Here is a 71,320-nt window from a genome sequence, read left to right on the forward strand (position 1 = left end):
CCCAAAGCTGGGAGCTGAACCAACATTTCCCGAGTCCCAGTGCAATGCCTTACCCCCAAGCCGACCCATCCTCTGTTCCAATTGGTTTCTCTCAATTAACAGTTCGCCATTTCTTTCACCCAAGAGAATGGCAGGGGACACAGAAAACAGCGGAAGAAAATGCATTCCATGGTTACGAGTGAGCACACAAAGGAGCAAACAATACCGCTTTTTAATTTCTTCTAGAGCCAGATGGTCAACACCCACAGACAGCGTGCTGATTGTTTTAAGGTTGGACCCTGCAAAACATGAAGACAGAACCCTCAAAACCTACAGAGCTTAAAAAGAACGAAACACAACAACAGAACAAGGGAAAAATTAAAGGCTAAAAATGTCTTACAATTACTGGTTTGTAATTGTCTGAATCTTTGGAATCTACTCTAATGACCAGAAACACCTAACAGGGCTGAAGCTGAAGGAGGTCAATACTACTTTCTCAGGCAGCTGACTCTGGACATTTGACAGTGCTTTGTGTCTAGTCAGTTTCATTGTTTCCCCCTCGCAGCTGGTCAGTTTCCTCCTTCACTGAGATTCACAGAGTTAGGCCAGAGTGACCATTATGGCCATCTGATCTGATCTCCTGTTAACACAGGCCAGGGAACGTCACCCAGTTATTTCTGCATCAAGCTCATAACTTCTGTTGGATGAGAACAGATTTTTTACAAGACACCTTGTAAACATCAACTGGGAAGGGAAGCAGAAAATCCCTTTAAAGGAATTAAAACCAAAATCAGGAGGATTTGCCAGAAATAGGATTTTTTTAAAAATGCCAAAAACATCAAAGAAAGTTGACAGTGTTCCGTTAGCTAAGGAAAAGTCTCTTTAAAGATGCTGTATCTATATTCCTAGCTTCTTCTCCTTGGCTGGGATGGGAACAAGTCATTCTTTAGTGGTCATTTTCTGGGGAACTCTACGCTAGGCAGAGAAGTTTCTTTTTGTAGGGAAAAAACACCCCCCCAAAAGGGACTGACAGTGAATTCTGGCTAGTGAGGTTCACTGGATCCTGAATTTCTGGCCAGTGGACATCAGGGAGCTAGACACATCTCTTCATGTCTTACAACTCTGTGCCGCCGTGATGGAGGGACACAGTGTGAGGTGGAATTGAAGTGGAAGATTCGTATTAATGCATGGCAGCAAAGGAAGGCTCAGCCAATCCGCTTCTCAGGGCTGTGAGGGCGAGACACCGGGACTGAGATCCGGGCAGCACGGACACAATTCTGTATGTCCTCTCTTTCTTCGATGACAAAGGATCAGCTAGAGCCATTCACAAGAGAGCCGCCGCCCATACCCACCTGCTGCATCGAGGACCTCTTTGTCTATCTGGTCAGACAAGACACAGAGCAGTCCATGCTTCCCAGCCACCCCCGCCAGCAATTCTGACCGCGGGATAGGTTCGTCCGAATCCCATTGCTGGATGCTGCAGCTACAAGGATACAGGAAAGTCACAATCACATTAAAGCAAGAGAAAGAGGCCCCCTTCAAGCCAGCACTCCGTACTGCCCCAGGTATTTGTACTGTTTTGCCAAGGGAAATCAACAAAATGGAGTGAGAAACACACTCTTATTTTAGGCAGGGAGATTAGGATTCCCTTTTTTCCTCCCTTGTGGATTGCCCTTTCACATCCAGGATGGTGGCACACAGTTGCTAAAATACAGCCACATGGTGTCCTGTGTAGCACATGCAAGCCACCTGTGAATTGGCACATGAAAGGCCCAGCACCTTCTTTCAATAACTGCAGCAGCGGAAGGAGGAAGAATAGTGGCAGGATCTCTTCAGACGTAGAGCAAAAAACATTAGTCTTGCAATGACCTGACAACACATGCACGCTGCTCGCTTGGAACACCTTCTGAGCTCTGGCATCACTTTCAGCTTGGTCAAACCTTGCCTCAAGCCCGCATCAGCTGGGATCACTGCATACTGGTCTGGTGTTCTTTACACGGGCTGTCTAACGTGGAAACCTTGGTTTTTAAAGCTCCAAATGGTACAGACATTAGGGCAGGTCAAGAACTTCCCCTTGAGCCTCAGCCTGGACGGTATCTGTGCTCAGAAGTGACCCATTTTTCAGGGATCCCCCCAGCTGGTCTGCATCAGCAGCCCTTACTGTGGAGAGTCCTGGGATGCAGAACTGGCTTTCCCTTAACCTTTGCCCCAGTTCATCCTTCCAGTTTTAAATAGCAAATGAAACTTTCCCTGGGTGGCACTTGCCTCTTTAGGTTCTTATATGGCTCTCCCATCACTGGAATATCTGAGCACTTCCTAATCAACAATGAATTTATCTCCACAGCACCCCCATGAGGCAGGGAAGTATTGTCATTGCCATTTTACAGATGGGAAAACTGAGGCAGGGACAGACTAAGTGATTTTTCCAAGGTCACACACGGCAGTCTGCATCCCTAGCCAGCCCCTTAATCACACAAACCTAATTGCCCACTCCTTTCTGAAGGCCTTGTTTTGGATGTTGGTTGATTTGCTCTTTTCATTTTACTGCCCTCGGTGCCCCAACAGTGCTCTGTGAACACATTTCTGCAAATCAACGTGGGGGCCTACAACTTTACAGAAGGCCTAGAATGTTGCAGGCAATTTAAACGAAGACACCACACAACCACTTACTGCCCATGCACTAGCGTGGGGGGGGGAGGGGGCCAGGGGTCACTGCATTTCCGTAACCCCAGTAACTGATATTCTGTCATATGTGAAAGTTGCTTGTTTTCTTAAAGAACAAAAACAGGCACAAAACACAACTTAACTCATTTTAGCATATTCAATGCATGAAACGACGCTGAGCTGTCGGAACCTATGCGCCAGGAGAAGCGTAATCCAATGGCAGCCACAGCAGAGCTGGGGGGAGGGGAGGCGGGGGTTAATTCTTTTAAGGCACTGTTTGCCCTTTGGCTTTGCATAGACAAAATAATGAAGTGGGGGGGAGGGTCAGCTGTAGTTAGGAAAACAACTTTCAGTACAAGACACAGGTTTTGTTTCTGAATGTTTTGCCTGGGAAAGACTGGAAGGCTGGAGATAATTAAAAAACTGGTGATCTGAAGTTAACGTACAATGTCAAACTAAGGTTAAAACATTCAGGTAACCCATAGCCAGAGAGAGGGAGGGAGGACACATAACAGGCCTCCTTCTGCTCCCATTGAAGTCAGTGGCAAAACTCCCACTGATTTCCCTGCTGCAAAACATAGACCCTGATCCTACCAACACCTAGGCATGGCCTTAATTTTATACACGAGTAATTCCACTGATGTCAACTGGATTAACCAGGTGCATAAAATTAAGGATATATACAAGTGTTTACACAATTGGAATTGGGACCTTAGCTAGCTATATTCTATGCACAGCATAGTTATTGTTATTGTAACTTTTTGCTTCCTGGAATCAAAGGCACCGACCAGCATCGGAGATCAATTGCTTACAAAATAGTTTGGCATTTTTAAATTATTTTTTTTTAAAGCAAATTCTTTTCAAGTCACAGAAAGGGGGAAAAAAGGGTTCTGGGCACATTTTTCAAAAGTGCCACAAATCCCAAAATCAAGGGGAGTTAGACCCCCCAGATCCACAGGGATAGTTACACACCTAAGTGATTTAGGAGCCCAAATCTTATCAAAAGTCAGTGGGACTCAGAGGCTTCAAAGGACAACATTTTCAGAAGTGCCTAACACAAGAAGGGCACAGCAGTTTGTTTCTTTCCTCGTAAATAAACACTAGCTCTCTGTCCCCCAGGCCTCAGCCTCTGACAGGTCATTTACAAGAAAAAAGGAAATTACCACCCTTCTATAAACGCCTCTGATCATCCAAGTTTGTCATCGGATGGGTCAGAAACGGACGGAACTGCCGTAAAATAGATGGCACCACAACAATCCGCATTGTAAACACCTGCCCTTGCCCTCTGGGACACAGAGCACACCGGCGCGCACCCTAGATGATCACTCTGTGTGTCTCACTGTCCGAAATAGGCTGTGAACTCTTCAGGGCTGGGTCTCTTGTCTTTTTACTAGGGCTCCAGGTCCACTTACAGAGTGACAAGTGATGAACTCAGCGACTACACCTGGACCCAAAACCCTTAATTTCCCTGCTGGATCCTTCTCTCTAGAGCAGCATCTGAAGGTTCTTATTCTCAGGCTGGCAGCTCCTGGGGGCAGGGGCGTCTCTGTTCGGTGTTTGTACAGCACCCAGCGCAAGGGGCCATGGCAGGCGCTGCGGGGCACCATGGCCACACGCAGAGCAGATAACACCGCAACAAGGACCATTTGACAAGGCGTCTTCCGCCTGCCCCTGGCTGTCGGTGGCAGCAATCGGAAGAGGACCCCAGCGCATTTCAGGGGGGCTGTGCGCCCGTCACAGGCGCTGGTGACGGACTCCTCAGCCCCCGGGACGCAGACATGGGGCCTGCCTTTCCAGAAGCAGCGGCTAATCCTGGGTGCCCAGGCTGCCACCCCTCCGAGGCGCCGCCCGGGCCTCCCAGCAGGGCCGGGGCTGCTCAGCACCGCTCGGGATCGAGCCCCGAGTCGGGCAGCCCCCGTCCCCCGCAGAGCCCCACTGGCCACGGCACCCGCCCGCCGCGACGGGCCCAGCGGCCCCCGGGGCGGCCGCACGTGGCGGGAGCCCAGCGCCCGCCCGGCTCTGCAGCGCCCAGCCCCGCCGCCGCCTGCAGACCCCGCCCGGGGGGCCCGGGGCCCAGCTCCGCCGCCGCCTGCAGACCCCGCCCGGGGGGCCCCGGCCCCGCCGCCGCCGCCGGCAGACCCCGCGCCCCGTCTTACACGCCGGCCTGGCTCAGGGCCGCCAGCCCCTCGCGGGGGATCCGCCGGGTGACAAATGCCTGCATCAGCCCGCAGCCGGCCGAGCGGAAAGCGGGGGCCGCCCCGGCTTCCCTGAACCCTCGCCTGGCTGCCCCAGCGCCCCCCGCGTCCTCTCTCCGCCTGGCTGCCGGCCTCCTTCCCCGCCTGCGCGCGGCTCGCTCCGGCCTGTCTGCCCGGCGAACCCCGGGAGCAGCCGGCGGGTGCTTTGCGGGGCCGGGAGCGGCGGGGCCTTTGCCTCTGTCTGGATCGTTCGCTGCACGCTCCGATCACGGGCTCCTCCCCCGGGGCGGGCGTAGGCGAGGCTAGACGGGAGCAGCCTCCCCCGGGAGGTAGTTAATGGAAGAGCCATTTTGGGGCGCTTCACGGAGTGGCAAAGCAGACGTGGGACCTTCCATCCAACTTCTCTTTTCTCTTGTCAAAGGTTCCCTCCCGAGCAGCAGCGAGAGGGAAAGCTCCTGAAGGTGCATCCCTGGTTCATACTAAATGAAAGCGATTCGCCCGCCAAAGGGGTGGCTGGAAGGGTGTGACACCCGGCTCCAGAAGGATCAATGGAAGTGCTGTTGGACACTGCAGTTTCATCAACCTGAGAATTGCACCCTGGCCAGCAATCCATGGAGCGACTGGTCTAGCCTGTTTTAGGAAAGGATCAGCTGTTTACTTCCAAGAATAACATTGTCAGATGCAGAAACTAAGTCGTAAAGTTACAAGGGATCCCAGATCGATCGCTTCAGACTCCGGAGCATGCACTGATCAGCCGGGGGGTTCAAAAGGAATTTCCCACCACTACAAAGGATTGTACAGTCCAGTAGGTACATTATGGGTTAGTTGTTTGTTCCTTCCTCTGAAACATCAGGGATAGGCCTGTTGGGGACACTGGGGTATGGCCACTAGGTAACTCGAGGGGATGGAAGACCACGAGTGTCAATGAAGCCCCCTCGCACTAGGCCCAAGTGTCCTTGGCCCCCCCCTCCCGCCCGGAGGCACTCGCAGCAGCTCTGCGTACTAGGCCCAAGTGTCCTTGGCCCCCCCGCCTGGAGGCACTCACAGCAGTTATGCTGGGGATCTGCAACAATATGTTGCAGAGTCAGACTGCCTGAAACTAAGCAAGGCCGAACAGGGCGGATGTGGAAGAAAAATGCTGAATAAAGCAGCTTTATGTATGGTTTAACAAATGATACAAAAAACAAGGGAACTAGCTGGTAACTAGATTGGCTGGCTGTATGGATACTTAGGGCAGCTTGCTATTGGATAAGTATGCTGAAGAAAGGATGTATAAAAGCCTGTGTAACTTCCTGCTTTGTGTGCAGGATTTGAGATTCTATTCTCCCTGTACCTTTTTGAAGCTTCAAATAAACTTTTCTGCTTCTCCACCCCATTGTGATTATTGGGTGAAGCACACCGGGTAGCGAACCAACCCCTGCTGTTGTTTTGCCTCTCGGCACTGGGTGCCGGCAACAGGCCTGAGACAGGTTATCAGACCACTTCAGTGTTTCACACATTAAAGCTGACTTCCCTCGGGCGCTGCAAATAAGTCAAGAGGGAACGGGGAAAAAATGTATTTCTTTATGGCATCCTCATTTTCAGTAGCACGCTGTGAAAGCAGGCCCAGCTTTCCTACACGCAACAACGATGGGTCAGCAGTTGGTACCTTGGCAGAACGCAGCAGGGATTTCTGAACCCTGTTTCCGGGGCAGTCCCGGGCAATGGCTCTGTGTGTGCGTTAACTTGCATTTATGGTGTCTCTGCTGATATGTGAGCAGAGTGTGCTTCTTCAGCCGGAGTTTGACCCAGAACAGTCCCCTGGAACTCCAAATGATAGGAACTAACTGACTAACTTCTGCCCTGAGCAACCCCACTGCTTACAGAGCGGGGGCCAGGGGTACAAGGCAGGGTAGAATTTGCTTCTCCACAACTAGCTAATGGATTAATTCTGCTCTTAGCAGCAGCAACATAAGTCCAGAGGTGTCTTCAATGGCTTCCATGGAGTTACTCTGGATTCACACGGTTGTCAGCGAGGTCAGACTCGGTCCCTATCTAACTAACCAGCAAACAAACAAGCAACAATATGTTTTGCAGGCAGCCATTCCCCCAGGATGTAGGCCCTTAGTGAGAGAGGTCTGACTGGATTGCTGAGCTGCCGACTTACATCCTGCACAACATGGCCCAGTGCAGAGCTGGCTATTTCACGGAGCACGTTGGCGCTGTCCTATTGATCTGCTGGCACCTCCAGAATCGCAGTCGGGAGCAGCATTTCAGTTGCCCTTAGTGAAAGCAGAACTCTGCACGCCATCAATAAAGGGCAAAACAGCTGAAAGAAAATACATCTGGTTTGGGGAAGGGAGGGGGTGAAACCACTCCAGCCTGCTTTCAGCCCAGAGCGGTATGAAGACACCAAAATAGCGTGCCTTGAAAGTCAGTGAGAAGAGGATGCTGCTGAGAGAAGAAAGGAGCTCCCTGGGGATTTCTCAGCTAACAGGGCCAGCCCTAGGTAGATACCCTAATTGCGCAGCCATACTGTTGCAGGCCTTTGTTTTGTCAGCATTCGTCCCAGCATGCAGTGTAGATCACCCCCCTCTTGATGGCCTGACTCCCCCTCCTTTGAACTGTGCAGTCCCAACCCCCTCCCAGGAGTTGAAATCTTCCCTCTCCGTCTGCTCCTTGCTTGTGACACTACCACAGACATGACAAGGGCCGAGCCCTGCCCCCAGGGTGACCAGATGGCAAGTGTGAAAAATCGGGATCAGGGTGGGGGGGTAATAGGAGCCTGTATAAGAAAAAGACCCAAAAATCGGGACTGTCCCTATAAAATCGGGACATCTGGTCACCCTACCTGCCCCCCACCCCTTCCTTCCCATCTCCCTAATGAGCATCCTCCTCTTGCCAAGCAGTCCCAATCTGCCCGAGGCTCATTCACACTTTCCTTTGCACAGGGCTCTGCAAAGCCCAGGCCTGGCATGTGAATGTCATTGCTCCTCAGTGCCTGGGAGTTGCAATGTGCTCAGCTCTGATAGCAGGGTGAGCCTGGGCTGGCAGGGCATGGACACGTGGTATTCAGGGATGGAGACCTTCACAAATTCCAAAGGTTTGGTTTGACACATAAGAATGGCCATACTGGGTCAGACCAAAGGTGCCAGCTGCCCCAGAGGGAATGAACAGAACAGGTAATCATCAAGTGATCCATCCCCTGTCGCTCATTCCCAGCTTCTGGCAAACAGAGGCTAGGGACACCATTCCTGCCCATCCTGGCTAATAGCCATCGATGGACCTATCTTCCATGAACTTATCGAGTTCTTTTTTTGAACCCTGTTATAATCTTGGCCTTCACAACATCCTCTGGCAAGGAGTTCCACACATTGACTGTGTGTTGTGTGAAAAAATACTTCCTTTTGTTTGTTTTAAACCTGCTGCCTATTAATTTCATTTGGTGACCCCCTAGTTCTTGTGTTATGAGAAGGAGTAAATGACACTTCCTTATTTACTTTCTCCACAGCAGTCATGATTTTATAGATCTCTGTCATATCCCTCCCTTAACCATCTCTTTTCCAAGCTGAAAAGTCCCAGTCTTATTAATCTCTCCTGAGGTGGAAGCTGTTCCATACCCCTAATCATTTTTGTTGCCCTTTTCTGAACATTTTCCAAATCCAATATATCTTTTTTGAGATGGGGCGACCACATCTGTATGCAGTATTCAAGATGTAGGAGTACTATGGATTTATATAGAAGCAATATGTTATTTTCTGTCTTATTATCTATCCCTTTCTTAATGATACCCAACATTCTGTTCGTTTTTTTGACTGCCGCTGCACATTGAGTGGATGTTTTCAGAGAACTGTCCACAATGACTCCAGGGTCTCTTTCTTGAGTGGTAACAGCTAATTTAGAGCCCATCATTTCATATGTATAGCTGGGATTATGTTTTCCAATGTTCGTTACTTTGCATTTATCAACATTGAATTTCCTCTGCCATTTTCCTGCCTAGTCACCCAGTTTGAGAGATCCTTTTGTAGCTCTTCACAGTCTCCTTGCGACTTAACTAGCTTAAATAGTTTTGTATCATCTGCAGATTTTGCCACCTCACCTTTTACCCGTTTTTCCAGATTGTTTATGAATATGTTGAATAGAACTGGTACCAGTACAGACCCCTGGGGAACACCACTGTTTATCTCTCTCCATTTTGAAAACTGACCATTTATTCCTACCCTTTGTTTCCTATCTTTTAACCAGTTACCAGTCCATGAGAGGACTTTCCCTCTTATCCCATGACTGCTTACTTTGCTTAAGAGCCTTTGATGAGGGACCTTGTCAAAGGCTTTCTGAAAATCTAAGTACACTATATCCACTGGATCCCCCTTGTCCACATGCTTGTTGACCCCCTCAAAGAATTCTAATAGATTGGCGAGGCATGATTTACCGTTCCAAAAAAACATGTTAACTGTTCCCCAACAAATTATGTTCATCTATGTGTCTGACAATATTGTTCTTTACTATAGTTTCAACCAGTTTGCCCGTTACTGAAGTCAGGCTTACCGGCCTGTAATTGTCAGGATCACCTCTGGAGCCCTTTTAAAAATTGGTGTCACATTAGCTATCCTCCAGTCACTTGGTACAGAAACTGATTTAAATGATAGGTTACAAACTATAGTTAGTAGTTCTGCAATTTCACATTTGAGTTCCTTCAGAACTCTTGGGTGAATGCCATCTGGCCCTGGTGACTTATTACTGTTTAGTTTATCAGTTTGTTCCAAAACCTCCCCATCTGACACGTCAATCTGGGACAGTTCCTCAGATTTGTCACCTAAAAAGAATGGCTCAGGTTTGGGAATCTCCCTCACATCCTCAGCCGTGAAAACCGATGCAAAGAATTCATTTAGTTTCTCTGCAATGGCCTTATCATCCTTGAGTGCTCCTTTAGCCTCTCAATCGTCCAGTGGCCCAACTGATTGTTTAGCAGACTTCCTGCTTCTGAGGTACTTAAACATTTTTTTGCTATTAATTTGCGAGTCTTTGGCTAGCTGTTCTTCAAATTTTTTTCTGGCCTTCCTAATTATATTTTTATACTTCATCTGCCAGCGTTTATGCTCCTTTCTGTTTTCCTCACTAGGATTTAACTTCTACTTTTTAAAGGATGCCTTTTTGCCTTTCACTGCTTCTTTTACTTTGTTGTTTAGCCACGGTGGCACTTCTTTGGTTCTCTTACTGTGTTTTTAAATTTGCTCATATATAAGTATCCCCAGAACGATATGTGTCTCTGAAGCTTAGCCAGCCTTATCCCGCCCCTGAGCCATGTCCCCGGCAAACTTTCTGGCTCCCTTTGCTCCATCCCCCAGCACAGTTCAGACTCCCTCCTGCGTTGACCTGTCTTTCTGCTGCTAGTTCCTCCCTCTCTCTAGCCTCAACAAGCTCCTGACAGACACCTGGCCTTCCCACCATGACACGTCCTCATCGGGGCCCAGACAGTGGAAGAACTCGGTGAAGGTGCACCAAGACTAAGCTGTTGAGCATTTAATAAATCCACTGGACTTCTAGCTTGAGGCCAAGTGCGGTAGAAAGATGCATGTTGCTCTTCATCTGATAACGTTCTGGCTACCACAAACGAACAATAGGCTACCAAAAATGCTGGGAGATTGGGTGAAACCTCACTGAAGCTGGTGGAAGTAACCGAGGCCCTTCGTTCAGGGTAAATGTAAGAAACAATAAAGCTACTTTATGGAACCAGGTTTCTGAAACAATAGGAGCCACCACCTAAACTAAAGCACAGGCACGTGGCAAGGCTTGAGTAGAAGCTGAGCCATGTGGCCCGAGAGGTTTCCCCTAGAGACTGACATAGTGAATGCAGGGGTTGGGGCATTGGTTGGTGCAGGGGTGGGTGTGTGTGTGTGAGAGAGAGAGAGAGAGAGAGAGAAACAACCAACAGAAACATACAGAAGGACCAAAGAAGCTCCAGACACAACCAGAGAAGCCCTGGTAGCAAGACCAAGAGAAAAAGCTAAGGGAGAGCTTTTGGGCTGAGTGCTGACTGAAAGAGGCTCGTAACTGTGTCCTGCTGTTTGATTCTTGCTGTGTTCAGGGAAACGGGACGTTGTACATAAACAGGATTGCATCAAAAAAGCACCTGACTCCATCAGCAGTTTCTCCTCCTAATGGAAATAACCAACTAGACCCTGAAAACTAGCTAACCACTTGAGTTGAAAAGAGGTAACACCATACATGCACCAATTTACTACTAGATGTCTCCATTGCACCCATCCCAGCCACTCTTTGTGATGTGTCTACTAGAACTTGATGGAACATTTTTGACAAAATGTAGCTGTTTCCATAAAGCTTTTGTCAGAGGCAGCGGGTGAGACTCATGCTTTACAGCTGTGGTTTTCAAACTTTTTTCTTTTGTGGACTCCTACAAAATTTCATATGGAGGTTTCAACCAGAAAATGGACACTTTGACACCATTCCAATGTGGAGACCAACTTTCAAACCTCGAAAGTTGCTGCAAAAGAGAATTGTCATCCTCCTGCTATCTCTCGTGTCTAAACTTTTGGAATTAACATTTGATGTACTGATGGCGCGCACACTGTGATGGATGCAAACCAGGCAGGTGAATAATACATTACGTTGTCAGCAGGCATGAAAACACAGGCGAATCAAAATCAGCCTGCCTTTGCCCAGAAAGCACCTACGAAGAGGGAATGCACCAATGAGTAATGAGTCAAATTCTGTGCTGATTTATACGCAGCTGAAGTTAACAGGAAGTCAGCAACTGTAAATCTGCACAGAATTAGCATTAGGTCACTCAGACATGGCTGGACGTTTTAAATAATGAGCCACGAACTGGGACGCGAAGATAAAAAAATCCATCTTCTTTAGAAACTTCTCACTGTTTCAGGCTGATCTGGGGTTAGGTTGCTGGCCTAGAAGCTGGGAGACCTAGGAGCAAGTCTCTGCTGTGGGGAGGCTTTGGATCAGGCACTTAGGATCTCCGGGTCTCAATTCTCTATTTGTTCAATGGGGATAACGGCACTGCCCTGCCCCCCAGGGGTGCTGTGAGGTTAAATCATTACAGATTGTGAGGTGCTCAGAGACTACAATGATGGGAGCTGGATAAGTCCCTTAAACAGATAGTATTTCTCACTCCAAATATTCCAGGAGCTCCTTTTGGGTCAGGCTTTTCAATGACCGCTTTCCTTGAATGAGCAGTTCTGTTGACGTCCAGGGAGATTCCTCTGGGTTAGTAAAACAGGCAAGAGCTTGGGATTTCCAATGGAACCTAAGGAAGCGAGGCAGCCAATTGGGTTTGGGCACTTAACTCCTTTGAACGTTCCAAGCTATACCTCTTAAGGTAGGTCTCCATTTATGGTGGTGTGTAGAGGACACACACTGCATGCCCAGCTAGCACGGGTATAAACAGCAGTGTAGATGGTGAAGCACTGTGTAGGTGAGTACAGATACGCCAGAAGAACCCTAGGGTTTTGGCCAAAAGAGTTAGGGGACTTGTAAGGAACCTGAATCTCCCCACATGAGTGGTAGATTATTGAGATAACAGCCCATCGAAGGGTTTATCCTACTTGTGGACTGGTCAACAGTGGAACACATCCTGTTCCCTTACTCAGGTGAGTAGCCCCAGTGAAGACAGAGTGATCACTTGCACAAGGAAGGGGAAGCGGGAGTTGGCCACCGTGCTATGCTTGCAAGCACATGTCTTAGGAATCAAGTGCGTTGAAAAATTGATTTGCCTTGATTTAGTTGGTTGAGATGGGCTCTAGGTTTTCCTGTAGGGTTCAGTAAAACTACAACTTGTCCAGTCCACCCTCAGATTTCACAGTGCGTTTGTGATCTCGTTGGAGAACCTCACCTTAAAACTCCAGTGGAGGCATAGGCTGGGTGTGCACGAGACATTCATTTTGCACACACACTGAATGCCATACTGGCCCATGGCTGCACTTTACACTCATTTCCACCACTTTACTCCTTACACTTATTTTCCAGTACACTTAAATCATGCATGGTAAGTTACACCACTGTTTAAAGTCCTTGATTAATTTGCTCCTCCCTCTCCTCCGCCCATATGTGTTCCTCTTCCTCAGACAACAGCTTCATTTTAGTCCTTTTTACATGCTGTGACTGGAAAAAAAAAAAGACAATAATAATTTCCAGTCAGAATACGATGAATCACATCTACTGTCAGTAAAATAAATATGCAGCAACTGAGAAAATACACATGGTGACTGGGGACAAATGAAGCACCCAGTATGAAAAATAAAAGCCTTGAGAATCTTACTCTTAATGCAGCAGATGTAACGTACTGCACTGAAATAAGACACTAAGATATGAGGAACAGAATACAAGAGGTGGATATAAAGATTTCATTTTGGTTAATTAGGAACATCAAAACTTTTGCCGTTTGGCAACTATCTTTTTTACCGCAGTGGAAGCGGAAAGGTCTTTTCACGTCGTTAATGGACAGTAGCTTTCAGAGGTTCCAGCATAACGAGGAGAACATAATCTGAATTCACAAAGAAAATTAAACTAAAAAAAAAAAAGTGCCAAGGTTGATAACAATGTTATACATTTTATTTCTGGGAATGCGCCCATTCTAAAAATGCAAATTTACTGGAGATCTTCCCTGCTGATTGCCTAATGCACAATAAGACTACAGACAGTTTTAATGAACCCTCTCCCCCTTAGAAAATGTCAAGTTAGCTTTGAGAAAAAAGGTCACATTTGAAAGCGATTGCTTATCTCTTGGTGACATTCATGTCCAGCAACGAGCAGAACACACTCGCTATAACGAGCTGCTAATGTCGGGGGGGGGGTCCGTGGACGAGCGCTGTGGGGAGACACGGTGCAATATGTAATACATACACTGAGCTGCAGCACGTTGGTAATGGGAGGAGAGGGAGGTGGACACAGTACATCTGAGACAGCAGTAGAACTGGCCTATTCTTTCTCTTGGTGAAGAAAACAGTGGTGCTCTCGCCCTCCGACAGCTTGTCATGGGACCTCCGCCGCTCAGACAGCGCCCAGCGATGGCAGGCTGCATTCATCCAGGCCAGAGTGGTTTGCAGGAGGGCTTGAGCACAAGGAGAGTGTGTGCTTTGCGTCCCCCTCAGAGTGGCACCTCCTTGCCCATGGCTTTTCCCTGCAGGCCTGCCAGTAAATTGCTGGCAGCTAAGGCGGCCATGGCGTTCCGGGTAGCGACCGTAGCGCTGGCGATGTGGGGGAGAATAACTGCAAAGAGAAAGGGAACAAAGTCCCGAGAGATCATTTCTTGGTGCTGGAACCTGCAATAGCAATCAAAGGGCCTGGCCCACTGTGAATTTCACCCTTTCATCAGCGTTCATCACCCACTGTGCAGATGTCCCCTGACAACGTTTGCCCTGGCCGGGGGAGACAATCGGTTCCTGGGACAGACCGCACTCAGCTCCTGAGCCATAGCCCAATGAAGACACTAGGATTGTGTTGACTCTGGATCTTGTTAGGGCTCTCACCTGCACCTCTGCACTTTGGGTGGGAATACAACAGGCAGGGATGCTGCCTAGCTAAAATGATCCCAGGAGGACATTTAAGGACAGGAGGGGGGGGAAGTACAGATTGTTTGACAGAGATGGGGAATGGGACTCTTCACAGAGGCCTTTTCGCCCCTTGTAATTTAGCCGGATTTGCTAGGGGGGGCTGCAAGCCCGGAGGATTGAAAGGGCACTGCCAGGAATGGCCGGCTTAAGACTAAACCTACGAGCTGCATTTTGTCTGCATGCGAGTCACATCGACCCTCCGCTCTGCCTGCCTGCTCCATCCGTGTGAGCTGGCAGGGGATTGAAATTTACATGAATTCTGCAGGGGTTTAAAGGGATTTTTAAAGTTAAGATGATGTTTTAGTCAAATCCTGCCGGATTCTTATAAATGTCACTCTCCTGGTGGCTCATAAGACCAGAACAGGCAAAGCGACCAGATGGATAAGAACATAAGAACGGCCCTACTGGATCAGACCAAAGGTCCATCTAGCCCAGTATCCTGTCTTCCAATGGTGGCCAGTGCCAGGTGCCCCAGAGGGAATGAACAGAACAGGTAATCATCAAGTGATCCATCCCCTGTCGCCCATTCCAAGCTTCTGGCAAACAGAGGCTAGGGACACCATCCCTGCCCATCCTGGCTAATAGCCATCAATGGATGTATCCTCCATGAACTTATCGAGTTCTTTTTTTGAACACTGTTATGGTCTTGGCCTTCACAACATCCTCTGGCAAGGAGTTCCACAGGTTGACCTTGTGTTGTATGAAGAAATACTTCCTTTTATTTGTTTTAAACCTGCTGCCTATTAATTTCATTTGGTGACCCCTAGTTCTTGTTTTATGAGAAGTAGTAAACAACACTTCCTTATCTACTTTCTCTACACCAGTCATGATTTTATAGACCTCAATCATAACTCCCCTTAGCCGTCTCTCTTCCAAGCTGAAAAGTCCCAGTCTTATTAATCTCTCCTCATACAGAAGCCGTTCCATACTGCTAATAATTTTTGTTGCCCTTTTCTGAATCTTTTCCAATTCCAATATATCTTTTTTGAGATGGGGTGACCACATCTGCACACAGTATTCAATATGTGGGTGTACCATGGATTTATACAGAGGCAACATGATATTTTCTGTCTTATTATCTCTCCCTTTCTCAATTATTCCCAGCATTCTGTTCACTTTTTTGACTGCCGCTGCACATTGAGTGGATGTTTTCAGAAAACTGTCCACAATGACTCCAAGGTCTCTTTCTTGAGTGGTAACAGCTAATTTAGACCCCATCGTTTTATATGTATAGTTGGGATTATGCTTTCCAATGTGCATTACTTTGCATTTATCAACATTAAATTTCCTCCACCATTTTGTTGCCCAGTCACCCAGTTTTGAGAGATCCTTTTGTAGCTCTTCACAGTCTGCCTGGGTCTTAACTATCTTTAGTAATTTTGTATCATCTGCAAATTTTGCCATCTCACGGTATACCCCTTTTTCCAGATCATTTATGAATACGTTGAATAGGACTGGTCCCAGAACAGGCCCCTGGGGGACACTACTATTTACTTCTCTGCATTCTGAAAACTGATCATTTATACCTACCCTTTGTTTCCTATCTTTTAACCAGTTACCAATCCATGAGAGCACCTTCCCTCTTATCCCATGGCAGCTTACTTTGCATAAGAGCCTTTGGTGAGGGACCTTGTCAAAAGCTTTCTGAAAATCTAAGTACACTATATCCACTGGATCCCCTTGGTCCACCTGCTTGTTGACCCCCTCAAAGAATTCTAGTAGATTGGTGGGGCATGATTTCCCTTTACTTAAACCATGTTGATTCTTCCTCAACAAATTATGTTCATCTATATGTCTGACAATATTGTTCTTTATTATAGTTTCAGCCAGTTTGCCCGATTCTGAAGTCAGGCTTACCGGCCTGTAATTGCCAGGATCACCTCTGGGGCCCCTTTTTAAAAACTGGCATCACATTAGCTATCCTCCAGTCATCTGGTACAGAAGCTGATTTAAATGATAGGTTACAGACTACAGTTAGTAGTTCTGCAATTTCACATTTGAGTTCCTTCAGAACTCTTGGGTGAATACCATCTGGCCCTGGTGACTTATACTGTTTAGTTTATCAATTTGTTCCAAAACCTCCGCTAATGATACCTCAATCTGAGACAGTTCCTCAGATCTGTCACCTAAAAAGAATGGCTCAGGTTCGGGAATCTCCCTCACATCCTCAGCCGTGAAGACTGATGCAAAGAAGTCATTTAGTTTCTCCGCAATGGCCTTGTCGTCCTTGAGTGCTCCTTCGGCACCTTGATCATCCAGTGGCCCCTCTGGTTGTTTAGCAGGCTTCCTGCTTCTGAGGTACTTAAAATTTTTTTTGCTATGGGTGGCATAACATGCACAGGGATGTCCCTGGGCCGCAGGCAGGTACATGCGCCGGTCGGTCTGCACATGAGCCTGGCTCCTGGGGGTGCGCAGGGGAAGTTGACGGCATGTGTGTTTATTTGTAATGCTCTTGGAAAGTTGCAGCCTAGGAGAATGCATGCCTCTCTTTAGCTACTGTCATGCCAGGAAAGGGCCCCTTTTCAGCTGGGGGGAGCTTTAAGTGAGTTCCATGGCCCAGCCACTCCTTGGGCTCACTTCTGGAATGATCAGTGAAGGTGCAAACTACTGCTAATTGTTGTTATTAGTTGTATTACTGTAGAGCCTAGGCGCCTAGCCGCAGACCAGGGCCCCATGGTGCTAGGCGCTGTACAAAGACAGGACAAAAAGACAGCCTCTGCCCCAAGGAGCTGACACCTGGCGGTTTGGTATGATGTGAAGCTCCATCCCCTATTGCACTTCTTCTGCACAGGCCATCTAACTGTCACCATGTGGTAGTGACTACACAGCTGGGCCGGTTTAAAATTGGCAACCAAGGCCCTGCCTAGCCTAAGGAAATAGGTCATGCTTGACACCATGTGGGCCAATGCTTTTAGACATGACTTTACGCCTCCTGTAGACACAGTTCAACACCTTTAAAGATGGGTTGACGACGGCCAGTTAATGCTATTTGTCAAACGTGATCTACAGACCTGCCTGGCAAAGGTCCCAGGGCTCTGTATCCCACTGCCAGTCCAGACCCCAGACCCCAGACCCCTGAATGTTAGCAGACGGGGCGGTAGCTGCTATTGCTCTAGGTAAGTTCATATAGCCATTTCCCTTCTAACACAGCATTTCCAGTCTCGCGTGTCTCACTCAGAACTTACTGAAGCTTCTGGCTTTGGGGCTACAATGTTTTAGGTTTAGTCTCTTCTTGCATGGGATTTTTTGTTTTGGTAGTTTGAGCAAACACAGTTCAGCCATTTAAGGAGGGGAGTAAAGCGCACTCAGGGGAGGAGGCAGGGCCGGGGCGAGGATTTAGGGAAGGGGTCCAATGGGGCAGGGAGGGGGCGGAGTTGGGGCAGGGACTTTGGGGAAGGTGTTGGAATGGGGGCGGGGAAGGGGTGGAGTTGGGGTGGGGTTGGGGGGGCACGAGCAAATACCACCCGCCCCCCCCGTGGAGTGTCCTCTTTTTTGAATGTTCAAATATGGTAACCCTAAATAAATTCACTGATGCTACTGTGGGGATGGCATGGGGGAGCTGTATCACAGATAGTTAAGTCAGCCTCTTTGTGTGGATGCATTAACAATGTGCTATGCGAGTTGTCAAATAAAGGTAACAGCCTAGAGCTTTAGATACACATTTTGTAGTGTTATGTATTACTCTGAGTATGCCAGACAAGTGAGGCCCATGGAAATACACAGCAAGCCATACTTACACATCCAATATCTGTCTTAGAGTAAGGGTGAAAATGTACTGGCACATCTAAGCCACCAAATTTGTAGTTAACTGCTTCCTTCTCTGATTTGCCCCTAAAGGACTTTCACTTCTGCTGATTGAAAAGAAAATACACAGTACACTAGTACTGACCAAATTACTAAATTAGAGGGAAGGTACCACATCAAGTCAAAGGATCAAATCCTCATGTGATGTAATTACCTGAGGATCTGACCCTAAGTCAGTACTGATTTACTGGCCCTTTATGACAATGAAATTAGTGGTCATAGAAAAATAATGGGGGAAATGATAAGATTTTCAAGGGTGTATATAGTACAGAAATTTTGTATGATGTTGTACTACTTAAGAAATAAGGTGATCATGTAAGTCAAGGCTGGTTTAATGCATACACTCCGGGGTGGAGTTAAGGTTGTGTCTTTATCCAGGCACCTTAGTGTAAACTGGTGTAACCTTTACCCAGGCACCTTGCTGTAAACTGCACCAGTGATGACAGTGGAGTTATACTGATTTACACCAGCTGAGGGTCTGACCAATTATTTTTTATTCCAGAACACACGTCTTTCAAAGGAGGTTCATTGATATGCAGAATCCCCAGGATTGTAAAGACCATTGGAAAAACAAACACACAGAAATGAACCCCTGAGCTGGCTGGAAACTGGAATTTCTATTTTGTGGGAACTTTTGACATTTGATTTCATTCTGAATTGGTCAAAATTTAGAAATTCTGCCACAGAACAGAAATTTAAAAAAAAAACATGTTAATTTGGAAACATCCAAACATTTTGTTTTGATAGGTTTCAGAGTAGCAGCCGTGTTAGTTTGTATCCACAAAAAGAAAAGGAGGACTTGTGGTGCCTTAGAGACAAATTTATTTGAGCATAAGCTTTCGTGAGCTACAGCTCACTTCGTCAGATGCTGTAGCTCCCGAAAGCTTATGCTCAAATAAATTTGTTAGTCTCTAAGGTGCCACAAGTTCTCCTTTTCTTTTTGTTTTGATAGTGTCAAACCATTATACTGTAACACAAAATATTAATTAGTGTGTATAGTAGTAATTATGAGCTACAAATCCAATATAATATTACAATTGTTATTTTAATATAATATAAAAGTTTCACTGAAATGGATCAAAATGATAAGGTCAAAATGAAACATTTTGACCGTGTTGGAATGAAACATTTCGACCATACTGAAATGAAATGAAAAAAGTCTGAGTGATTACTGGCAACTTCCTCCTGTCAAACATGTTGTCAAAATTCACACACTCCCCCGAAACATTTTCATATCCATGCAGCTGCCTTTTCCGAAGGAATACTGCTCCATCGGGACGGCTACACACCAGCGCAAGTAGAGGCTGCCTGGTCTAGAAATCAGGCCACAGGTTTAAATTCCCAAATCACCATTTTCTGCCCTGCTCTTCAGGTGACGGGGGCAGCTTCCAACACAGACTCACCACACGTTTTAAGTTTAAAAAGAGGATGATCCGTGGGCAGAGGCTCAGGCTCCGTGACATCCAGACCAGCAGCTGCAATCTGACCATTGACCAATGCCTGGTACAGGTCTTCCTGGTTCACTACACCGCCCCTTTTGGGAAAAGAAAAACAAAGTATCCATCAACTTCTGGACATCTCTGTGTAGCTGTTCTCGCAGCTAAGAGCCTTAGTTATCTGGTGAAAGCTTTAACACCGGGGTTGGATAAAGTTGGAGTGCACAGCAGTCTGATCTTAAAGGCTGCTTTATAATAAACTCTGAGGCCAGGGGCTTACAGTTCTGTCCTCTGGCACGATTCATACGGTATTGTGTGTGGGATCAGCTTATCTAATGAGACCGAATCCTCTGGATGGGATTTGCCTGTGTCATGATACATCTCCCACAATCAGCGTGTTGTCGGATTACACCAACGGAAGCCTTTTATTTTTAATAATTGCTTGAAAGTTGATTTTATTTTATTGAGCTGGGATGCCGTTAGAGTTGGGAATATAAATCTTGTCTCCCTCTGTGCCCACAGGTGGATTTGTGTCAGAAGTTTATGTTCTCCAGTGTGACATCTGTGTGTTTATCTTGCTGAGCCTTGGCTCTAAGATGTTTCTTTCCCTCCTGTCCTAGCTCACCTGCTGGTGTTGATAAAGATGGCAGTATCCTTCATTCGGGAGAAAAGACTGTTGCCACAGATGCCCTTTGTTTCAGGAGTTAAGGCACAGCACACAACGATGAAGTCCGAATGCCGAGCCAATTCATCCAGTGGCACTATTCAGAACAAAGCAGAAAGGCTGCAGAGATTTTTTAAAAAGGCACATACTCTTGGAAATAGCTTGGATTTATCTTTGCACTGAGTTGACCAGAGTCCACAGAAAGCAGACTGACCTAGGAAGAGGTTTCTGACCAGAGGAGCGAGGCTCTGGAACAGCCTTCCAATGGGAGCGGTGGGGGCAGACAACCAAACTAGTTTTAAGCTGGAGCTTGATACGTTTGTAAACGGGATGATATACGGGGTTGCCAGTGATAGCAGGGACTGGACTTGATGTCCCAGTAGGTCCCTTCTAGTCCTATGACCCTAGTCTGAATATTCTTGGGGGCCCAAAATATGTTATGTTTACTGTAAATTCATGTAAACAATTTCTGCCAAGTGGAACTGGTTAGTCCAGTTTAAGATAGCTATTGACATCCTCCGAGTTCCATAGGCCTGCAGCTGTCTGACGAGCCCTCCCCAGCTGCATTCAGCGCACATAGAGGCAGATTAGGGGTTTGTTGGGCCCTGGGCCAGAGCACGTGGGGGCTCCTCCCCACCCCTTCGGCCTGCAGTCTCCCCCGCCCCTCCCCCGGTGGAGGCAGCTGATCAGCAGGTCACAGTTCAAAATGCCCAGCCGAGAATGGGCATGATGGCTACTCTGGGAGACGTACCTCGAGGCACAGAGCAAGGTACACCAATGAAACGCATTAAAAGTACATTTGCAGAAAGAGCCATTTTAGATTCTGCAGTCACGGCTGTTGGGGGCAAACTCTTTCTGTGTGTATTGTCTGGATAATATGGCATGGGGGTGATTGATCACATTCAATTACATCTGTGCTCAGTGACGTCCCTGGGCTTTGTCATTTGCAATATGCTGATGTGACGGGCTACCCCTTGGAAATGATACAAAAAGGCTTGTGGCTAAACAAATAGGAAGGAAAAGCTTTTTAACAAAACTGCTTAACCAATCTGCTTCTCTGGACTTAAGGGATGTCACCAGCTCTCCTGGTTTGATTTCGAGTCTCACAAAATTGAGTGTTTTCTTAAAGCCCCAGCTCCTGGAGTCATGTGTTTCCATGAGAATCTCAGCTTTCACTTAAAAATTTTACAAAAAGCATATTTCTGGGTCTCACGATTGCAGAAAAACATGAAAAGGTGCGACCCTTACAGGCTCAGAAACCACAACGCAAATAAAAAGAATCCATTACTTATGATTTTTAAAATCTCACCATTTCTATGCCAATCTCATATTTTCTGGGGGGGAGGCCTGTCTCCTGGCCTTTAAATGGGGATGTTCTGCAAGGATGGCTGGGGGAACCTCAGTCTGCCTCTATTTTTAATCTAAACTAAAGCCTCCACTTCACAGCCCATACACATGCAAGGCAGGAAGCTCCATAGCTGGGTAGTTAGGAAAACAGGCTTTCCAGCAGTTCAGCCTTTGCATTGCTGAGGTGGGATTCCAGCTGGATTTCTCCACAGTCTGAAAAATGCTCTGTTCCATCTTACCAAACTCGGCCGGGATCTTGGTGGCCATGTCAGGTCTCGGGCCAGTGTCGGCATATAGGAATCTCTTGACTCCAAATGGCTTTAACCGGGCCATGACAGCTGCTCCTATAAAGTGGGAATTACACCCATGAGTTCCACCTTATTGCTGCTCATCTGCTGTGCAAATCCTCCCCCTCTGCAGGAGAAACAGTGTGTAGGGGGCTAAGGTGAGTTTCCTTTACATCTTCACATTGTGGAGAGGGACTTTCCAGCCACGTGGGATAAGGTATCCACCTCCCTACACCTGTGAGGAGTCCCCAAAATCTGCATGGATCTCAGGACATCCATGACAGGTTTCAGAGTAGCAGCCATGTTAGTCTGTATTTGCAAAAAGAAAAGGAGTACTTGTGGCACCTTAGAGACTAACACATTTATTTGAGCATAAGCTTTCATGAGCTACAGCTCACTTCATCGGATGCATTCAGTGGAAAATACAGTGGGGAGATTTATATACACAGAGAACATGAAACAATGGGTGTTACCATACACACTGTAAGGAGAATGATCACTTAAGATGAGCTAATACCAGCAGGAGAGCGGGGGGACGGGAGGAAGAAAACCTTTTGTAGTGATAATCAGGGTAGGCCATTCCATGGAGGCCCATGGCAGCAGTCCCCATGAGACACCACCCCTCAGCCCACTCTCTAGGGAAGAGGGACTTGCTGAGTGGAGAGGCCACTGTAGAATGACCGGGCCAGACTTACTGAGTACAGGGGAATAATCTGTTCAGTGTTGAGATGGGATGATGCCCTTAAGAACAGGCATCCACATCCCAGTCTGGGACCTCTTCTTGCCCGAGTGTTTCAGCCATGGGGTTTCTATGGGACTGGTGGGAGATGAGAGCCTGCTGCTGAGCCCCTACTATAACTTCCAGCCCAAGCGCACCTGGTCTAGGTCGCTTCTGTTTGCAAAGAACACCTCCTGTGTCTTGTTTAGTAACCAAATGGATTTGGTTAGTGCAGTTATTAAATAGTCTGGCAAGAAACCATGCCCCAGAAAGTGCATCCATTGTCCTTCTTTATTGTGGTGACGGTAAAGAAACCTAATATCAATAGGCTTTCTTCCTCCAAGCACTTTACAAACACCAACTCATTCTCATGCTAACCTGATGGGGTGCATAAACAAACAGGATTAGGTCTGCTCTCCACAGTCCAGATGGGGAAACTGAGGGAAAAGGCTACATTTTTAAACCTAGGGACAGAACTCCATATTTAGGTACCGAAAAAGTGGCCCAATTTCAGAGGTGCTGATCCCCTGCTAATCCAGTTGATGCCAATGTGCAAATACAGCAAATACTTTTATTGTAATCCTAACCTGCTCTACACTGTGCCGTGAGGGCAAAATTCTCCCCTGTGGATTTAATAGGGCTTAAGTGGAATGTAGTGGTTTTTGAAAGGATTCTAGCAGACCAAGAGATGAAATAGCCACAGAAGGCTAAAAGGCTTTCCACGGCCCAACACTTTATGCTGTCACTTAGATGCAGAGCTGAGTGAATAATTGACGTTTTGCTTGGGGGACAGGAGAGCTGAAAAAAAAATTGGTTTGTTTCAAACCACAACTGAATTTTTTCAGTTTTTCTCATTGTGGGAGAAAAAAAAAACCCTGAAAAAATTAGTTTTGGGGGTCACCAAAACATTTTATTTGACCTGAAACAATTTTTTACCAGTTTTTCATTTCATTTTGGGTCATTTTCAGGTGCTTTGAATCTTCCTTTTTGGTTTTTTTTAATTAGCTAAGTTTCCTAATGAAACATTGCTTCAAACGGAAAGTCTAAATGTTTAGTTTCAAAATGGCCAAAATGAACCATTTCAATTTTTTCAGGGGAAAAAAATAATCAATTTTTGGTTAAAACTATTTGCCAAATTTGACCAGAATTCTCAAGTAGTTTCAGGGCCTCGCAAAAATGCATTTTCTGTGGCAAATTTATTATTTGCTGAGCAAATTTTGCCCAGCTCTAATGAGAAATGTGCAAAGTGTAGAATGCCACATAAGAATTCTTCGTTTGTTTACACCAGCGGTAGTGACATTGAACAGGTATAAACGAGGTCTTATGGTGCAAGGTAGTAGACTATCAGACCTATACAAAATCAGTTCTTGAAATCTAGATCTGTCCACCATTGTAGCATTAGAACAAGCAACAAAATGGAAGCACTTAATGGTGTTTTTATTAGAACTGAGCCAAAAAGGAAAATTATTCATGAAACGTTTTTTCAACGTGTTTCCTCCTTTCTCAAACTTCGAAAAATTTTGCCCAGCTCTGCAGACAGCCAAAACATTGGAGGAGAGGAATTTTGCAAAATTGGTCAACTTTTTAAAAACTGGCAAATTCTAAAATGGTGGCCAGATCTACTCTTTTAAATCTAAATTGATATAAAAACAGAAATGGAAAAAAAAGCAACCTCATGATTTTTTAAATTGCTGACACTTTTCAAAATTACTCAGGGTTTGAGTCTAACTCTGGTTGATTTTTGTGTGTGTCTTTTCATCAATTTGATTTTTTAGCAAAAGAAATCAAAATACAGACCATTTTGGCCAGCTCTGTATGAAAACGGATTTTGCAACTTACCTATTCTTCCAAGTCCTAGAATCCCCACAGTGCTGTCTGTCAGACCATAGCCACACATCCACAGAGGCTTCCAGGTTCCCCAGCCACCGCTGTAAAATAACATTGGAAGCTATTTCAGGCATACACAGGACAGCATCAACCCTTCCCCTGCACTTTGGAATGTGGAGACTGTTTCTGTTTAGCTCGGGTTGATCATTTAACAGGAATTGCCAGCCTGGATCAGACCAAGGCTTGAACTAGGCCAGTAGTCTTGTCTCCAACACTGGCCAGGAGGAAGTTGCAAGAATCCTCATTAATTAGTGGTTGATTTTTGCTTTGAAGCGATAATGGTTTATATCCCCCACAAATCTTAGACTAGCCATTGTTGAGAGTCAAGGTGGAGGAGCTGACGTCTTTCATTGGACCAACTTCTATTGGCGAGAGAGCCAAGCGTTCTAGCTTACACAGAGCTCTTCAGAATCCCGTGCAGCTGCAGCTTGCACTGCTGGTGTTATTCAAAGGAGCTGGATCAAAGCTAGCTTGAGTATGTGTACACACATATATGACTGCAGTGCAGTCATACTCATAGGCTATATTTTCTCGTCTCAGGACATGTGAAGTATCATCTATAAAAATCCTAACCACGGAGAGGAGAATATGCTCCTAAAATACTTGTCCAACACCCCATCTTTTGGTTGTTTACTCACCAACACATTGGTCTTTCACTTCCTGCCGACAAACTCGACATAAACAGTTTTCACTAGGTAGTTTGAATAAAGACAAAAAAAATTTACTTCTTAGCTTCATCCACAGCTTCTAACAGTCGACGGGAAGTTGCCAGAAGAAGAGCAACTGTGAGTTCAGCAACTGCTTCAGTCAATACGTCTGGTGTGTATCCTAACCTGATTCCTCTGCATCCAAAGACACAAATAACAAATACTCCGTTACATTACTGGAATCTTCTCAATGTAGGAATGGTCACACCTCAACTGTTTCTAGACCATTAGGATATGAAGGTTATGCCACATGTCCTCAGAAATAAATTTTTCTCTAGACTTACAGGAAGGTCTTGGATTGAAGCTATGATTAGAGCTGTGCGAAAGTTCAGTATGAAAACCCAGCACATCTGGTTGGGGGTTCATGATGGACAGGAAACTCGCTGAAAGTAGCTGAGCCTCTACAAAAATATTTTGGTGAACTTTGAGACCACCACTGAGCCAAATTTTGCTATTCCCCCACCCCCAGGACATACCTGAGACATCTCCAGGGGTCCGATTATCAGAGAGCGAGCATGCGACACCTTCTGAAAACTGGTCCCTCCCCCCACAACGTGTCAAGACAGATACCCAAAATCATTAGCCGCTTCTGAAAATGGAGATCTTTCTAGTCATTCCACCTGAGAAGGAGATTTCGGGGTTTAAATATAACAACACTGGGGTGAGGCATCTATTGACTCCTATTGACTCTGTTTCAGGAATTGGGTTTTTCCAGGGAACGTTGCAACTGCATTAAAAAAAAACCCTCAGAAGGGCCACTTGAGGAGATTGGGGATTGGCATCATGGCAGGGAAAGAGGTGAGGCTAGGGTTTGGAAGCAGGGAAGGGGTGGGTGAGGTGGCTGACTGTGAAAGAGGAAGGATGAGTGTGGTGCACAACAGATACCATGTGGTTCCGTTTAAGATAATATGACTGTGGCTCGTTATTCATTTTTGTGCATTAGATAATCACACACTGAATGGTACTTTCTCTTGTAAAATGTGTTTATTGCTCCTGCAAGGTGCTAGTCTATTTAACCTTCAAGAAGGGGGTGGAGCTCCTGGGGAACTAGCAATGACTTCCCCTTCAGGAGATGGGAGGGGCCACAAAGACACGGAGGTCATCTAAGTATGGGAGACAAGCAAATGTGAGGGGGCCAGATGTGGGACTGAGGTCCTTCATTCTACAAAGACCAGGGATTGCACGGCTGCTCTCCTTGCTACCTTCCTGTTGCTGACCTTGCTGAGCCATCAGCCTCCAAGCTCAGGACCTCCTTGGCTGTCTTGCTGACATGGCCAGGAAGGGTGGGGATGGTGACAGGAGTTAGTGCTAAATGAGGTGGTTTCCATGATGTCTGCTTTGGCATCGTTTATAATCTTGGCACCATGCTCCTAACAAAGTAGGGAGTGACTGGGATTCCGATATAACAAGGGGCTACTGAGCCAGCCCAAGGGCAGTCAGACCTTTAAACTACCCCCATTTCCCTCCTTGTGGAGACGGGACTGCAGTGACTCTTGCATTTGTACAGCTTGTGACTAAACCACACCAGCACATTTTACCTCTTCTTCAGCTCCTCCAGAGACATGTGATCATAGCCCACTGACATCGTGCTGACCACCTGCAGGCTGGGCCCTATGGTGGGAGGAGAGAACAAACGGACTGAGGTTCACATCCAGCCAGAGCTCAGCTCCACGCTCGGTGAGAGCCAGGCCAGATCTACTACTGCACACATTCAGTAGCTTGAGTCTTGAGAAGCCTGAGGGGGGAATCTGATAACAGCAGAGGTGAAAGTAAGCCGGTACGCCCGGTACGGTGTACCGGCAATAGCCGGTGTGCCGTACCGGGGTGGATTGGCTTCTCCAGGTGCAATTTAAAGGGCCTGCAGCACCCAGCAGCGGCTGGAGCCCCCGGCCCTTTAAATTGCTGCCAGAGCCCTGGGGTAGCGGCAGTGGGGCTGGGGCGGTAGCGGCGGCTGAGTCCTGGGCCCTTTAAATCGTCCCCGGAGCCCCGCTGCTGCTTCCCCAGGACTCCGGCAGGCTGCGGGGATGATTTAAAGGGCCCGGGGTGGTAGTGGTGGCCGGAGCCCCGTCCCCGGAGCCCTGCTGCCGGAGCCCTGGGGAAGCAGCGGCGGGGCTCCGGGGACGATTTAAAGGGCCCAGGGGTCTGGCCACTGCTACTGCCCCTGGCCCTTTCAACCGCTGCCAGAGCCCCCGGCTGCCTTTACCCCGGGGCGGGGGAAGGAGGCAGTTGCCGGTACAGGGTGGGCCGGGGCTGGCTCTGACCTCCCCAGCCCCGCCCCTTCCGCCCGAGGCCCCACCCCTTCCGGGGGCCAGAGTTGGCCCCAGCCCAGCCCCATACCGGTAAGTCCCTAGACTTACTTTCACCCCTGGATAACAGTCTTCAGCTAGGATAAGGGCGGTTGCAAAGAGGATGGGGATCCATTGTTCTCCATGTCCACTGAAGGTAGGACAAGAAGCAATGGGCTTAATCTGCAACAAGGGAGATTTAGGTTAGATACCAGGAAAAACTTTCTAACTCTAAGGGTAGTTCAGCTCAAGAATAGTCCTTCAAGGGAGGCTGTAGCATCCCCATCACTGGAGGTTTTTAGGAACAGGTGGGACAAACACCCGTCAGGACTGGTCTAGGTTTACTTGGTCCAGACTCAGCGCAGGGGGCTGGACTTGATGACCTCTTGAGGTCCTTTCCAGCCCTATAGTTCTATTCTATAATTCTAGTAACCTTCTATTACTCCTCCTGGAAACCACTACAGCGACCACTGGGCATGCGTGGCTTATCTTAGCTCCGTCACACCCTCCCTGTCCCCTCGCCACACCATGTTCTGCAGACTGCTGTCTCACATTCCCACTGTGTTACACCTGAACAGCGCTCCTCAGAGAGTGAGTTACATCAGATTCTTGCAACTGAGGATAAAAGCCTACTATTGCTACTTGCTGATGAATTTACTCCTTTAGCTCACAGCATTGGATTACAACAGGATCCTCATTCTTTAAGTGATTTTAAAAATCATTCCTCAGCTACCCAAACAGATCCCCGGCTACCCCCCAGCCAAATAGCAGGATGCATGCAGAACCCTAATTCAAATCAGGGAAATGGCCACTCAGAAAGAAATCTGCCTCATGGACTGATTCCAGTGTAGATGCCTCTTTATATGTACACATTGGGAAGCAGAAGGGCCCCTTCAATGCGCATTTCAGCTGCTGAGCCTCCACATCAGACCATCAATAATGTAAAATGGGGACATGTTAGCATGAGTGGACATGAATGCATGATAGTTTGGGGACATCTTGTTTGTCACTGCTCCTGCCATACAGACAATTTCAAAGTACTTCTGCAGTATTCAATGTCCTACCTGCCGCGTCCAGCACTTCGGCATCTATCTTCTCTGTCAGGAGGCAATACAAGCCTCGAATCCCAGCAACCTTCTCCAGGAGTTCTGAGCGTGGCACTGGCTCATCTGAATCCCACTGCTCAATGTTGCAGCTGCAAGAGGAGAGACGGGGAAATGTATCAGGGTCGTGGCTGTGGCTTGTAAAGCACACAGGGCTAGTTTGCTACAGCCTTTACCCTCCTGCTCAGATTGCAATGCCAGACAATGTCTGGCTAGTCTCCCAACTACCCCTGTGAGCAAGAGACCAGAGGGAGACTGAGCGGAGACCTGGGTACTCACCTTGTTTGACAATCAGAGCAGCTTGCTGGGCCCGTGGGCTGGGCGAGGGTAACCTGCAGTGACATTTTACTCTAGAACATCCCAGATCCAGGGGATAGCAGGGCAGGAAGCAATGGCTCTTGGAGGCACAGTGTGTTCTCTGGCCTGCTCTTGGAACAGCGAGCTCTGTGCCAAGTTACGATGGAGCCCTTTAGAAAGAAGAACGTGTCCCAGAAGTGCTAAGTATCTGCTCAGCGTGTGCTATTTGTGAATTATTTTTTCAGGGCAAGCAATATCTAGTTCTCCAGACAGGATCAGAAAATGAAGAGAACCACTAAAATTAAAAGTCTGAGTTTATCGTATACCTAACCTGTACATGAGGAAATTTCAGAAGAGCTACCATTACCACTGCAGTGTTTGGTGTCAAATCTTGAATGGTCTCTAGAGAAAGGCTTCCTGTCATTGTACTGCAACCAGTTGTATGGTCCTCCTGGGACAATTGTCATCTCAGTTACCTGGGTGTAAATACAGCGTAACTCCACTCACGTCCTTGGGGTCAGTCCAGCATTCCAGCATAATTGGAAGCAGAATGTGTCCCTACGTGTTGAAATAGGGACTTCATTCAGTAACACAAGTGGGAAAGGTGTAAAAAGACAAGGCTGTGGAGGGTGATATCAGTTACACTGGTGTGAAATGGAAACACTGGGACACTTCATATGGACAAACAGGATGGGCTCAGTAAAACTGAGATGTGTGGTCACTTTATGCATGTAAATCCATTAGCTTTGCTGGAGTTACTCCAGGATTACACTGGGGATAAGTGAGCACGGTAGATACAGTATGGTTCAACTACCGTGGCAGTCAACTACTGTGTATCAGCACCCTACAAGTACGCTGCATGGCACGCGATGTGAGCAATGCAACCATGTCGGGAATGTCGTGGGGTAAAGGAGGTTGATAGACACGTGGGGCTTGCTCCTGCTCCTCTTGACTTCAGTGATGGCAGGATTGTGCCCACAAATTCCACCTCCATTCTTATGTTTAGTGAAGATCAGATATTGCCAAGACTTATCTACCTACCACCCCTTCCATCCCACCGTCCTCTGGGTGCTGTAGAACACCCTGATGGTGTGCGCATGCCTACACCTGATCTGACACTGCTTGGTGCTCGGTAGCGTCTTTGAATGGAGGCTCTCAGAACACTCGGCAAAGGTGCAAAGGTGCATTCATCATTTTACAGACGATGAAACTAAGGCACAGAGCAAGTAGAGGCCAAATTCTGCAGTCTTAATCAAGCAAAGGTCCCGGTGCACCTGAGCAGGAGCGAGTGAAAGGTGCTTTTTGCTCGATTGCTCCACACCCCCTGCAATGGGCCAGCTGCTCTGAAGTCAGTGAAAGTTTTTCTCCGTAAGACGCAAAGAATTTGGTCTGGTGGGCCCTTCCAAAAGTTACACAGCAAGCCACGGCTGAGCCTGGACTGGCACTCACATCGCTGGACACCCTGTCTGCTGTTCTACTTACCAGCCCATGCTGCCTTGCACCCTCAGCAAGTCTGCGGATGACACTAAGCTGGGGAGAGAGGTAGATATGCTGGAGGGTTGGGATAGGGTCCAGAGTGACCTAGACAAATTGGAGGATTGGGCCAAAAGAAATCTGATGAAGTTCAACAAGGACAAGTGCAGGGTCCTGCACTTAGGACGGAAGAATTCCATGCACCTCTACAGACTAGGGACCGACTGGCTAAGCATCAGTTCTGCAGAAAAGGACCTGGGGATTACAGTGGATGAGAAGCTGGATATGAGTCAGCAGTGTGCCCTTGTTGCCAAGAAGGCTAACGGCATATTGGGCTGCATTAGTATGAGCATTGCCAGCAGATCGAGGGAAGTGATTATTCCCCTCTATTTGGCACTGGTGAGGCCACATCTGGAGTACTGCATCCAGTTTTTGGCCCCCCACTACAGAAGGGATGTGGACAAATTGGAGAGAGTCCAGCGGAGGGCAACAAAAATGATTAGGGGGCTGGGGCACACGACTTACGAGAAGAGGCAGAGGGAACTGGGGTTATTTAGTCTGCAGAAGAGAAGAGTGAGGGGGGATTTGATAGCAGCCTTCAACTACCTGAAGGGGGGTTCCAAAGGGGATGGAGCTCGGCTGTTCTCAGTGGCGGCAGATGACAGAACAAGGTGCAGTGGTCTCAAGTTGCAGTGCGGGCGGTCTTGGTTGGATATTAGGAAACACTATTTCACTAGGAGGGTGGTGAAGCACTGGAATGGGTTATCTAGGGAGGTGGTAGAATCTCCATCCTTAGAGGTTTTTAAGGCCTGGCTTGACAAAGCCCTGGTGGGGATGATTTAGCTGAGGTTGGTCCTGCTTTGAGCTGGGGATTATACTAGGTGACCTCCTGAGGTCTCTTCCAACCCTAATCTTCTATGATTCTGTGAATCACCTGTCGTCATTGTATTGTGTTTAACTGCTATAGGAATTGAGACCTAACCCCACTCTCCACCTGAGAGGCCACATTCCTTCTTAGTGTGACTCCACAGGAGCCAGTGCACTTACTCCAGGGATGAATTTGGTCCTTAATCCCTGCAATGCTCTAAGACCCCATCAGCAGTAAGAGCAAGAATGCATAACCCAGTTATCCTAGACAGAAGCATATTCCCCTCCTGGCTAGGTCACCGGCCCAGCCAGAGGCCAGGCTTTGAATTTAATTTTGTGTTGAGGGTTTGGTGCTTGTCATCACTCTCAGTTTTGCATTGCTCAGGCATCTACAGCATCATACCCCACTCACAGCCGTGATTCGTTTCCTTTTGCAGGTTGCACTGCCAGAGATTTTACACGTGGATCAAAAACTGGCACCATTGTTTCAGGTTTTGTGACATTTGGAGTCTGTTAACCAGATGCAAGTCTGTGCTCACTGGAGTGCAAACACATGTGTTTTGGCTGTTATAAAAATAATCTTGCAGGAACAGTCTAAGAATTCGAAGATTTCCTGTAGGGGAGAAAACAACATATTTTCTCCATTAGGGATTTTAACCAGCCCAGTTTATTTAATCCTTCTTAAGGCAGGGAATTTTGTAATTAGTTAGCTGCAACCAAAATCTTTGGGCAATTGTGTTCTAAGGAGCAGCATTTTAATTTTCCTTTATTAAAAGAGCTAATATCACTTAGCATGCGTCTATTGCAGGGGTGCTAAGGAGCTCTAGCCGAGGCCCATGACTCCATTGTGCAGGTGCTGTACAGACACAGAAGCACAAGATGGTCCCTACCCCAAATACCACGTGCTTTAGATTCTAGTGGCGTGATCTCAGGGTGGATACTCACGGTTTGAGTCTTTCCTTACTCTTGCTTCCGGACTGCATATTAAACAGCAGCAATGAACCAATTAACTCCCTATTTGTCAAAGTGAGTGACTGGACTAAAAGTGGGAGGAAACACCTCTTTCTTTACACAGGAGGGGGATGTGGTAACGTATGTTTGTGTGAGGCAGTGCAAATTCAAAACACCATTGAAGACACACAGCCCAATTCTTCACTTCGCTCCATCATTCTTAGACCAGGGTAATTCCACCGAAACCAGTAGCTGCGCCAGCTTAAAACCAGGGTCACACCATAGGTGTGGGAACTAGGGGTGCGGGGCGTGCTGCAGTGCCCCCAGGTTTTGCATGGGGTTCCGGCCGCCAGTCCCGCACCTTGAGCTCCACTCCTGGCCCCGCGCCCGGGGTCCCGGCTGCGGGACCCGCACCCGGGCTTTGCTCCCGCCCCCAGCTGTGGTCCCAGCCTCAGCCCCCTTACCCCTGTCCGCGTCCCCCACCTCCCAGAGCCACAGCCCGGTCCTGGCCCCAGCTCTGGGGAGAGGCGGCACCCCACTGTAAAAAGTGTTCCAGCACCACTGGGTCACACAGTGGTGACTTGGGCAAAAACTTTAGTTTGATCTTGATGGCCACCTGCTGCCTCTCTAGTTAGATCACTATGGGCTCCTTAGCAACCAACGCAGCGTATGGGAGGGACAAGCTGTACAACGCCACGCGGCCTCGTGGCCCTGCCCCATTCCGTATTAGCCTGGCACTCTAGGAGGCCAGTGCTTCTGCCGAGCCCTGTGCCTCTAGCAAACTGCTGTGACGCTGTGGGGAGGGCCAAGCTGCTCTCTGCTCTGTTAGGAGAAGCCCTGGGGTGAAGCCTGCCACCTCCAAGGGAAGGATTAGGAGGAATCTGTGCCAGGGAATTGTGCCAATCTTTCCTTTCCCCCTGGTCCCCTGTTATGGCAAATCATACGTCATAGCAGGGCGTGCCTGCCTTGGAGCAGTCCCTGCTGGCCACCCATGGCTCTCCCTGCCTCAGTTCTCCTCAGCCAGATTTCAGGCTCTCCCAGGGTTCATGTGGTTCTCAGATTTCAGTCCCCTGCCAGAGTCACAAATATCCAAACAACTGAAGAGTTCTTTCCCCACTGGGGCTCCTCCTAGCGCTCCCTGAGGGCTCCATTTAAATGTCTCTTACTCGAGGGGCAGAACACTGAATTTCAGGCACGTTCCCTGGAGTCCTTCCAGGCCCCCCACAGCCCATCCCCTGCAATTCCTCTACCCATCTGTCTTTTCTCAGCCCTTTCCTGAGGCCCTGATGTCTCAGGCTGTCACCTGATCCCAATTAGTCCAACCCTCTTAGGCTGGGAGGTAGCTGATCTGGCATGGGCTGGGCTGATTGAACAGGACTGCCTGGCCTGCCTCAGGCCTCCTGGTCCTTGGAAGGGTAGGCCACTCCGTTACAGGGCAATTCCCCCTTATCACCGTTTCCATATACAGGCTAGCACTCATTGGAGTCACTGGGAGCCTCTCTAGTGGCTTCAATGTGATTTGGATAGGCGATTTGCAGGAGGAAAACCCCCGTATTCATTTGATTTAATTAAAAAATTCTAATTTCTTATGGGAAACTTTAAAACCAAATGAAAACGTATTTGACCTCAAAATGGTTTGGTTTATTAAACCCTCAAATTCTGTTTTAAAAAAACTGTTTGGGTGTTTTCCCCAGCAGTTTTTCCCCTTCCCCCCATTTCCAAGGGGAAAAAGGGGGGAAGTGGGGAGAAAACCCCCTTTTCACTCTTATTGTTTTTTAATTATAACAATAAAATGGCATGAAGAAGCAGGGTTTCTTTCCGACTTTTGGCAGTTGGAAAACAGTATTGGAAAGTGTGTGTGGGGGAGCTCCTTAATTTTGAAATGAACAATTGGGTTTCGTTCCCCAAAATATTTCATTATGAAACACTTTCTGCAGAAAAATACATTTTGACAAAACCCTATTTTCCTATGAGAAAACGGTTTCACTGGAAAATCTTTGACTGGCTCTCCCAGCAGTGGACAGGGTCTTTCCCAGCAGTCCCTTCCTCAGCTTGACATGGGTTAGAAATGGCTGGCATCTCTCTCCTCCATAGGCCAAACCATCAGGCAAGCTGGCACCTGCTTGGGAGTGGGGTGCAGCCAGGTCAGGACTGCAGGGCATTAGCAGAGCCTGTGTATTTGAGATGGCACCGTGCCTGCCTTTGTTAGGCCTGTCTTGCCAGCACGGTGAGGCTCTGGCTTTCAGGAATGACACAAAATTGCTTCATTTTCCCAAACATTACCGAATAATGATGCTCAACCCGAGAGCTCCTCTGGGGCAGGATGAGAAGCAGCGTGTTGTGTGTGATGGCAGTGATCAGCGGGGCCAGTGACTGTTGAAGTTTACTCACATATCACAGATATTGCTCGTTCCAATGTCAATATCACTTACAATCTGGACTGCTGCACAGATAGCTGTCTCGTGCCAGCCAGGGCTGGACAATTCGACAGGTTCCCATTTAGGGTGACCAGATGGCCTGATTTTTTCTTATATAGGGGCCAATTACCCCCTGCCCCCCGTCCCAATTTTTCACGCTTGCTATCTGGTCATCCTATTCCCACGTGTGTGGGGTGCCCAAACTAGACCCTGCAGTTCAAAGGGGATGACAACAGGCCAAATTTGCACATTTACTTAGAGGTTCAAGTTTTCACATGCTCTTTCCCCAGGACTCCTTCCCACTGACCTTAGCTCCCCTCTGGTGTGTGTGGAGGGAAGGGAGTGACCTGATTTCAGCCTGACTCTCTTCTGAGGCACCTCATCCGCTTTCTCCAGAGTCACTGACTGCTGCTATCCAGTCATGGCCTTGGGATGGGTCAGGCAATGGTTTGAACTCCCCAGTTGCCAGCAAGAGACACAGAAATACGCCCCCTCCCACAGCTACTGATGCGCTGATAGCAAGCGGAGTAGCAGCCTCTGAAGTTTAATGTGCAGTTGTTAGTGACACCACTGAACACTCATGGGTCTGGGGTGACATTCATGGGTTTTGCTAGAACTACAAACAGTGCTCCTAACTCACTTAGGCAGCCTTGGAAATACCCCCCTTCACCGCTACCCTGTTCACTGCTGAATTGCGTGGTGAGGTCTCTCTTTCTCCTTGCCATTCAAACTCCATGTAGATTGCACCCATAGACGTGAGCATGTCCGTTGTCAGAAGCATCTCACCATGTGTCAGCTACGGATGCGCTTGTTCATACTCACTAAATAGCTCCTTTAGCTCACTGTGCCTAGTTCCAACAGAGCTGGTCAAACAATGGTGACTTTTTTCAAGTTTTAAAAAATAGAATTTTAAAAACTGTTTAAAACTTCAAATTTTCAAAACACTTTGACCAGCTCAGAAAAAAAACGGATTTCCCACTCCTCACCCGATTTTGTAACTCAAGAATTCCAACCAGCTTGGATTTCCATATTCCACTCACTTTTTGCATAGACAATGCTTTCTGTTGCCACACAGGGCTGCAATTTCTAGCCTCAGGGCGGGTTGTTTGACTCCTTTGTGCCCCATGACGACCTGGCCCAGAGACAGGTGGACACAGTCCAGTCACCATTCATGGCCTTCTGGGTTTTGACACCACTGAAGGTTGAGTAACTGTACATAGTTCTGAACTAACTCTTTGAAAGTTAAATAATAAAAGAGTCACCTATTAGGCACTCAGCCTATTCATCCATTCAGCATCTAATTCCCACTTGGATCAAACGTTCTTTAATTAAGACTCGCTATTTTTTCTGCCCTCATTTAACTTGGCTTCTCAAAGCTCAATATTTTGTTTTAGAAAATCCAACAATATCTAATTTTTTCAGAGAGATTTGTCATGTAAAGTCAGGTTTCTGTTGGTTCGAGGCATGAAATGTATATTTGGTTAGAATATTAAAATTATAGTTGCAATCATTTGGAACACTATTTGATTTTTACATTGTAAAGTGACATTGTTGCGGAAGAGAGCTTTATAAATGCCTTAGCCTTTCACTGACTTACATGTAAGGAATTTTATTGAAATCTTACATTTTTGTACTGTTTTCCTGAACACATCTAATAAAAACAACAGTAGTCACACATTTTGGGATGCCTGTGAATTCCAGCAGGCATTCTGGTTAAAGGCTACTGCTAAAGACTGTGGTAAAATTTCCCTGGATTTCAATGGCAAAATGGCACTTAGAACAGTAGTTTTACAATGCAGGCGAATCATTGCTAAGGCAAAATGAGTTCCCAATAGCCACATTGCTACGAACTTTGTGATTCCATCTGTATCAAACCCAAACAGCAGCTTTGCAGTGAGATGTCCAAGGCCATGTGTACAGTCTCGGAAACAACTCTGCATAATGAATTCATGGATGCCGAACAAATTCTCACCTCACCTGCGGTGAAATCCTGGTCACACTGAAGTCAATGGCGAAGCTTCCATTGACTTCAGTGGGGCCAGGATTTCAGCCTCAGAGACTGCTTCCAAGCTAGTTGGGGGAGTGAGACAAACCTCAAGCATTCAAGAAATGTACCATGGACCTGTTGGAAATCTAGCACCTTCTCCTTCCTTGGAAGTTAATGATTCATTCAGTGCTACATTCCACATTCAACCCAACTGGACTGACTTCAGAGACATTGACATACTGGGGGCAGGGGATTCCTTTCAGTTACTCCAGTTTTATGTTACTATTACTCCACAGACAGCAACGTTTGAGAATGGTGTGTGAGGTGTGGGCTTTGCTCTGCCTTTCTTTTCCCAGGGGAGGTTTTGGAACTAAAAGGAATACTCACAGCCCTGACTGGCGCAGGATCTTCATCCCATCCGGTGGAATCCGCCTGGTCACATAGATTCTAGGTAACAGCTTCCCACCTGCATTTGGCGCCTGTAATTTACACCAGCTGTGGAAATCTGACACCAGCGTCGTCTTCAGACGTCTCAAATGACAGAGCGTCCCCATTGCAGAGCAAAGGCACCGACAGTGTCCGAAAGCAGGACTTTGGATGGGATGTTTTCGTGCCAGTCAGTTCAGCAAGCTTGTGTGACCAGGGAGTGGGAGGTTGTGTGATAAGATCCCTTGGACCAATGAGTGGTAGGGCTGGCTTCTCTTTACTGAGCTGACCTGTCACCGCTTATGTTTGCACACTCTTCTTTAATCTAGCAGTTTAAATAAGACAAGGACTGTGAGGAGGGAAAACCTAGTTAATAAGAAAACACGCTCACACCAACCTTTGTGACTTGGTGAAAAAACTGAACTTCTGCAGAACAACTGTTGGTTTATGTTTCCTGTTGCATTAAAAAGAGCTTTGGGGGTTCTCCTCAGTTCTATTTGAAATTGAGATCCCATAGCTGTTTAAAAACAATTAGCTTTTTAATTCTGAAGTAACAAAGACTGAGACTGGGGGTCCCAAATATTTACATGGGACTATGTCAAAAAATATATTGGGTGAGGCATTTTCTCAGCAGTTCCCAAATTGTGGGTTGCAACCCCAAATGGACTCACACCATCAGCAGATCCAGTGGGTCAGATTCGGCCCATGCGACGATGCTGTTTGCCCCTAAACGTGTCCAGACCTGCTCCACGGATGCCGTGCCAAGAGCATATGGTGCATGCGAAGTCACATTGTGACATTTTGTAAAATGGCAGCCTCCTGGTGCAGTGTTTGTGGAGCAGGTCCAGACACGCCGGCCGTGCAGAGGTGGTTGAGCGGACACCAGTTTGCCATGCCATTCACTGAGAGACCTGAATGCAAAAGATCCTCCTCGGTGGGCAGCAGCCTTATCAATAGAGCTTCCTCTCTGCTTGAGCTGGTAGCAGCCTGTGTTGGCCTTTTCTGAGATGGGAATCTGCTGTGGCTTGTGAGCTCCTTCAGGCAGGGCCCATGTCTACTTTTATGCCCCATTGAGTACCTTGTTGGCACTGAAGGACAAAGAATCATTGCAAGGCACTGTCTCCGTGCTGTCCTGGTGCCTTCCTCCATCCTGGCCTCATTTCTTACCAGTGAATTCCTCCTTCTGATGTGTGATCAGAGGAGCAAGGGAGTCGTTTTTACACAGAGACTCTGCTTCAGCCTCCAGCAGCGAGTCTCACCATGCAGTTATGAACGAAAAACAGGAGCATAAGAAACGTGCTCACAGATATGACGAGGCTTCCTTTGCGCATGGCTTCACCAGTGGGATTTTGTCAAGAATGAAGAAAGGCTGGAGTGTCTGCTGTATCGCAGTTAGCTAGCGGAAGCATGAAGCCTCAGACTCTTAAACCACGCTAGGAAACCCTTCACAAAGAACACCAAGGTCATTTTTCCAGCTCTGGAAAGAACTTCCACGTCAACAAGTGCACTTCAAGAGATCCATGTCCATCTCTGACCACTCTTAAAAGGTGACATCTCATCGCACAGGCCAAGAAGCTTCACACCATTGGAGAGACGTTGATTTTTCCAGCTGCAATCGATATGGTGAAGACAATGTGTGGGGAAACTGAGGCAAGCCAACTCAAAGCCACATCACTCTCCAACACCGCAGTGAAGCTAAGGATTGAGGCGATGGCAGCAGATCAGGACAACGCACTGGTGGAGCACCGGAAACACACGGATGCTTTTGCTCTTCAAGTTGATGTGAGCACCGAGGGTCGAGATGCACATTTCTTGGCTTTTATGAAATACATACGAGAGGGTGCAGTTCTTGAAGAAGATATTCTGTTCTCCTGCCTCTTCCCAAACATGAGATGGCACAAGGAATGTTTCATGTGCCACGTGCAAGACAAAAATATCTGGTGTGATCACAGTGTGAGCTTTTGTGTAGATGGAGTGCTGTCTATGGCAGGCCACAAACCAGGTCTGTTGCTCCATCTGCTGTGTGGACTCACTGCATGATTCACAGAGAACACCCGGCAGCTAAAGCTCTGAGTCCAGGTCTCGTCTATTGTGAACCACATGAAGACTCATCCTCTTCGCGTACAGCTGTTTGCAACAGTGTGTGAAAATCCAGGGTCTGTTCACGACCTGGTTTTGTTCCACACTGAAGCCCATTGGCCCTTGAAAGGGAAAATACTGGGATGATTTTCTGAACTGCGAGACGAGCTGGGTGGCGAGGCAAAGGATTGCACAAAGAGCGGATTCACTGATTTCCTGGGTGACCAAAGGAAGAAGTGCCGTCTTGCCTATGTCACAGGCATATTTGGGAAAGTGAATGAATGGAGTGCAGATCTCCAAGGAAAGAACACCCACATCTGTCAGCTGAGTGATCGAACCACAGGATTCACGAAGAAAATTGATTTCTGGAAGAATAATCGATTGAAGACAACAAATGAATCCTTCCTGCAGCTCTGCAAGTTCCTGGCTGACAGTGAAATTATTCAGCCTCCCACGCAGGTGATGGCTGAGCATCTCCGCCACACAAAGGAAGAGTTTGCATCCTTTTACCCTGACTAGGACATGACAGAGTCTGATTGGGTGCGAAACTCCTTTCAGTGCGAGCCTGACGCCAAGGATTTGCCAGTAGCTGAAATTGAATAGCTCATCGAAATGTCCTGCGATCGATTCTTGTGAGGAACCTATGTCCAACCTTTCCTGTTAGAGCTCTGGCTCACTGTCGAGAATGAATGGCCTGCACTCTCAACCGGCGCCTTGAAACTGACGGGGCCATTTGTGAGCGTGTATTTGTGCAAAGCTGGATTCGGTGCACTTGGGTCCATCAGTATCAATCTACCGCTGCTCTCATATCAGAGATTAGATTTTTACCCTGCCGCCGGACTTCAAGAGGCCGTGTCGCAACACGCGAGTCCATGTGCCACGTCAAGGAGCATTAAATAATGTACTGAATGTGTAAATTCTTCAGATTTCTTGAGCAGTATGTTGCTTTGTTGCTGTCTGGGGTCACAGGAAACAGTTAGTCTCAAAATGGGATCACGCAGGCAAAAAGTTTGGGAACTCCTGTAATATCTTTAATTGGACCAACTTCTACTGGTGCAAGAGACAAGTGTTTGAGCTACACATGAATGCTTGTCCCCTCCACCAAAAGAATTTGGTCCATTAAAAGACATTACCTCACCCACCTTGTCACGCTCATAGCCTGGGACCAACACGGCTACAACAACTCTGCAGACAAAAAATACCCTAGCAGGGCCTGACTCACTACTGTGTTGCTCTAACTGTAGGTAAGATCGAAGTAAAACTGGAAACATGCAGTGGTGGAATCGGAGCCCTCCCCGCCAGCTCTGGCATTTGGCTTCAGTCCCTCCAGTCCTGACCCTCGGCTTGTTTCCTGGACTCTGCCCTCCTTGGACCCAGCTCTAACCACTAGGCCGAACTCTCGCTTCCATTACCAGGCCCCCACGGCCAGCGGGCTACAGTGACACACCAACTAGTGGTGATGGGGCAGCTGCATCGGCTATTTCTCCTTTCTTTTCAAATGTCTCTGTAATTCTCTCTTCCTACATGTGGTGCATGCATATGACTATAGCCTGTTTGGCTTCAGTGGTTCCATCCTAGGAACTCTATTTATTTTTGTCTTTGATTTAAATCTTCCCTTATTGGTTTTTCTTATGTGCCCTGTTACTTACAGCTTAGAAAGGGGGCTAGTACCTTTCCTCTCTCCTACAAATGATTCATTTGATCTTGCAACGTCGGATTAACATGGACCTTTCTCTCATCTGGATTCAACATTTTAGAAATGACCAAATGTTTCTCTCTCTCCTCCCCTTTTGATGATTTTCTGATTGTAGTTTGGTTGCCTGGCCTTTCGCTTCTTCTTTAATGTGGGTCACGTGATCATATTGTAGGGCCAACAGTTTATAACGTAGGCAGCTTCTAAACCAGACCTTAGTGCTCCAAGTCCTTGCTCAGCAGCTGCCTGGCTAGCCCAGTTCTGTGTTTCACAAGGAAGTTACAACCTGGTGGACTTACTTCATTAGTGTGTGGGATTCAACTGGTCTGTGATCTCTGCCAGGACAATTGTCCGACCGGATTTGTGTTCTTAGTGTGATTTAGCCTACTGCGAGTTTGTATCTTGGTTTTAGTTAACTGAATCTGCTTTGACCTCACCCTACTGTAAATCGGGAACAACTCCACTGAAGTCAACATAACTACACTGATGTAGCTGAGATGATCACTGGACCCCACTATACGTGGCTGATCACATGTGGGCATCTTCCCTTGCGTACGTTCCCTAACCCACCCTGCTTCACACTAATGCAGGAATTGGAATGACATTATTGAAAGTAGGTTTCTATCTGCCCAGAGCAGGAATGAACCTGACTTGTGCAGCAGCAGTGCAGACAATCACCGCCCAGGGCAGGGAACATGCTCCGGGCTCAGCAGAGCTGGAGCTGGCCTCAGTGCTCATCTGCCCTTCTGCATGGATGCACGGTGCCTCGAAAGGGTGCAGCCTGGCCTCACGGCATTGCAGCAAGATGAGCAGGTTTCTCGACTTCTGCTCCCTTGACAATTTTCCATCCAAACTGCTTTTCAGCAGAAAACTGGCATTTTGACCACATTACATGTTCCGTGGGAAGTGTCTGCTCGCTGCGGAAAAATGACTTTTCATCAAAAAACGGAGAGACCCTAAAACTTTTGAGATGAAAATGGACCTTTAGGGTTTCATGGGAAAAATCAAAACTTTCTATGGTGTTAAAACCCATTTTCTGATCACTCTAGCGCAAAGCAACAGCAGCAGGCCATGCGATTAAACGTAAAGGGCCCCTGCAGCAGAGACTCATTGAGCTGCCCACTGATGTTCAGGTTTATTTTCTGAGATCTTTCTTGTGTAACCCACCTGTGAAATCTGTGGGCATCTTTCTTGCATGTGGCTGAGGGCCAGATGCTCTGCTGCTGTAAATCAGCATCACTTCAATGGAGTAACACCAATTTACACCAGGAGAGGATCTGGCCCTAATTGTTTACCAGGGCCAGGCAAAGAATGTGAATCCCAAACAATCTTAATAGGGCAGCTCTTATGTCTTTAGAGCTCCCTCTTCTGGCTTTTTGTCAGCAAGCTTCTCTGTTGTTCTGCTGAAAGGAACTCAGACGCTTTTTAAGATTTAGGGCATGTCTGCACTGGAGCTGGAGGGGTCAATTCCAGCTTGGGGAACCAGACCTGTGTTTGCTTTGATTTCGCTAGTCGCTAAAAATAACATAGCACAGGGGCCGGATGGGTGAACAATTCTGTCTGACGCATTAGGTCTGGCTAGCCCCTTCTGCTGCCTGCACTGCTGTGGCTACCCTGCTATTTATAATGCACCAGCTCCATCAAAGATAGCATGAGTATGTCGATCCAAGTTGGAAATGCCACCTCCAGTGTAGACGTACCTGGAGACTAACTAGGCTCGGTTGCACCTGTTGCTCCTAGATGTGGAAGCTGGGATACAACTCCACAGTTTTCATGCTATTAAAAGCGAGCTCCCATTAGAGGCCCTGTAACGGCGTGAGACTCAACCCTGCAGCGCCTCCTGCTGGTCATCCAGGGAATTAGCGTTTCCAGCCTCAGAGCGCCCTCTGCAGGCCGGTGTCTCGCTGCTTCTTCAGGCCCCTGTGTCCCTCCCAGACCCCGGTGCCCCTTTCACTTGGGTGCTGCCCCCTGGCAGTACCCCCACTGTCTGGGTCTCCCCTCCCAGGGGAACCCTCACTCACTATCCCCAGCTCGCCTCAGTCTTTGACCACTGCCAGTCACCATTTAGCCCCTGCACACTGGGGCAGACTGCAGTGTACAAGCCACTCATCACAGGCAAGGGGGGTTTGGACCTGCTGCCTCTGCCTAGCCTTGGGCTGTCCCCTGCAACCCCAGTACCTATTCAGCCTTACACTAGGCTGTGGCCTGGGGGGTTTCCAGGCCAGAGCTCCCCAGCTCCCTTGGCCTTCCCCCAGCCCTGCTCCACTCCAGGTACCTTCTCAAGCTCCCCAGCAGCCAGGCCCATCTCCCTCCACAGCTAGAGGAGACTCTGTCTGCTCCTGGCCCTCTGTCTGCTCTGCCCTCTTATTTTACAGATAGGGAAACCGAGGCACGGGGGAGGAAGTGACATGGCACGTCAGTGTTGGGGCCAGGAACAGAACCCGGGGATCCTGACTCCCAGACCCACGCTGTGGCTACTGGACTGTGCGAGGCTGTCTTTAAAAATAGCCTTTGTTCAAAAAACAATCCATGAGTTAACTCAACTACAGGATATGGGCTTGATGAAGAATTCAAAATGAGGTTGCCTAGCCTGGGCTATAGAGAAGGTCAGACACCAGTAGATGATCATAATGGTCCCTTTTGGCCTTGGGATCTATGAACTAGCCCCAACTGTTGTAATTTATAGCTCAAACTCTGACAGTGGGTAAAGATCAAACAAACGTATGCTTTCCAAAAGGAATAAATATCCATGTCACTTGGCTAAGTGCTGTTTGCTGTGTAAAGCGCCAGATACAAAAAAACAAGCATTCCTAGTTTTAATGCATTTTCAATATAAATGTAACGGTGTGGGCTGTGTTACCGCCCGCAGTGGCATGACCGAAGTAGATGGAACAAATGCAGCAGAAGAAAATAAGCCATGGTTAACAATGGAGCATTTAAAGAAAGGAGAGAAAGGAAGGCAGATGGCATGAATATTAGTGCATGAAAATGACTAACACTCTGAGAATTTCCCAGTGTACTTCTCACTTGTTTTGCCTTGCTTCTATAATTAATTTATGGAAAGCGCCTAAATTGGGAATAAACACAATCTCACAAATCCCTTCTAATCTCTGCCTGTATTTTGGAAACGATACCCTCAAGGTATAGTTTCTTACCATGATTAAACTGTTTTCTTTTTAAAGCATTAACACGGTCTGATTTATTTATTTTACACAATAGCACAAAGCGTCGGTGGTCAGGGCTGAGCTCAGCACTGGTTCAGAAGCAAGCTATTGTTATCAGTTGCCGTGTACTGCTGTACCGGGCAAGATTTTTGTCTCGGAGGCACATACCTGTTCGCAAAATGTGACGCCGTGAGCTAAGCCGCACAACGTGACGGCACAGACAGTTAGAGGGTGGCGTGTATTTGGACACTGCTTCATTTTTTAAAAAAAGTATTTTTTCATCAGGTCATTTCCTCCAATCAAAAATAAAAGCAGAGGTGCTCCCGAGCGTTAGGGTATCGGAACCCTCTCCTTTCGACAGGAAACGGACGGGGGCAGCTGTACGGCAGGAACAAAGGGAGCTCTGCATTTGCTCCCATCCCGTGTTAGCAATATGGAGATACATGTACAGCAAGCTGCTCCACGGCGTTTGGAACACTAGAACCAGCCTGGAAAAACCTGGGCTTAGCCCTGTATTTGTCTGTGACATGTGCATTGGGGAGAGTTTATCTGATTGCTTCAGCTGATGCCTGCTGGGACACTTGCCGCTGACACAGACCATATGTTCCCCCCATGGAGGGGAAATGCATGGAGGGGGCAGATAACCACAAAAGGGCCTGATCCAAAGCCCACTGGGCGTCTTTCCATTGGCCTCAATGGGCTTTGGATCAGGCCTCAAAATGGCGCAGTATGTTGCCACGCAGCTTGCCACCCATTCCCCAGGGAAATGAAGCTGGAGCAATCCACTAGGAAGAGCTATATGGATCTATGGATCCTTCTTTGGGAAGATGCACAGCACAAGGGACCTTCACATGTACTACCTGGCTTGGCAGCAGCACTGCTGAGAAGGATCTGGGAGTTGTGGTGGATCACAACCTCAACACGAGTCAGCAATGGGATGCTGTTGCAAACAAAGCAAATGCAATGTTAGGTTGTATTAACAGAGGCATAGCATGCAATCACAGAGGTGAGAGTACCACTCTACTCGACACTGGGTAGACCTCAGCCACAGGAGCATATGACCCGGACCCACCGGGAGGTCTGTGAAGGAAGAGCAAACAGCAAGAAGCAGCACTGGGCAAGGATGGATTTTTCTATAAAACTGCTCAGATCGTCTCTAGCTCAAACAGGAATTAATGTAGGGAAGTTCTATGGCCTTGGTTATGGAGGAGGTCAGACTCACTAGGTGATCACAATGGTCCCGTCTAGCTTTATTATCTGTGAAGCTATTCCTTGTGACTGAAAGGCAGGGCTTGGGGCTGGATCCTACAGTAGGAGCAAGAGAGCAGCCGTAAAGAAACTGGATTTTTATTTTACCTCTTGTCACAGTGCAAAGTGGAAATCAAGTTGGGAGTTTGTGGATGACACATGCCATCCCTATGTTTTATCCTTTGTAGATCATGCATGCATAACAGAAAGCTTTGCCTTGTTTCCTTCCATGGCATCTTCTTGTAATGTCTGTGGGAGAAATATCACAGCAGTGAATGCACGCTCTCTCTCTCCCCTCGTATAGACGGGGACAGAGCTACTTGTGCCATCTGCAGGCTAGATAGCTGGGCTGTTGTTCAGATGAATGCTTTCCATTTTGCTGGCAGATTGCTTGTATTTTATGAAGTTCAAGAGTGAGTCAGGGGCTTACAGTGTTTTGCAGGGAGAGGATGTTACTTTCCTCATGTCTAGCCAGCTCTCTGTTTGCAATGTCATCGTGGGGAAATGACCAGAAGAAACCCTCTCGCTCATATTTTAGGAATTAACTGAAATCATGGCTGTCCTGACACAAATAGCCACATCAGCCATAAACACCAAGAGGTCAATAAAACGGATGACAAGCTTGTGCTGGCAACTTTTGGGGGCCTATGATTTGCCCCAGCAGAATCCATGGTTCATAATTCGTATTTACAGTAGGAATTGCTTTTAAAATGGTAATTTTCACTTATGGGTGATCTCATGAGTGAGAGGGAACCTTGTGTTCCCTGGTGTCACAGACAAACCTTTAGGCTGATTTCGATCTCAGCGGGAATGGAGTAGAAGCTCCTTCCGGAGCCACAGTGCCGCCAATGACCTGCCAAGACACTGAGTCTCTAGCCCAATCAGCTCCATTCATGTTAGTGGAGCACTGGGAATCTCAGTCTTGGGAATCTGGGCACCCCAGTCCCATTTGATTTGAATAGTAACTGGGGCCCAGAGCCTCAAAAGTATGTAGGTGCCAAACTCCCATTGCAATCGAAGTGTCCAAAGGCCTTACGTAGCTTTGAAAATCTCAGCCTAAACTTCTGTTTCCTTCAGGTTTTTATATCACTCTCCAGATTGGGGGGAGGGATAGCTTGATGGTTTGAGCATTGGCCTGCTAAACCCAGGGTTGTGAGTTCAATCCTTGAGGGGGCCATTTAGGGATCTGGGGCAAAAACTGGGGTTTGGTCCTGCTCGCAGGGGGTTGGACTAGATGACCTCCTGAGGTCCCTTCCAACCCTGTGATTTCTATCAACATTGACTAAGCTTTAGGTAACTGACTGCTAGGCCTGCAAGGGTTGAAACCACACCTCTTTTTTGCTAGCAGTCTTCATGAGGGTGTCTTGACTGCTCTATGCAGGACGGCTTATTTCTGAGAGCTTTGTGATAACATGCTATGGACTATGTCAGGCGGTTCAGCTATAGTGCAGGCAAGTGCTAGGGTTCAGACTCAGTCAGCTGATTCTGAGGACAGCCAAGCCCAAGGTGAGGGGATCCCAGGGCAGCGCACACTTAGCTTGGCTACAGGCCTCTTGTGTTTAAAGGGAACGTAAAGAAGCAGCTTCAAATTCTGCAGCTGATCTTCATTTCTCTTAGTCCCGCCACTCAAGTTCTATGGAGTTCCACCGTAACCCTAGTAAAAAGGACAATCAGGTTCCTGGGCTGGCAATATTTTAATTCTCTCCCACGTGAGACTAGATTGCAGGAGGCAAACATATTGACTTCACCTGGGGGACACATTCTGGTCCTGCAAAGGCGGAGATAGACACAGCCAGCACCATGAAAGAACATTCTGATGCAGCTGAGCCCTGAATTCCATGACCCAGCATAGCTGAAGAAAGTCATATTTATTTTGTATATTCAGACTAATTATTTTGATATTGATGGCTGTGTTGTGGGCAATTACTGATTACTTCACGTTCTACGAGATGATATATTTTGTTTATTGCATTATATTGTAGATAAATAAAAAGTTCCACACCACATACTAGCTTTTAATAAGCCTGACCTAGAGTACTTCTGAGGCACCTAGCTATAGAATCATAGACAGGCAGGGCTGGAATGGACCTCAGGAGGTCACCCCCTCACATGCTGTGGCAGGATTAAGAATACCTAGGCCATCCCTGACAAGTCTTTGTCGAACCTGTGTTTAAAAATCACCAGCGATGGGGATTCCACAACTGCCCTGGGTAACCTCTTCCAGTTCTTCACTGTCCTTGTAGCTAGAAAGTTTTACTTGATGTCTGACCCAAATCTCCCTTGCTGCAAACTTAGTGGATTACTTCTTGTCCTCCCATTGGTGGACAAGGGGATCAGTTGATCACCATCTTCTTTATAACAACCAGTACAGTCTGTTAGCTGTGTGGCTGCTCAGAAGTCTATCAATTCTGTTTTATTGACTTTTTCTCCCTTTTCAGATTGACTCACCAGGTGTTAGATTCGTTTTTATGACAGGTTTCAGAGTAACAGCCGTGTTAGTCTGTATTCGCAAAAAGAAAAGGAGTACTTGTGGCACCTTAGAGACTAACCAATTTATTTGCGCATAAGCTTTCGTGAGCTACAGCTCACTTCATCAGATGCATACTGTGGAAAGTATAGAAGATCTTTTTATACACACAAAGCATGAAAAAATGGGTGTTTACCACTACAAAAAGTTTTCTCTCCTCCCACCCCACTCTCCTGCTGGTAACAGCTTATCTAAAGTGATCACTCTCCTTACAATGTGTATGATAATCAAGTTGGGCCATTTCCAGCACAAATCCAGGGTTTAACAAGAATGTCTGGGGTGGGGGGGGGGAGGAAAAAACAAGGGGAAATAGGATACCTTGCATAATGACTTAGCCACTCCCAGTCTCTATTCAAGCCTGAGTTAATTGTTGTTAATTGTTGAATTGGAATTCATTTGCAAATTGGATACAATTAACTTAGGCTTGAATAGAGACTGGGAGTGGCTAAGTCATTATGCAAGGTAAACTATTTCCCCTTGTTTTTTCCTACCCCCCCCCCGCCCCGCCCCGACGTTCTTGTTAAACCCTGGATTTGTGCTGGAAATGGCCCAACTTGATTATCATACACATTGTAAGGAGAGTGATCACTTTAGATAAGCTATTACCAGCAGGAGAGTAGGGTGCGGGGAGAGAAAACCTTTTGTAGTGGTAAACACCCATTTTTTCATGCTTTGTGTGTATAAAAAGATCTTCTATACTTTCCACAGTATGCATCTGATGAAGTGAGCTGTAGCTCACGAAAGCTTATGCTCAAATAAATTGGTTAGTCGCTAAGGTGCCACAAGTACTCCTATTCGTTTTTATGTTACTTGAAACGGACAACTTCCATCGTTGTTTTTTTAGAATATAACAACCAAAGTAATTAAAACACTTTTGCAGATATTCTGTTCCCTTAAGTAATAAGTGGTTTTGAATGTTTTCTCTAATTAATTACACTATTAGTTAAATATGTATTTTGTATAACATGCATATTCACCCAACTACTTACTCAAACAGTTAAATGCGTATTTAAATATGTATTATACACGTTAATGCATATTAATTATTTGGTAGCGAGAGAAAGCTCATTCTGAGATATTCCTGTCTGGGGACTAGATATTTACGCATAAAGTATATTACTGACTTGTTAGACGATAGCTGCTTCAGACTTCTTATGGTCTATAGTGCCGTAAATCCATATTTAGTATTGTGTTGATCTGTGCACCTCCACAACAACAGTGTGACAATGTGCAGTATATTGTGTGGTATAAAAAAGAACGCACTGCCCATGTTCCACATTCATTCCTTTCAAAGGCCTTTTAATTGACAAATATACAGTCAGGGCTTAATAGCTCTATGGCCTGATCCAGTGGCCATTGAAGTCAATGGGAGTAACATGTTAACACTTTTGATATTTAAACTCTTTAGGTTTCAGAGGAGAGACGTGGCAGGATGGCCTAGTGGTTAATGCACTAGACCGGGACTCCAGAGATCAGTCTTCAGCTGTGCCACAGACTTCCTATGTGACCTAGGGCAAGTGACATCTCTCTGGCTTTGATTCAGTTAAGTAGGTGCTTAAGTGCTCTGCTGGGTCAAAAGTGCTTAATGGAGCAATTAAGGAGGATAAGGACATTACACAGAAACTAAATGATTTATTGGTACCAGACACTGCTACAGAGGAGATTGGGGCGATACTTATTGTTTCCAAGTAAAAAAAGAGGTGCTGGAATATCAACCCATTAAAACCTCCTGGGCTAGAAGCTCCTGCATCCATGTGTTCTGAAGGAAACCTGAGTTACTAGCTACAACATGCCACCTCTCATTAAATCAGCGACTGTACTAATATAAGGGGACAGGAGGGGAACAAATGTTGCTCTATCTTTAAAACGCTGCGAGGAGTGGCCCTGTAAATTACAGACCAGGGAGCCTTTCTGCCGGGGCTAGCTAAGCTGACTGAAACAATTAAAAATAGAATTCTGCAACACCTCGATGAATGTGAGGTACGAATGAACCAGCCACTTTCTGCCCAGGAAAGCCCCAGCTCCCTAACTTATTCCAGGTCTTTGAGCATGCCCACAAAGTAGTTAATAAGGGGTGATATTGTTTATTTGGCCTTTCAAAAAGCTGGGGACAAAGGCTCACCTGAGGCAGTTAAAACACGAAGCGGTCTCAGGCTGGAGGAAGTACCGTCATGGCTCAGAGCCTGTTAAGAGACAGAGAGCAAAGGGTAGAAATGAAGGGTCAGCTTTTCTGCATGGTGGTGCAGTAACGATGGGGTGTCCCAGGGCTCCAGGCTTAGTAAACAGAGTCGTGACCTGGAGAAAGGGGTGAGCTGGCGGTGGCAACATTTGGAGATGACAGATGATTTGGGGCAGTCAAGATAAGGCAGCGGTGGGCAAACTATAGCCTGGGGGCCGCATCCTGCCCTCCAGATGTTTCAGTCCTGCTGTTGAGTTCCCGCTGGGGAGTGGGGTCTGGGACTTGCCCTGCTCCGGTGCTCCAGCTGGGGAGTGGGGTGGGGGGCTTGCCCCGCTCCACACGGCTCCCAGAAGAAGCGGCATGTCCCCCCTCTGGCTCCTACACGTAGGGGCAGCCAATGGGTCCCCGCAGCGCCCATTGGCCGGGAACCGTGGCCCATGAGAGCTGCAGGGGTGGTGCCTGCAGACAGGGTGGCACACAGAGCCACCTGGCCATGCCTCCACGTAGAAGCCGGAGCGGGGACATGCCACTCTTTCTTGGAGCTGCTTGAGGTAAGTGCCACCCAGAGCCTGCATCCCTGAACCCCTCCTGAACCCCAACTCCCTGCCCCAGCCCTGATCCCCCTCCCTCCCTCTGAACTCCTTGGTCCCAGCCTGGACCACCCTCCTGCACCCCCACCCCTCATCTCCAGCCGGAGCCCTCACCCACCCCCGCACCCACCCCCAATTTCATGAGCAGTCATGGCCCACCATACAATTTCCATACCCAGTTGTGGCCCTCAGGCCAAAAAGTTTGCCCACCCCTGAGGTAAGGACTGTGATCCTCTGAGGAACCAGACAAAACCAGGTGAATCTCCCCCCCCCCCCACACCCCAGATTCTTCTCCCCATGTATTTAAACACATGGCCTGCATGCCACCATGGCCCTTTTTCTTACCTGCATCTCCTTCTGCAGTTCACAAGGGATCCTGCTCCCAGCTGGCTGCAGCTCAGAGGAGCGGGGAGGGAGTGGGCACATGTCTGATTTGATCTAGGCACCTGAGTCCTTCCTGCCAGCTTTGGTGCTTTGCATGTCAACTGCACAATGCCTTGGCTTAATGGAGACTCCATCCCAGCCTGCCCCTGCCTTGGTCTCTGCTGCTAAGCCTGAGAGATTAGGCCTCATCACTAGCCTTTCTCCCGTGCCCCGGTCCCAGCTGCTGCCACCAGCCCCCCAGCAATGGAGTTAGAGGAGAATTTTTTCTAGCCCTTCCTCCTGCTTCTCTGCAGCTGCCAGACCCCACAGGAGCAGGTGCAAGGAAGGAACTGTCCCTCCCTCCAGGGAACAGGTGGGGAGAGAGGGAAACGTCTGAGTGGTGTGTGCGAGATTCCCACAGAGGTGAACCTCTCCCATCAACCAGTTTGTTTCTGTGCTTCAAGTTTCCCACTGGAGCTTGGGTTGCTAGTCTGGTTGTCATGTTAGCTGCCGGCTTGCCCTGCTCCAGAACATTCACCATGCCACCAAGTCCGATCAGCGTGACCACTGTGGAGACCTGCTCCTTGCAGGAGATGCATGACCACGTGCTTACCATGTGATGCTAGAGGCCACTGGAGCTGCCTCTGTAACAAAGAACACAAAGCAAAAAGTCACCCAAGAAAGCAGCTGAACCCCCTTGCTCTGCCTCCTTTCAAACGCCACAGGATTCATGGCCAAGAGCTTCAGAAATGAGGGCCTAAAACTAGGCTCCTAAACCCAGATTTAGATTCCTAAATAAGTGGCCTTATTGTCAAAAGAGCTGCACCCCCAGACATTCCCTTGGAAGGTGTTGGCTGTTTAACACTCCTGTGTAAGGCTTTCTAGGAGAAGGCTGTGGTCTAGTCCTTCTTCAAGCACTCTTCTGGCCCGTGTGCTAAACACTGCTGTGAAGGCGACCGGCCCCATTCAGCTCAAGTTGCTCATTGAACATGCTGCAATCGGGAGCAGCTTAGCGCTAGCTGTATTGATTTCCTATTGAAACTTAAACTTGCAAGCAGACTGGCTAGCTGTGCGAAGTGGTTTAACAGGGCAGCTGTCGGGGGGAGGCAGTTCATTCATGCAGCCCTTTCTCCCTTGGAGGTTTACCTGGCTGGCTGGTGTGCTTAGCTGTGCTTTGTAGGGCCATAGGAGCTGCTAGAGTGGATCAGACCAGTGGTCCGAAGTCCAATGTCCTGACAGTGATCAGCACCAGTAGGAATTTATGGAATAACCTGTCCATCAGGAAAGTTTCTTCCAATTCCCAGGTATTTAGGAGTTGATTTATGCCTTGAAGCATGAGGGGTTATATCACTTACAAATATATTTTAATTTAATACAGCTGTGGATGGTTCTTATTCATATAAGGGTCTAATTCTCTTTTTCATTGGGGGGCAAATTGTGATTACTGACTGGCTACGAAATGTATACTCAGCTAGTCTATGCTATGAAATCCTAGTTTTGTTACCCTGTCCTGTCTCACTCCCCTCTCCATCATCCACTCGCTTTTTTCCTCTACCACTTATGTCTTGTCTTGTAGACTTTACTGGGGTAGGAACTGCCATTTGCTGAATTTTTATATAGTGTCCATCGCAATGATACCTGATAGAGGCCTTTAGGTGCTCCTGAAATAGAAGTGATTAATAAGGTCCTGCTCAATTCATGCCTTGAATAACATCTTGTGGCAATGAGTTACACAGGCTTGGGGCTTTAAAAATCCACTTGCCCAGGTTCTGGAAAGCAAGGGGACCTACCCATGAGATTCCTGCATCTATAGAAGTTGAGTGTCTTGCTCTGGGCTAGGAACAGTTCTGATGGGCTTGGCTGAATGGGTGAAGTCTAGCTATGCCTGCTCTACATTTGAAACCAACCTAGAATTCAGTGCCAAGTATGCTTAGTAGTCATAGCTCATGCTGATGGTGAGTAATTCCTGTCATAAAAATTATTACCATAGTAATTTGTCATAGCTGAGCCTATTTAACGAGCAGGAGTCAAAGACTTAACTTGAGACCAGATTGTTACTTATTCCCCATTGAGCTTCTGTTAAGATGAGGTCTTGACTTGCCATCCTCTCTCTGGGAGCCCTGAGTCGCGCTGCCAAGTCATGGCTGCATATTTGCATGCAGGAACGGCTGGTGTTTAGCTTTGTTTTTAACAATGGATCTGGCTGCAGTCTTTTTTGAAACAATGCACTTTTACTGTATAGTACCAGATTGTACATCAAAACTATTATTCCACCATTGCAGGCTTAATTATAAAAGTATAATTCAAATGACATTGGGGGCTTGCTGGAGTTAAATTTTAATGGCAAGCCAGTGCCCTTTTAATGGCATTTTAGACATTTAAATTGGGCATGATCCCTTTGGGAACAGTCATTTTATTCATGGAGATTATGTCTAATTTGAATATAAAAATACCACTCAAAAGATACCGTATAGGCTATTTCTCACTTGCAGGAGCGCCACAGGCCAATCTTCCCAACTGATTGGGCATCAGTGGATTAAAAAAAAAACCTTACTCAAGCAAAGCACACTATAGAAATCTATGTGCTTATAAATATGCCCCCAAACCTTTCAGTTTGTTCCCTCAGCATTCTGGGTATGGCATGCAAATGAGAACACCAAGCAACTGACTTCACGGTGAAGATGTCTACTCTCCAGTGTATACATCACATGTAGCTTTGAACATTGGTAAAAGAACTAGCGAGCTGTGGGAAGTAAACAACAACTAGGAGCTGTCAGCCTTACTCTAAAAATCCCAGGCCAGTCCCTCAGCTGGTGTAGATCAAGGTTGCTCCTCTGAATGCAATGCAGCTACACCAATTCACACCAGCTGAGAATCTAGCCCCAAGTTTTTCTATTGCAATCCCAAACCTTACCGTTGATCATTGACAATGGACAATGTGTATAACACAAGTATATCTCCCTGTGCATCCCCTTGCTTATAGATATATGGAGCATCTATAAAATTTGTAGCAAAATATCTAGGGCCTGATCTTGCAAACACTTGTGGAGTGAGTAACTTTACTCAGTGGACTACCTCCATGAAACTCATTGGGCCAACATGTGAGTAAAGTGTTTGAAGGACTGGCTCCACCTTTCCATCTCTTTAGGTTGAAGCTTTCGATTGTCTATAAATACCCTGAATTTTGGAAGTGGTACAATTCTACCAAGGGTTGTGTATTCCGTTCCTTGGTCCTGCTCCCTTTGAAGTCATTGGGAATGTTGCTACTGACTTGAACAACGCTATAAAGGATGAAATGGCTTGGGCCCCCTGGAGCCCCCTGTTGAGCTGCCATCCTACATCGAGCGCCGCCTATGAATCAATAACTGGCTGGGCGAGAGCTGCCTGGAAAGGAAACAGGCTTCTACCCATCCCCAGCCTAGTATCGAGGGCCCCTATGCACGCCTGTTGCCAGTTCTGCGCCAGACCCCATGCAGATCGACACCACCAGGAGGTGCTGTACAGACCAAGAGCAGGAATACAGGCACTGCCCTGGCCTCTGCTGTACTGCGGAGAAGGTGGCCACTTTGACTCAGGGCCCACTTTGACCCATAAACCCAGATCCACTACGGTTACTGGAAACCACCCCGCTCAGTTCTGGTAGAACGGTTGTGGCTGGACGTAACCTGGAGAGCAATCTCCCAGAAAAATCCTCTTGCTACTCACTTGCTGCAAAGGCGGACGCCTGCCAACCACACCTACAATCCCCCCTCCAGCTCCCAGACCCCAACCACAACTGAAGTAAGCTATACCCCACTCGTTGATTGACTCTGGGGCGTCCATCAACTTTATGGACTGGCCTTTGCCCAAGCCAACCACTTGTCCATCCAGAGGAAGTTTGTCCCTGAGCAGGTGGAGGCTATTGAGGTGGAGGCCCATTTCCCATGAAACAGCACCTCTCTAGGTTGTGATCTGAGACCAGCAGGAGATTATGCAGTTTGATCTGATCACTTTGCCATGCTTTTACATCATACATTAAACAGTAATAAGTCACCAGGACCAGACAGTATTCACCGAAGAGTTCTGAAGGAACTCAAATATGAAATTGGAGAACTACTAACTCTGGTATACAACCTATCACTAAAATCAACCTTTGATGAATGAAGGATAGCTAATGTGATAACAATTTTTCAAAAAGGATCCAGAGGTGATGCTGGGAACTACAGGCCAGTAAGCCTACCTTCAGTACCAGACAAACTGGTTGAAACTATAGTAAAGAATAGGTTTATCAAACACCTAAATGATCATGATTTGTTGGGGAAGAGTCAACACAACTTTTGTAAAGGGAAATTGTGCCTCACCAATCTACTAGAATTCTTTGAGAGGGTCAATAAACATGGGGACACGGGTGACCCAGTGAATATACTGTACTTGGATTTTCAGAAAGCCTTTGATGAGGTCCCTTGTCAAAGGCTCTTAAGCAAACTAAGCCGTCCTGGGTTAGGAGGGAAGGTTCTCTCATGGATTGGTATCTGGTTAAAAGATAGGAAACAAAGGGTAGGTATAAATGGTCAGTTTTCAGAATGGAAAGAGGTAAATAGTGGTGTCCCCCAGGGTCTGTTCTGGAACCAGTCCTATTCAACATATTCATAAATGATCTGGAAAAAGGGGTAAACAGTGAGGTGGCAAAATTTGCAGATGATACAAAACTACTCAAGATCGTTAAGTCACAAGCAGTCTGTGAAGAGCTACAAAAGGATCTCATAAAACTGGGTGACTGGGCAACAAAATGGCAGAGGAAATTCAATGTTGATAAATGCAAAGTAATGCACATTGGAAAACATAATCCCAACTATACATATAAAATGATGGGGTCTAAATTAGCTGTTACCACTCAAGAAAGAGACCTTGGAGTCATTGTGGATAGTTCTCTGAAAACATCCACTCACTGTGCAGCGACAGTCAAAAAGGTGAACAGAATGTTGGGAATCATTAAGAAAGGGATAGATAAGAAGACAGAAAATATCATATTGCCTCTATATAAATCCATGGTGCGCCCACATCTAGAATGTTGCTTGCAGATGTGGTCGCCCCATCTCAAAAAAGATATATTGGAACTGGAAAAGGTTCAGAAAAGGGCAACAAAAATGATTAGGCGTATGGAATGGCTGCCGTAGGAGGAGAGATTAATAAGACTGGGACTTTTCAGCTTGGAAAAGAGACGACTAAGTGGGGATATGATAGAGGTCTATAAAATCATGACTGGTGTAGAGAAAGTAGATAAGGAAGTGTTGTTTACTACTTCTCATAACACAAGAACTAGGGGTCACCAAATGAAATTAATAGGCAGCAGATTTACAAAACAAATAAAAGGAAGTATTTTTTCACACAACACAAGGTCAACCTGTGGAACTCCTTGCCAGAGGATGTTGTGAAGGCCAAGACCATAACAGGGTTCAAAAAAAGAACTAGATAAGTTCACGGAGGATACATCCATTGATGACTATTAGCCAGGATGGGCAGGGATGGTGTCCCTTGCCTCTGTTTGCCAGAAGCTGGGAGTGGGCGACAGGGGATGGATCACTTGATGATTACCTGTTCTGTTCATTCCCTCTTGGGCACCTGGCATTGGCCACTGTTGGAAGAGAGGATATTGGGCTAGAGGGAACTTGGCCATTCTTATGTTCAAACTCACATAGCCCTGAGTAGGCAGGAGTGGTTAAACAGGTGTATCCTAAACAAAGGAATGTGTATTTATCTCAATTTACATATAAGTAGTAAACAGGGCCCTTGAGACAGCAAGAAGACAAGACAAATCTGCTTGTCAGCATACACAGGTGTCATAAATATAAAGGGAAGGGTAAACCCCTTTAAAATCCCTCCTGGCCAGAGGAAAAATCCTCTCACCTGTAAAGGGTTAAGAAGCTAAAGGTAACCTCGCTGGCACCTGACCAAAATGACCAATGGGGAGACAAGATACTTTCAAAAGCTGGGAGGAGGGAGAAAAAAACAAAGGGTCTGTGTCTGTCTGTGTGATGCTTTTGCCGGGGATAGAACAGGAATGGAGTCTTAGAACTTAGTAAGTAATCTAGGTAGGTATGTGTTAGATTATGATTTCTTTAAATGGCTGAGAAAATAGCTGTGCTGAATAGAATGAATATTCCTGTTTTTGTGTCTTTTTTGTAACTTAAGGTTTTGCCTAGAGGGATTCTCTATGTTTTGAATCTAATTACCCTGTAAGGTATTCACCATCCTGATTTTACAGAGGTGATTTTTTTTTTTTTACTTCTATTAAAAGTCTTCTTGTAAGGAAACTGAATGCTTTTTCATTGTTCTAAGATCCAAGGGTTTGGGTCTGTGGTCACCTATGCAAATTGGTGAGGATTTTTACTAAACCTTCCCCAGGAAGTGGGGTGCAAGGGTTGGGAGGATTTTGGGGGGAAAGACGTGTCCAAACTCCGTTTTTTCAGGAACCCAGATAAAGTTTGGTGGTGGCAGTGAAAATCCAAGGGCAAAGGGTAAAATAATTTGTACCTTGGGGAAGTTTTAACCTAAGCTGGTAAAAGTAAGCTTAAGAGGTTTTCATGCAGGTCCCCACATCTGTACCCTTGAGTTCAGAGTGGGGAAGGAGGGGAGAAGAAAGAGCATGGGCCCACCTTCACTCCCAGACTCTTCATTCTGGTTTGAATAAACTTTGCTTTGAGGGGTAATCTTCAGAACAATCCACTGAGGGGGGTTTCTCTCTCTCTTTCACCTAAGTAGAGAAAGGAACGAGCCCTGGAACTTTGAGGGTGGGATGGAGAATCCTTGTTGCTGGAATCTGTGGTAAGTATTTTACCTGGGACTAAGTCTAGCTTGTTAAGTTTTAGTTACTATAAAGCCTTTCAGCTCTATTCTCTTGTAACCATTTCTGACTCTAATGCCTTATACTTGGACTCACTTAAAATCTCTTTCTTTGTAGTTAAACTTTTTTTTATTTTCTTAATCAAAACTTATCCAGTGTTGTGGATAAACTGAGCTGTTTGGTAACTCCAGTTAAAGTAGCAGACCTTTCACAGGGGCAAGGGACCTGTAATATCTGAACTGCTCAGGAGTGGGCAGGCCAGTGCAGAATGCAGATTTGGGGGAGAAATTCAGGTCTGAGAATGTGCTGGGGTCACCCTACAGGTAGTAACCAAGGCTGCAGGAAGCCAGAGAGTGGTTGGTGTGTTGTGGACAGGCTGCTGGAGTCAGAGTTGCTGGACCAGGGCACATGCAGAGTGTGACCTGCACGCTGTTTGGCTGTTTGTGAGCAGCCCAGGTGGGAGCTGCAACAGTAAAGCATTGTGAGGCATCCAAGGTTGCAGGGCAGGCACTGACACAGCCCCTCGCTGGTCTGGACAGCACTGCAGAATGTGGTAGCAACGAGTGGAAGACAGCCTTCTGCACCAGGTATGGTCACTCTGAGTAGCTGGTTGTGCCCTTCTGCTTTTCCAATGCCCTGGCCATATTTCATTTAGTGAGTGATACCTTCAAAGACATCCTAGACCAGTTCACTGGGACCTACTGAGATGACATCTCATCTTTTTGGAGAACCAGTCTCTGCATAACTAGCACATCCGACCAGTGCTGGAATGCCTCAGGAAAAATTGCCAATAAGCCAAACTGGAAAGATATGAGTTGGACTGCACCATTGTCGATTGCGTCATCTAGATCAATTTTCTCGACAGGATCAGGAAGGGTCCACAGAAATTTTTCGTCATTGTGGATGGGGCCCCACTGAAGACTACCTGTGACATTCAGTGCTTTCTGGGATTTGTGAATTTTTATCAGAGATTTATCAAGAAATTCTCCCCAGTAGTGGCTCCAATTACCAAGCTCCTCCATAAAAATTCCACCTTTATCTGGGTGTCAGAGACACCGTGGGCTTTCAAGCAGCTAAAGAAGGCCTTCACCTCTGCACCTATATTGAAGCACCCCGACCATCCAAGCCCTTTGTTGTCGACGCAGACACTTCAGACTGTGCCATCAGAGGGGTACTGGCAGAATTGCTGGGGTCACCGAGCAGTCTCCACCCAGGCGCATTCTACCCCAGAAAGCAAACTCCCACGGAACGGAACTATGAAACCTACAATAGAGCTGCTCTCCATTGAGACTGCCTTTGGGGGTGGAATCAGCACTTGGAGGGCGCATGTTTCTCTGTCCAGGTATTCACAGACCATAAAAACTTAGAACACCTGTGATCCCTGAAGACCCTCACCCAATGCCAGAGCCCACGGTCCCTGTTGCTCTCCTGTTTTGAGTTCACGTTACATTATCGGCCTGGAGGAACATTCATGGGAGCCAGTGAACCACATCCATGCCCCCTCTGTGAGTTCCACCAGTCCTATCCCCACAAACCCAGCCCAGGGGCACCAAGTAATGCCTGGGCTACACTAGACAATTAGGGCTAGTCAATTAGCATAACTACATCACTCAGGGCCTAGTGAAACCGACCTCAACCCTGTGTAGACAGCACTAGGCTGACGCTATCTCCTCTCGGGGAGGTGGATAACCTGCGCTGACGGGAGAGGTGCCGCAGCTGTACCACGAGAGTATTTAAATGTAGCCAAACCCTTAGTCTGGGCAACAGCACGATGTGGCCAGGAACTCTCCTGCTGCCTCGCAATGCTACAGACTCCCTAGGCTTCCAGCCAGCCTTTGAGCTAGTTCCTGTCCTGGCCTGCCCCACCCTTGTTCCAGCCTGCTCCAGACTTGTCCGTGCCCTACTCTAACCTTGCTCCAGCTCTGTTACTGACCTGCTCCAGCCCTACACCTAACCCCTGGCCTGACGCCAACCCAGCTTCAACCATTAGCCTGCATCCAGACTCCGACCCTGATTTGGCTTGTCTACTGACTCTGACCTCGGTTCTGACCCATGGCGTGTCCCCCAGCTCTGCTTTTGGCCTGCTCCCAACTCTACAGCCAGCTGTGATCCTTGGAACCTGTTCTAGACCCCGGCTCTATGCCTGACCCCCTGGAACCCAAGCCTGACAAACAGAAGCATGATTAGACCTTATGACTGATTTGCTAATCATTAACGCATTTCCTCTCACATAGAGCGCTGGTGCAATCATGCTTCGTTTTACTGGCTCTCTGGTTTGGGGTAGCTGTGTGACCTTTTACAAAAAAATGTCGTCCGCTTTTGGCAAAGGTGTATTAGGGCTGACTGGAGGGGAACAATTCTGTTTCATGGTGACTTTCAGGGTTTAAAAATGTGTTTGTGTTCCACACTGGCCTGAAAACACACAAGGCCATTGTTGTGAAAAGGTTTTATGTCACACTCCATGCCCTGGTGGCTAGGGTACCGGCCTGGCAGTGGGGAGAACCCCTGCTCAAGTTTTTCTTCACCAATCGCTTCAAATCAGACAGAGCCAGGCCTCAAACCCAGGCTAGTCCCGCTAGCCCCAAGCTGTAGAGTCTCTCCCTCTGTTGCTGCCTCTCGCTGGCTCTCTGTAAGGGACCAGGGCCTAGGCAGTCTGGCCTAGCAGTCACAGTTGGGCTGGTGTGCACAAGCCGGCGAGCAGGGATGGGAATAATCGCTAGAGCTGGGATCACTAAGCAAGAGACAGGGTCAGCGTGAGGCTGGGGTGGAGATTGGAGATGGGAAAGCGAGGCACAGTCTGGAGTCACAGCAGGGCAGGAGTCTGTGTGGTTACCCAGACAACACCCTGGGCCACCCTCCAGGGCTAAATAGTGCGCATGGGCCAATCAGAGGCCTGCCATGCTGGAGCCTTTGGGAGGCGCTTCCTGCAGTGTCTAATCTCCACAGGGCACCATGGACGGGGCTGTGCATGGCTGCTGTGAGAACGTCAGCTGTCCAGACTCCGCAGAGCTGGGCTCTCGTCCCAGGGATCCTCATGCTATCAGTCTGCCTGATGGAGATTTGTGGAAACCAATACGTCTCTGCCAGTCACTTCAGCTTTGGAACAGCATATTTTGGCAAAAAAATGTTCCGACCGTCTCTAATGTTTATCTTTTTATTTTAGCTCGGTGACTGTATTTCATTCCCCTATGCTGGAAGGGAGCTGACGCATGAATATAATAGATAATATTGATGGAGAACTGTCTGTGCGCTCAGCATGATATTGATCCCAGTAACTAAGATGCTGCTCCAAGGAGCTTAAAACCTAAGGCCCAGATCCTCCACAGCAGTGCACAATGGCAGACTTTTGTGCCTGGATAACTCCGATTGGAGCCTTAGGCAGACAAAATGGGCTGTGTCCATTCCGTGGTCATTCATTGCTTGATGTGTGTCAAGCTGTCTAGAGTGGCTTAGGAGCAGGAGTACCAACTTCAGGGCACAAACCGCAACCTGGCTGTCAGTTCTATACTTAGATTTCACCAACCAAGTATCAAGTGTAAGCTCCTCAGACGCTATAACAGGACAACCATGGAGTCACAGACAGTCCCCTTGGGTATTCTGGTCTAGCCTGCCGGCTAGGCAAGCCTGCCTTTGTGATAGATGGTCCCTTACACCAAAAATCACAACAATATTCAGGTTACTCCCAATCTTAAAATACCAGTCACTTACCCCAGGTCAATTACACTTTAGATCTTACACCAAAGACAACACTTGTAGCCAATCCTACAATAAACTATCTAAAGATGTATCAACTAAGAAGAAATAAGAGATTATTTACAAGGTTAAAGCAGGGAAACACACACACAGAAATGAGTTACAGCATTAGGTTCCAAAAGGTACTAAACGCTGCTGTAATGTGCAAACTCTATATGTCTTTTAGGGCTAATCCAGGCGAAGCATCTGAGGATCCCTTGCTTATGCTTGGAAATCTTGACCTCCCAAAGTCCAAGCAGCACAGAGATACAAGTTTCTTCTTGTTAGGGATTTTTATTGCCTTTCCCACAGATTTCAAGCTGATGGGATGAGTTCATATGCCCGTCTCCTCTTCATGGGGTGCAGGGAGGGAGGAACAAAATCAACAAAGTCTTTGTTCTTTGATGGTCCATAATGGCTCATTTGGTTTCAGTGGGCCTTCTTGGTAGGCAGGACCTAACACAGGGGTTCTCAAACTGGGGGTCAGGACCCCTCAGGGGGTCACCAGGTTATTACATGGGGGGTTGCGAGCTGTCAGCCTCCACCCCAAACTCCACTTTGTCTCCAGCATTTATAATGGTGTTAAATATATTTAAAAGTGTTTTTCATTTATAAGGGAGGTCGCACTCAGAGGTTTGTTATGTGAAAGGGGTCACCAGTACAAAAGTTTGAGAACCACTGACCCACCACCTTCTTTACGAAGCCAGCATTTTACATTAATTAATATTTCTTTCCTGTTTGATGACTTACAAAGGATTACACTGCACAAACACTTATCACCACCTTAAAGCATGGGGTGCAGATGCTATAAGTGAGATTAATGCATGCAGCAATGTACAAGCATTCCTAAGTATTGTCTACACTACAGAGTTTTGTCAACAAAAGTTATGTGAATAAATAACATCAGTATGCACAAGGTGGACAAGCCTCTGAACTTGGCTCTGTTAATGTAACTCAGCCCTGGCCTAGACGGAGTGCCCTCTAGTGGATTGAAGGGTATTGCCATCTTCACTTGAAAGAGCTCTGACTTATTTTTCTATGCTGAAGTTTCAGTACGTTGAACTGAGCTGTCTGCCATATGAGGCTGTTAGCTATGGGTGAATTCTGGCCCTATGGAAGACAATGACTAAACGCTCATTGAGTTTACTGGGACCAGGATTTCACCCTATATTTCTAAAAAATGTAAACATTTACCCAAAGTCCTGTAGTGATCCCCCCACTCCACTCCCCGGTATTTCTTTTCACATTATTGTTGCTTTGCACATTCGGATTATCTATCTGTACGCTACTCTCAGTAGAATGTCACTAGTGGCTGGGAGCCCCCTGGTGAATTACTGAATCATGCGATTGGTGAGTAAAGAGAACTCACACAATACAAAAAACACCAAATATGCCTTCTTGACTTACTTTGCCAATTTCAATTTAGTTTTGATGATGATGATACTGCAGAGAATACAGTGAGGGTCCTGTCATGCATTTGGTAACATTACCGAAATTTTAGTAAAGAGCCCCAAACACTGTGTCAGCTATTGAATCTATGTTGAGAGTTGGAATCTCCAAGTCTTTTGTGTGGCTTGCAAAGTGTGTCACATGGTGACTTGAACCTTAATGAGATCTAATCTGATCGATACTCCCTCTTTTTGCTGCCAAATTCTTTGTGACGTAGTGGGTCACATCGCTTGTGCTGTACACTAAGTCCCATTCACACAGCTCCAATGTAGGATTCATGGGCTTGCAAAATGTACACCTCTGACTTGCATATGCACCTAGCTAAGTAGCTGAGCATTTAGCCCCGGGAGTGAGGAACTGGCTATTTGAATGCACACATCAAGCAATGCATGCACAAGGAGGCATACATTTATTTGCAGAAAATCAGGCTCCATAAGCACCATCACATGGCTTTGCCCTGACATGGGCAGTGCGAAGGTTGTTTAGGTGATGAGAATTGCACATTTCAGTAACTTCTCATTTTAAAATGATACGGCAACACTGCAAGCCCCCATTGTTGTTGGTGCTGCATGTAGTCATACTGAGAAGCAGTCCCTATCCCCAAGAGCTTACTGGCTAAGTAGACAAAGCAGTCATTAGTATCCTCCCTTTACAGCTGGGTATCGGAGGCACAGAGAGATGAAAACCCCGATTCTGTGCTCATTGGAATTACTGGGAGTTTTGACAAGACGTAAATGGGAACAAGATCAGGGCCTCACAGACTTGACCAAAGTCACAGAGGGAGTCTGGCACAAGTTCAGGAACTAAACACAAGTTTCCTGAATCCCAGCTAATGCCTTACGCACAACCCCACCCTTCCTCTCACTGCAAAGTGCACCGTAACCATTCATTTCCAGGCTAATGCTTTTCTTTTGAGAAAGCTGCCCTTGTCCCTTGAGTTGAAATATTTTTTCCCTTAAGTGGCTGATCGAAATCTGCAAACTGAAATCCAGCTTACCGAAGTGTATTTGGGGTTTTTGGCATCATAATGATTACAATGGGCACCGCTTGTCCGTCACGCCCTTTTGATGCCAAACACTGTCACCGGTGCTATATACGGGAGAGGGACAGAGGGCAGGTATAGCCACAACAGGTACAAGCCGCAGATTTTTGGAGCTTTCCTTTAGGAATCAAAATGGAATGGACAGATCGTCAACAATGCTTAGGCCCAGCTCCTCAAAGGGAGTTAGACACCTCAGTATTTTTGTGGATTGGCACCGAGTGCTGATTGCATTGCTGGGCCACTTTAAAAGTGATGGAGAAGAGCTGTATTAGCCCTTGGGTTTCCCTTTAATCCTCCCTGATCACAGCATCACGCTCTCCAGCCCTGGTAGCTTGACAATGGTAATGGCACTGCTCTAGCCTTGTTCCCTAGTCAGGATAAACGATTTGGCCTGTGGACGAGATTATTTCTGTACGGAACAGGATTGTTATCACTTAATTGAAAATAATTATCCAATGCAAATTAACTTCAACTTGCCTAGCTGAGTAGAACGAAGGGAGCATTTCAGATCAGTGTAAAGGGGGATCGAGGTGGATGTTTTAGCTATATGTAACAGTAGATAAAGGATGCTTTATAAGACTGAGGAGTATGAGGCCTTTCACAGTGTAACTATGGGAGAGAGCCACGTGAAAGTGTTTATGTTATCGTAAGCGTTGAAAATAATTGTACACTCCAATGAAGCAAGCATGCTTGTTAGAGAGCTGGAAGACGTAGCAGCAGCGAAGAACCAGGCTCTAATGCAGTCAAAAGGATTTTAGTAACGGCTGCGCTTGCAAAAATCAAGCTCCAGAGGTCTGTCTGTGTGGTTGTTAGAGGCCCATCAGACAAGGTTTTGTGTCTTAATTCTAGATGATTCGTAGAGCCCTCAGTGAAGGGGGTGAGTAGGGGAGAGAATTCAGAGTAGGGCTTCAGATGTGGAGAAAGGGGCAGACTCAAGGAAGAAGAGCAAACTGGCTGATTTCTCTTTGTCTAGCCCTTCCAGGAGCTACCTGCTCTAGCTGCCAGGGCCGGGAAGCGGCGGTAACAGGTGCAGCACTGGCCAGATTTTGCTCCTTGTTGGGGTTTGCTGATTCCCTGCTTTCCCACAATGCTCCAGGGAGTTGCCAGGTAACATTGCCCCTGTGAACTATGGGCTGCTCCTTACATTCCCTGTAGATCCAAGCCATCTGCCAGACCCTGGTCCTCTAGGGATTTTTTCCCCTCCAAAACTCTTGTAGAATAATTTCAGTGTGTATAAATGTGAGGGACCAATGACACTGACCCAGGGCTGAGCTTAGTGCAAGGCTGGGCAGGGGAGCAAAGGTGCATTCAAGCCTGCTTTACAGAATCATGAAAACCTAGTGCTGGAAGGGACTTCGCAAGGTCATCAAATCCAGCCCCCGGTGCTAAGGCAGGACCAAGTCAACCTAGGTCACCCAGGCAGGGGTTTGTCCAACTTGTTCTTAAAAATCTCCAGTCCTGAGTCTTCCACAACCTCCCTTGGAAGCCTGTTCCAGAGCTGAATTACCCTTAGAGTGAGAAAGATTTTCCTAATGTCTACTCTAAATCTCCCTTGCTGCAAACTAAGCCCATTATGTCTTGCCCTACCGTCAGTGGACATGGAGAACGGTCGCTCCAAATCCTCTTTATCCCAGTGCTTCACATATTGGAAGACTGTCATCAGGTCCCCCCGTCAGTCTTCTTTTCTCAAGACGAAACAAGCCCAGTTTTTTAAACCTTTCCTTGTAGGTCAGATTTTTCTAAATTCTTTATGCTCCTGTGATGCTGGGCCCAGCTAGGTGACAACAGTCCCCAGTGTAAGTAAGAGTAGTCTCTGGGCTGCTCTAAGTCATACTTAATTGCCCCATTCCATTGTTGGGGTGCCAGGATACCTTGGACACACCCACTCCCACCCACCCCAAACACACCCCCTGTACACCAGTAGCTGGAGGCAGGGCTAGCACGAGAGATTTTGCGGCTGTTCGGTGCCACACAAGGGCTCCATCGGCCTGGCACAGAGCAGCTGGATTGAGTGCTGGATTTGGCTGGGCATGGTGCAACTTCCCCGCGTGTCGCTGTCGATGCTTTTCACTCTTGCCCTGATCGTCCATCCTTGGGCCCTTCTGAAGCAGTAACGTCCGGTTTACCGGTGACTTGATCTAGCATGACATTCCCTTGCCAGTCAGCTGTTCCCCAGGGTCCAACAAGAGGTTAGAGGCAGCGAGGCTGGCCACACACAGGTGTGAGCTCTTAAAATGGCAGGATTGGGAGCATCCGGCTTTGTAAAGGACCACGTTATACATGGCAGTGTTAGTGCTTCCTCTCCTGTGGCATGAGCACTAAGTAAGGGACAAGGAGCATGACTATCTGGGTCTGAAAGAGGTGCCGAAGCTCAAGCAATTAGGTCCTGGGGCTCAAGCAATTTTTTTACTTGAATAACTGATGCGGCAAGCCCAGAGGTGCCGGGGCTACGACCTGCCACACCTAGAAAGTCCTGGCACAAGTTAAGCCTTGACCTGGGTTAGTGCCATTTGTATCACATCTAATTTGACACTAAATAGATCACAATTTTTCTAAGGTGGATATTTTTAGGGTGGCTGAAATTTCTTTCTCTGTCACTCCTTTCACACCTGCAGGGGGGAGCTGTTCAAAGTGCCAGTAGGCAGCTGGTTCCATAGACCAGTTCGGGGCCCTTTGCACTCAGTGACCACCAGCTCCTTGGCAGTTTCTCTTTTCCCCCCTGCCTGACGGGTTTGGATTAGATGAACCCTTCCTGAAATGTACCCGGAAACTCTGCCAATGTATTTATCCACAAATACACCACAGACTGCTGCTGAGTTTCTGCAACTTGTTGTTGCACATTTACCAGGTTGGTATTAGGTTAATTTCTATGTTTAAAATGGTTTAAATACTGTCTCTTCAGAATAAATGTAGACACCTTAGCAAGAATCTCTGTCAGTACTTTTCAGGAGATAGCATGCTTTACGCGGCAAAGGACAATTAGACACAGTCAAATATTGTCCCGGTTAAAGACTATTAATTTTCCTCACATTTGTCACGAATTAATTTTTTCTGCCTGTATCAACAATATAGCTTTTATGAATGCAACTGGCTCCTCTACATGGAAAAATTTAATTTGCTTTGATAATGAGCGGAGGGGCTAATCATCATTTTGCAATGCAAAAAAGCCCAATTACTGACTGTCAGGCCGTGCAGTGTCACACTCGGCTATAATTATTTGAAAGGACGTTTAGTTGTGGGAGAAGGCGCTTGAGTGCTGTGGGCGGGAACGTGGGGCGAGATCAGTGGTGGACGACACCCTGGGGGTTGTAAATGTGTCCCTCTGCGGGTAGGTGTGTTTCATGCAAACACAAGTATAAATGTTAAATTGAATGGCAAAACAGCAACCTAAGATTCCCAATCCATGGTGATCTTAAAATTGCTCTAATGCCATGGGAGGCTAATATTGGTCTGTCACCTTTGCTTTTGCTTCCTTTCAATCTGCTTGCTGTAGCTGTGAGCTGTCCCTGCTACTGGCTTTTAGTGACACATCTTCTCCAACATTTTTCATGTCCTGAAGACTGTCACCCGTAACCCGTAAGGTGCAGAACTTATGCATTTTCACTCCATGGGTCTGCCCCCTTAACTTTCAATACATGGTGGCACTTCAGCTCTTTGACACTTTTGTGTTGACTAACCAATCATTTTTGCCATTATGTTTCCTTCCCACGAGGGGCTGAGCTGCTGATGCACAGAACTGTTGATTCCTGATTGGAAGACTGAGGAAGAGTGCCACTGGGACTAATCTGATTGGTTGAATATATCCATCGCCTTGCCATAGACCTGCAGAGCAAAGAACATGCAACCCCTTCGGCAGAATAGCTGCAGCTCTGTTAAGACACAGCAGAATAAGTACCGACATGAATGCAAATAGTCCACACGGGAAAAGGCAGGTGTGGTCCCTCTCCCACGCAGGGCAGCACATTGGATCTAATTAAACATGACACTGGGTGATCCTAGATCTGTTGCATGGGGGTCTGAACCAACCTCCCCAGGCTTGGCCAACTTACTCTGTTAAGAGTTAGTACCATCACTACCAGTGCCTCTAAGAGTGGGCTTCTTAGTCCAGTGGTGCAGATTATTCCCTTCACCTCCCAGTTAACAAGCTTGGGGGACTGTGGAGGGGTCACTCACCGGTTGGGGCCCCGCTCCTGGCCAGGCATGGTCCAGCAGCCTCTTGGACGCTGGTGCTTCCTGTCAACAGCCCCTCTCACAATGCCGCCCCCCCAGTCAGGTCACTTCTAGGGCTCACCCCTTCCAGGGTAGTGGAGAGTCCAACAAACAAAAAGTTCAGTGAGCTTATATCCGGTCTTCAGCCTCCCCCCAGCTCCATAGTCCTTGTCCACAGGCATCAGGAGGGCAGCAGCTTTGATCTGCTTCCTCAGACCCTCTGCAGTTTCCCTGGGCCACGCTCTACCTTTGTCTGCCTGCAGGAGCCTTTTGAAGAGCAATTCCTTCCAGCACTTTCTCCCCAGAGGGTCCAGCTCCTTCGGCTGCTTCCTGCCATCTTGTGGCTGACGCAGGGTCCCCTCAGCAGCTCCCTCCTGCCTGGTCTGCAGGCTCTGACCCAGCTGTTGAAGATCTGCTAATTAGCCTCTGCTGAGGAGGTATCTACTGTCTCTTAACCCCCTTAGTAGCTATGGCAGGCTTAGGGTAGTCAGGTGCCTGGTTTTTCACTGGAAAGTTCGGTCAGATCTACTGACTGGTCACCCAAAGTCCAGTTACTTTGGGCAGGGGAGGCACTGGGTCATCATCCGTGCCAGCCCCTACTCAGCCGGGGCTGACTCCTACCTGCGTTGGGTGGGTGCAGCTCCCAGCCCCGGTGCTGCAGGCGAGTCTCTCCTGACCCAGGTGGGGAGGTAGGGTGTGGGAGGGGAAAAGCAGCGAGCAACGGGGGGAGAGGGGAAGAGGAGTGGATGGGGGCGGGACCTCGGGGAAGAGGTGGGGCTTTGGGGGGAAGAAACAGGGCAGAGGTGGGGCCTCAGGGAGAAGAGATAGGGCAGAGGAGATTCCGGCACTTCTTCTGGAGTATCCGGTTTTTAAATATTACCGATTTGGCAACCATAGGCAGGATGGGGCTTATACCTCCCATCACAGGGACAATAACCCACTTCAGTCCAAGTGAAACCTACAATGACTCTCTTTAATAATGACTCATCGTGGATGCTGCTAACAGCTGCTTGGCTGCCCTCACACCAAGCCAACCCATTCTCCTGCCACCCCTCTCCCCCAAGACAGGACTTGGGGCCTGATCCCAAACCTACCTAAGCCAGTGGGAATTTTTCCATTGACTTCAATGGGCTTTGGGTCAGGCCCTGTCTCCAAAAACTAAATATTTCAGCAGAGGCAAACTCTGCCAGGGTACATCATCTCTGGTAACTGGGGCTCCTCAGTAAAGGTACAGGTTAGCGAAAGCATTCTGCAATCCAAGTTCTTTCTGGGCCAGTTGTTCACCATGGAAGGGTTGGATCCCCTGTAAGCCTTTATTTAAAAATATGTTACAGTGGAACAGAAGCCCTTTGAATTTTGGTAAACTGTGAATAGATTGAACAAGAATAGTGCCGGCTGTCGTCTTACTAAAAAGAGGCAATTTATCTTTCTGAACAATAGTGAAGGGGGAAACAGAACTTGGAATTCAGTGTTGTCCTATGTCCACACATATATATTTGCTTACATAAGGGGGGTCTTACACCCAGCCACGGATACTGAGGAACACGGACAGACCATCGCTGTTAGAAATGGCCAGGAGATAGTTACATGACATAGAGCCCCGGGCAGCATTATATAATGTTGCTGATTCTTTTTTGTCAGAAAAATGAAGAGAATGAATACAAAAGCTCCCCATTTTTATGGGCTGAGTGACTGTTAGATTATAGCAATGAAACTTAAAAAAATCACTGTTTGAAAGTTAGTATATCCAATTCATTTAACCCCCTCTTCTGAGCCCATCAGCTGTAGTGGATAGAGATATATCATGGAACGGCACAAGGAACCCTGGACTGCTTGTCTGAAAGCTGTAGTACTGAAATTCAAAGGACTGTTTCTGGAATTGTTACAACTCTGTTATATATTGTAGCAATTGCCTAAAAGATAAGACAAGTGCTGAAAACAGGACGGTTTGGAAAAGGTGAAACTCTGGAATATCATATCAATTTTTAAAATATTTTAAGTATTTACAAATTTTATGTAGATTCCCCCACTACTCTTCCCCTTCCCATTCCCACACAGTACCTTGTGGTTAATTCCACTCAGAACTGACTATCTCAAGAACCCTAGTCTATAAAGGAGGAAAAATATAAGAGCAAAGAAGTGTTTGAATGATACAAAAATACTATTTAAAAAAAATTGATTAACTTTTTGGAACTGCCCTAAGAACTCTCTTTCCCCCCAGATCAGTCTATTTGTATTGACTGGTTTAAGGAATTCTTTTTTCCTCACCATACTGAGTTGTTTTGAATACTACAGTGTAAAGCACATACAGATAAAATACTATTTTTATAAAATAAAAATCTGTATCGTTGTAAAGGAGCTTACAGAGCATAGGCCTAGAATAAGTGACAAAGCTGGATACACTCCAACAACTTCTGCCTCTTTGGTTCTCTTTTTACTGTAGGATACAGCTGAAAACAGAATTGGGTTCATTTTGGAGGCCTTTGTTCTGTTGGGCTCACACACTCTGATGCCAAGATACCTTTATCTGTTTGAATAGGTACAAGTTATCCATTAATCTAAAGTCTCCCCATTCTATAGCACCCACATACCTTCTACACACATGATAACTGCCAGATTTCAGATCAGCAAACTAAATAGATGAATACAGAACGTCTGACTAATCTATACGCAATATGCAGTTAAGGTGGAATTTTCTAAGTTTAATTAAAGCAGAATTTTGCTGAAGCTAATTTAAAATTTAAACAACCCAATGTGTGTGTGAGGAGTTTTTTTTATTATTATTTAAAGCTTTGTGGTTACTTTGTTCTTTTGTTAAAAGTAAGTCATTAAAGTAAAAATTAAAAGGCAAAATGGAAAACCACTGGGCATAGAAAATCCACCAAGAGTTCAAAAGAACCTCTTAAGACACAAGTTGGGTGGAGGAGGAGGAGCGAGATGTATCTAGGCTGCTCAGTCAGTGGCAAATTTTCCATACACCAGGGTTCCTGGAGCTTACATTCTGTTTAAGCCTGAACAACAGGATAAAAATGTATTTTTATGTGAGTGCTGCCACGTTCTCAAGGTGATTAGGGAGTTGTAATGTTGGAGATTGGCCTTCACAGCATTGTTAGTCCTCATTAACTTTGTTTTAGAAAGTACATGCAATGAGATTTCAAGTGG

At 47.1% G+C, this 71,320-nt stretch overlaps 2 protein-coding genes across 5 annotated transcripts in view; both read right to left on the reverse strand.

The window, feature by feature from the left end:
* The window catches only part of GRHPR (glyoxylate and hydroxypyruvate reductase), a 14,300-nt gene extending 9,207 nt beyond the window's left edge, over nt 1–5,093 (reverse strand). The window contains exons 1-3 of one of the 3 annotated variants that reach the window (XM_074953564.1): nt 4,800–5,093; nt 1,332–1,462; nt 206–278 (exon numbers count right to left, since the gene is read on the reverse strand). In XM_074953564.1, coding sequence (XP_074809665.1) covers nt 206–278; nt 1,332–1,462; nt 4,800–4,864 — 269 coding nt within the window. In that variant the 5' untranslated portion in view covers nt 4,865–5,093. Of the gene's footprint in view, nt 1–205; nt 279–1,331; nt 1,463–2,785; nt 2,806–4,799 lie in introns of those variants that run through there. The other 2 variants (XM_074953565.1, XM_074953566.1) reach the window with 2 other exon arrangements.
* A 7,675-nt stretch (nt 5,094–12,768) lies between these two features.
* LOC141987803 (glyoxylate reductase/hydroxypyruvate reductase-like) lies at nt 12,769–37,285 on the reverse strand. 2 transcript variants are annotated; one of them, XR_012639621.1, is made up of 10 exons: nt 37,022–37,285; nt 28,604–28,734; nt 26,793–26,865; nt 25,273–25,389; nt 24,500–24,588; nt 21,895–21,999; nt 20,270–20,405; nt 19,612–19,742; nt 13,695–14,060; nt 12,769–12,953 (listed from the first exon to the last, which is right to left on the reverse strand). XR_012639621.1 is itself a non-coding variant. In XM_074953567.1 (9 exons), the coding sequence occupies exons 1-9, from the start codon at nt 37,186–37,188 to the stop codon at nt 13,939–13,941; spliced, it is 1,071 nt and encodes a 356-aa protein (XP_074809668.1). In that variant the 5' UTR covers nt 37,189–37,285; the 3' UTR covers nt 13,386–13,938. The 2 variants fall into 2 exon arrangements, 1 of the variants encoding a protein (XP_074809668.1); XM_074953567.1 differs by lacking the exon at nt 12,769–12,953 and having other exon boundaries at nt 13,386–14,060.
* Between the last annotated feature and the right edge of the window lie 34,035 nt (nt 37,286–71,320).

This window comes from Natator depressus, chromosome 5, assembly GCF_965152275.1.
Source record: "Natator depressus isolate rNatDep1 chromosome 5, rNatDep2.hap1, whole genome shotgun sequence".
Classification (NCBI taxonomy): domain Eukaryota; kingdom Metazoa; phylum Chordata; order Testudines; family Cheloniidae; genus Natator; species Natator depressus.

Coding starts and splice junctions, on each gene's coding strand:
- LOC141987803 (XM_074953567.1), bottom strand. CDS start 37,188: ATGGGGACGCTCTGTCATTTGAGACGTCTGAAGACGACGCTGGTGTCA. Junction 28,735..37,021: donor ATCCTGCGCCAGTCAGGGCT/GTGAGTATTCCT, acceptor CTCCTCTTGCAG/CTGCAACATTGAGCAGTGGG. Junction 20,406..21,894: donor CAAGATCCCGGCCGAGTTTG/GTAAGATGGAAC, acceptor TGTTCTGAATAG/TGCCACTGGATGAATTGGCT.